Source organism: Aquarana catesbeiana, linkage group LG03 (assembly GCF_042186555.1).
Source record: "Aquarana catesbeiana isolate 2022-GZ linkage group LG03, ASM4218655v1, whole genome shotgun sequence".
Taxonomy (NCBI): Eukaryota; Metazoa; Chordata; class Amphibia; order Anura; family Ranidae; genus Aquarana; species Aquarana catesbeiana.
Genome location: NC_133326.1, coordinates 743,216,817 through 743,288,905, shown reverse-complemented (window position 1 = coordinate 743,288,905; position 72,089 = coordinate 743,216,817). Strand labels below are relative to the sequence as shown.

Below are 72,089 nucleotides of genomic sequence, written 5' to 3'. Positions count from 1 at the left end.
CTCCACCCAGCATTCCCCTCCCACTCACCCAGCATTCTCCTAATGCTTCACCCAGCATTCTCCTAACGCTCCACCCAACATTCTCCTGAGGCTCCACCCAACATTCTCCCCCTCCACCCAACATTATATTAACGCTCCAACCAACATTCTCCTAAAACTTCACCCAATATTCTCCTAACTCCCCACCCAACATTCTCCTCCGTCATCTCCTAGCATTTTCCTCCCACTCCACCCAACATTCTCCTCCCACTCCAGCAAACATTCTCCTAATGCTCTATCAAACATTCTCTTCCCACTCCACCCAACATTCTACTAATGCTCCACCCAGCATTCTCCTTCCACTCCACCCAGCATTTTGTTCCCACTCCACCCAGCATTCTCCTAATGCTCCACCCAACATTCTCCTCCCACTCCACGCAACATTCACCTCCCTCTACACCCAGCATTATTCTCCCACTCCACCCAGCATTTTCTTCTCACTTCACCCAGCATTCTCCTAATGCTCCACCCAACATTCTCCTCCGACTCCACCCAACATTCTCCTCCCTCTCAACCCAGCATTATCCTCCCACTCCACCCAGCAATCTCCTAATGCTCCACTCAACACTCCCCTACCACTCCACCCAGCATTCCCCTTATTTTAAACCCAGCATTTTACTCCCACTCCACCCAACATTCTCGTACCACTCCACCCAGCATTCCCCTAATGCTAAACAAAGCATTTTCCTCCCACTCCACCCAACATTCTCCTCCCACTCCACCAAGCATTCTCCTAATGCTCTATCAAACATTATCTTCCCACTCCACCCAACATTCTCCTACCACTCCACCCAGCATTTTGTTCCCACTCCACCCAGCATTCTCCTAATGCTCCACCCTACATTCTCCTCCCACTCCACCCAACATTCTCCTTCCACTCAACCCAGCATTGTCCTAACACTCCGCCCAACATTCTCCTAATGCTCCACCCAACATCCTCCTCCCATTCCACCCTGCATTCTCCCCTACTCCACCCAGCATTCTCCTAGCGCTCTGCCCAGCATTCTCCTCCCCCTCACCCAGCATTCTCCTCCCACTCCATCCAACGTTTTATTAACGCTAAACTCAACATTCTCCTAATGCTCCACCCAGCATTCTCCTAACTCCCCACCCAACATTCTCCTCTCACTCCACGCAACATTCACCTCCCTCTACACCCAGCATTATTCTCCCACTCCACCCAGCATTTTCTTTTCACTTCACCCAGCATTTTCCTAATGCTCCACCCAACATTCTCCTCCAACTCCACCCAACATTCTCCTCCCTCTCAACCCAGCATTATCCTCCCACTCCACCCAGCAATCTCCTAATGCTCCACTCAACATTCCCCTACCACTCCACCCAGCATTCCCCTTATTTTAAACCCAGCATTTTACTTCCACTCCACCCAACATTCTCCGACCACTCGACCCAGCATTCCCCTTATTCTAAACCCAGCATTTTCCTCTCACTCCACCCAACATTCTCGTACCACTCCACCCAGCATTCCCCTAATGCTTGACACAGCATTTTCCTCCCACTCCACCCAACATTCTCCTCCCACTCCACCAAGCATTCTCCTAATGCTCTATCAAACATTCTCTTCCCACTCCCCCCAACATTCTCCTACCACTCCACCCAGCATTCTCCTAATGCTCCACCCAACATTCTCCTCCCACTCCACGCAACATTCACCTCCCACTCCACCCAACATTCTCCTTCCACTCAACCCAGCATTGTCCTAACACTCCGCCCAACATTCTCCTAATGCTCCACCCAACATCCTCCTCCCATTCCACCCTGCATTCTCCCCTACTCCACCCAGCATTCTCCTAGCGCTCTGCCCAGCATTCTCCTCCCCCTCACCCAGCATTCTCCTAACGCTCCACCCAGAATTCTCCTCCCACTCCATCCAATGTTCTATTAACGCTAAACTCAACATTCTCCTAATGCTCCACCCAGCATTCTCCTAACTCCCCACCCAATATTCTCCTCCCCCATCTCCCAGCATTCTCCTCCTCTTCCACAAAGCATTTGCCTAATTCTACATCCAACATTCTGTTCCCACTCAACCCAGCATTCTCCTAACGCTCCACCCAACACTGTCCTCCCATTCAACCCAGCATTCTCCTAATGCTAAACCCAGCATATTCCTTCCACTCCACCAGCATTCTCCTAATGGTCCACTGAACATTCTCTTCCCACTCCACCCAGCAGTCTCCTCCCACTCCATCCAACATTCTCCTCCCACTCCACCAGCAATCTCCTAATGCTCCACCCAATATTCTCCTACCATTCCACCCAGCATTTTCCTCCCAATCCACCGAGCATTCTCCTCCCTCTCCACCCAGCATTCTCCTAATGCTCCACCCAACATTCTTCTCCCACTCAACCCAGCATTCTCCTAACACTCCACCCAACATTCTCCTCCCACTCCACCCAGCATTCTCCTAATGCTCCACCAAACATTCTTCTCCCACTCAACCCAGCATTCTCCTAACACTCCACCCAACATTCTCACTAATCTCCACCTAACATTCTCCTAATGATCCACCCAACATTCTCCTAACACTCCACCCAACATTCTCCTAATGCTCCACCCAACATTCTCCTAATGCTCCACCCAACATTCTCCTAATGCTCCACTCAGCATTCTCTTAACGCTCCACCCAACATTCTCCTAAAGCTCCTCCCTTCATCTCCTAACGGTCCATAAAACATTCTCCTAATGCTCCACCCAACATTCTCCTCCCCCTCCACTCAGCATTCACCTAATGCTCCACCCAACATTCTCCTCCCCCTCAACTCAGCATTCACCTAATGCTCCATCCAACATTCTCCTACTGCTCCACCAAGCATTCTATTAAAGCTTCACCGAATATTCTTCTAATGCTCCACCCAAAATTATCCACCCAGCATTCTCCTCCCACTCCACTCAGCATTCTCATAATGGTCCACCCAACATTCTCCTACCACTCCACCCATCATTTTCCTCCCACTCCACCCAGCATTCTCCTCCTACTCCACCCAGCATTCTCTTAATGCTCCACCCAACATTCTTCTCCCACTCCACCCAGCATTCTCCTAACACTCCACTCAACATTCTTCTTAAGCTCCACCCAACATTCTCCTAATGCTCCACCCAACATTTGCCTAACACTCCACCGAACATTCTCCTCCTGCTCCACACAACATCCTCCTAACACTCCACCCAACATATTCCTAATGCTCCACTCAACATTCTCCTAATGCTCCACCCAACATTCTCCTAATGCTCCACCCAACATTCTCCTAACGCTCCACTCAGCATTCTCTTAACGCTCCACCCAACATTCTCCTCCCCTCCACCCAGCTTTCCCCTTCCGCTCCACTCAACATTCTTCTAATGCTCCAATCAACATTCTCCTACCACTCCACCCAGCATTCTCCTCCCACTCCACCCAACATTCGCCTAATACCCCACCCAACATTTTCCTCCCACTCCACCCAGCATTCTCCTAATTCTCCACCCAACATTCTCTTACCATTCCACCGAGCAATTTCCTCCCACTCCACCCAGCATTCTCCTCCCACTCCACCCAGCATTGTCCTACCACTCAATGCAGCATTCTCCTAATGCTCCACCCAGCATTCTCCTCCCACTCCAGCCAACATTCTCCTCCCACTCCAGCCAACATTTTCCTACCACTCCCGTCAGAATTTTTCTACCACTCCACCCAGCATTCTCCTAAAACTCCAACCAACATTCTCCTCTCACTCCACCCTACATTCTCCTCCCCCTCCACCCAACAATTTCATAAAGTTTCACCCAGCATTCTCCTAATGCTCCTCCCAATATTCTCCTATTACTCCACCCAGCATTCTCCGAATGCTCCACCCAGCATTCTCCTAATACTCCTCCCAACATTCTCCTCATACTGCACCCAACATTCTCCCACCACTCCACCCAGCATTCTCCTCCCACTCCACCCAGCATTCTCCTAATGCTCCTGCCAATATTCTCCTATTGCTCCACCCAGCATTCTCCGAATGCTCCACCCAGCATTCTCCTAATACTCCTCCCAACATTCTCCTAATGCTCCACCCAACATTCTTCTCCCCCTCTACACAGCATTCTCATACCACTTCACTCAACATTCTCCTAATACTCCACCCAACATTCTCCCACCACTCCACCCAGCATTCTCCTCCCACTCCACCCAGCATTCTCCTAATGCTCCTGCCAATATTCTCCTATTGCTCCACCCAGCATTCTCCGAATGCTCCACCCAGCATTCTCCTAATACTCCTCCCAACATTCTCCTAATGCTCCACCCAACATTCTTCTCCCCCTCCACACAGCATTCTCATACCACTTCACTCAACATTCTCCTAATACTCCACCCAACATTCTCCCACCACTCCACCCAGCATTCTCCTCCCACTCCACCCAGCATTCTCCTAATGCTCCTGCCAATATTCTCCTAATGCTCCACCCAACATTCTTCTCCCCCTCCATCCAGCATTCAACTCCCACTCCACCCAGCATTCTCCTACCGCTTTACTCAGCATTCTCCTAATACTCCACCCAACATTCTCCTACCACTCCTCCCAGCATTCTCCTCCCACTCCACCCAGCATTCTCCTAATGCTCCAGCCAACATTCTCCCACCACTCCCGTGTGAATTTTCCTACCACTCCACCGGGCATTCTCCTAACGCTCCAACCAACATTCTCCTCCCACTCAACCCTACATTCTCCTCTCACTCCACCCAACATTCTCCTAATGTTCAACCCAACATGCTCCTATTGCTCCACCAAGCATTCTCCTAATGCTCCAACCAGCATTCTCCTAATGCTGCACCCAGCATTCTCCTAATGCTCCTGCCAATATTCTCCTAATGCTCCACCCAACATTCTTCTCCACCTCCACCCAGAATTCTCCTACCACTCCACCCAGCATTCTCCTAACGCTCCAACCAACTTTCTTCTCCCACTCAACCCTACGTTCTCCTCCCACTCCACCCAACAATCTCCAAATGCTCCTCCAACATTCTCCTACTACTCCACCCAGCATTCTCCTCCCACTCCACCCAGCATTCTCCTAATGCTCCAGCCAACATTCTCCTACCACTGCCGTCAAAATTTTCGTACCACGCCACCCAGCATTCTTCTAATGCTCCAACCAACATTTTCCTTCCACTCAATCCTACATTCTCCTCCGACTCCACCAAGCATTCTCCTAATGCTCCAAAGAGCATTCTCCTAATGCTAAACCCAACATTCTCCTAATGCTCCACCCAACATTCTTCTCCCCCTCCACGCAGCATTCTCCTCCCACTCCACCCAGCATTTTCCTACCGCTTCACTTAGCATACTCATAATACTCCCCCCAACATTCTCCTACCACTCCGCCCAGCATTCTCCTCCCACTCCACCCAGCATTCTCCTAATGCTTCACCCAACATTCTCCTAACGTTCCACCCAGCACTCTATTAACACTCCACCCTTCATCTCCTAATGCACCACCCAAAATTCTCCTAATTCTCCACCCAACATTCTCCTAGAGCTCCACCCAACATTCTATTAAAGCTTCACCAAACAGTCTCCTCCCATTTCAACCAGCATTCTCCCCCACTCCACCCAGCATTCTCCTAACACGCCACTCAGCATTCTCCTCCCACTCACCCAGCATTTTCCAAATGCTTCACCCAGCATTCTCCTAACGCTCCACCCAACATTCTCCTGATGCTCCACCCAACATTCTCCTCCCCCTCCACCCAACATTATATTAATGCTCCACCCAACATTCTCCTAAAGCTCCACCCAATATTCTCCTAATTCCCCACCCAACATTCTCCTCCCCCATCTCCCAGCATTCTACTCCCCCTTCACCCAGCATTCACCTAATGCTCCACCCAGCATTTTCCTCCCACTCCACCCAACATTCTCCTCCTGCTCCACCCAAAATTCTCCTAATACTCCACCCAACATTATCCTAATGCTCCACCCAACATTCTCCTAATGCTCCACCCAACATTCTCCTAACACTCCAACCAGCACTCTCCTAATGCTCCACCCAGCACCTTCCTAACACTCCACCCAACATTCTTCTAATGCTCCACCCTTCATCTTCTAATGCTTCACCCAACATTCTCCTAATGCTCCCCCCAACATTCTCCTAGAGCTCCACCCAACATTCTATTAAAGCTCCACCCAACATTCTCCCATTCCACCCAGCATTCTCCCCCCACTCCACCCAGCATTCCCCTCCCACTCACCCAGCATTCTCCTAATGCTTCACCCAGCATTCTCCTAACGCTCCACCCAACATTCTCCTGAGGCTCCACCCAACATTCTCCCCCTCCACCCAACATTATATTAACGCTCCAACCAACATTCTCCTAAAACTTCACCCAATATTCTCCTAACTCCCCACCCAACATTCTCCTCCGTCATCTCCTAGCATTTTCCTCCCACTCCACCCAACATTCTCCTCCCACTCCAGCAAACATTCTCCTAATGCTCTATCAAACATTCTCTTCCCACTCCACCCAACATTCTACTAATGCTCCACCCAGCATTCTCCTTCCACTCCACCCAGCATTTTGTTCCCACTCCACCCAGCATTCTCCTAATGCTCCACCCAACATTCTCCTCCCACTCCACGCAACATTCACCTCCCTCTACACCCAGCATTATTCTCCCACTCCACCCAGCATTTTCTTCTCACTTCACCCAGCATTCTCCTAATGCTCCACCCAACATTCTCCTCCGACTCCACCCAACATTCTCCTCCCTCTCAACCCAGCATTATCCTCCCACTCCACCCAGCAATCTCCTAATGCTCCACTCAACACTCCCCTACCACTCCACCCAGCATTCCCCTTATTTTAAACCCAGCATTTTACTCCCACTCCACCCAACATTCTCGTACCACTCCACCCAGCATTCCCCTAATGCTAAACAAAGCATTTTCCTCCCACTCCACCCAACATTCTCCTCCCACTCCACCAAGCATTCTCCTAATGCTCTATCAAACATTATCTTCCCACTCCACCCAACATTCTCCTACCACTCCACCCAGCATTTTGTTCCCACTCCACCCAGCATTCTCCTAATGCTCCACCCTACATTCTCCTCCCACTCCACCCAACATTCTCCTTCCACTCAACCCAGCATTGTCCTAACACTCCGCCCAACATTCTCCTAATGCTCCACCCAACATCCTCCTCCCATTCCACCCTGCATTCTCCCCTACTCCACCCAGCATTCTCCTAGCGCTCTGCCCAGCATTCTCCTCCCCCTCACCCAGCATTCTCCTCCCACTCCATCCAACGTTTTATTAACGCTAAACTCAACATTCTCCTAATGCTCCACCCAGCATTCTCCTAACTCCCCACCCAACATTCTCCTCTCACTCCACGCAACATTCACCTCCCTCTACACCCAGCATTATTCTCCCACTCCACCCAGCATTTTCTTTTCACTTCACCCAGCATTTTCCTAATGCTCCACCCAACATTCTCCTCCAACTCCACCCAACATTCTCCTCCCTCTCAACCCAGCATTATCCTCCCACTCCACCCAGCAATCTCCTAATGCTCCACTCAACATTCCCCTACCACTCCACCCAGCATTCCCCTTATTTTAAACCCAGCATTTTACTTCCACTCCACCCAACATTCTCCGACCACTCGACCCAGCATTCCCCTTATTCTAAACCCAGCATTTTCCTCTCACTCCACCCAACATTCTCGTACCACTCCACCCAGCATTCCCCTAATGCTTGACACAGCATTTTCCTCCCACTCCACCCAACATTCTCCTCCCACTCCACCAAGCATTCTCCTAATGCTCTATCAAACATTCTCTTCCCACTCCCCCCAACATTCTCCTACCACTCCACCCAGCATTCTCCTAATGCTCCACCCAACATTCTCCTCCCACTCCACGCAACATTCACCTCCCACTCCACCCAACATTCTCCTTCCACTCAACCCAGCATTGTCCTAACACTCCGCCCAACATTCTCCTAATGCTCCACCCAACATCCTCCTCCCATTCCACCCTGCATTCTCCCCTACTCCACCCAGCATTCTCCTAGCGCTCTGCCCAGCATTCTCCTCCCCCTCACCCAGCATTCTCCTAACGCTCCACCCAGAATTCTCCTCCCACTCCATCCAATGTTCTATTAACGCTAAACTCAACATTCTCCTAATGCTCCACCCAGCATTCTCCTAACTCCCCACCCAATATTCTCCTCCCCCATCTCCCAGCATTCTCCTCCTCTTCCACAAAGCATTTGCCTAATTCTACATCCAACATTCTGTTCCCACTCAACCCAGCATTCTCCTAACGCTCCACCCAACACTGTCCTCCCATTCAACCCAGCATTCTCCTAATGCTAAACCCAGCATATTCCTTCCACTCCACCAGCATTCTCCTAATGGTCCACTGAACATTCTCTTCCCACTCCACCCAGCAGTCTCCTCCCACTCCATCCAACATTCTCCTCCCACTCCACCAGCAATCTCCTAATGCTCCACCCAATATTCTCCTACCATTCCACCCAGCATTTTCCTCCCAATCCACCGAGCATTCTCCTCCCTCTCCACCCAGCATTCTCCTAATGCTCCACCCAACATTCTTCTCCCACTCAACCCAGCATTCTCCTAACACTCCACCCAACATTCTCCTCCCACTCCACCCAGCATTCTCCTAATGCTCCACCAAACATTCTTCTCCCACTCAACCCAGCATTCTCCTAACACTCCACCCAACATTCTCACTAATCTCCACCTAACATTCTCCTAATGATCCACCCAACATTCTCCTAACACTCCACCCAACATTCTCCTAATGCTCCACCCAACATTCTCCTAATGCTCCACCCAACATTCTCCTAATGCTCCACTCAGCATTCTCTTAACGCTCCACCCAACATTCTCCTAAAGCTCCTCCCTTCATCTCCTAACGGTCCATAAAACATTCTCCTAATGCTCCACCCAACATTCTCCTCCCCCTCCACTCAGCATTCACCTAATGCTCCACCCAACATTCTCCTCCCCCTCAACTCAGCATTCACCTAATGCTCCATCCAACATTCTCCTACTGCTCCACCAAGCATTCTATTAAAGCTTCACCGAATATTCTTCTAATGCTCCACCCAAAATTATCCACCCAGCATTCTCCTCCCACTCCACTCAGCATTCTCCTAATGGTCCACCCAACATTCTCCTACCACTCCACCCATCATTTTCCTCCCACTCCACCCAGCATTCTCCTCCTACTCCACCCAGCATTCTCTTAATGCTCCACCCAACATTCTTCTCCCACTCCACCCAGCATTCTCCTAACACTCCACTTAACATTCTTCTTAAGCTCCACCCAACATTCTCCTAATGCTCCACCCAACATTTGCCTAACACTCCACCGAACATTCTCCTCCTGCTCCACACAACATCCTCCTAACACTCCACCCAACATATTCCTAATGCTCCACTCAACATTCTCCTAATGCTCCACCCAACATTCTCCTAATGCTCCACCCAACATTCTCCTAACGCTCCACTCAGCATTCTCTTAACGCTCCACCCAACATTCTCCTAATGCTCCTCCCTTCATCTCCTAACGCTCCATAAAACATTCTCCTAATGCTCCACCCAACATTCTCCTCCCCCTCCACTCAGCATTCACCTAATGCTCCACCCAACATTCTCCTCCCCCTCCACTCAGCATTCACCTAATGCTCCACCCAACATTCTCCTCACCCTCAACTCAGCATTCTCCTAATGCTCCACCCAACATTCTCCTCCCCCTCCACTCAGCATTCACCTAATGCTCCACCCAGCATTCTCCTCCCACTCCACTCAGCATTCTCCTAATGGTACACCCAACATTCTCCTACCACTCCACCCATCATTTTCCTCCCACTCCACCCTGCATTCTCCTCCTACTCCACCCAGCATTCTCTTAATGCTCCACCCAACATTCTTCTCCCACTCCACCCAGCATTCTCCTAACACTCCACTCAACATTCTTCTTAAGCTCCACCCAACATTCTCCTAATGCTCCACCCAACATTTGCCTAACACTCCACCGAACATTCTCCTCCTGCTCCACACAACATCCTCCTAACACTCCACCCAACATATTCCTAATGCTCCACCCAACATTCTCCTAAAGCTCCATCCAATATTCTCCTCCCCCATCTCCCAGCATTCTACTCCCCCTCCACCCAGCATTCACCTAATGCTCCAACCAGCATTTTCCTCCCACTCCACCCAACATTCTCCTCCTGCTCCACCCAACATTCTCCTAACACTCCACCCAACATTCCTCTAATGTTCCACCCAACATTCTCCTAACACTCCACCCAACATTCTCTTAGTGTTCCACCCAACATTCTCCTAATGCTCCACCCAACATTCTCCTAACGCTCCACCCAGCATTCTCCTATCGCTCCACCCAACATTCTCCTAATGCTCCTCCCTTCATCTCCTAACGCTCCATAAAACATTCTCTTAATGCTCCACCCAACATTCTCCTCCCCCTCCACTCAGCATTCACCTAATGCTCCATCCAACATTCTCCTACTGCTCCACCCAATATTCTCCTAGAGCTCCACCCAACATTCTATTAAAGCTTCACCGAATATTCTTCTAATGCTCCACCCAAAATTATCCACCCAGCATTCTCCTCCCACTCCACTCAGCATTCTCCTAATGGTCCACCCAACATTCTCCTACCACTCCACCCAACATTCTCCTCCCACTCCACCCAACATTCTCCTAATGGTCCACCCAACATTCTCCTACCACTCCACCCATCATTTTCCTCCCACTCCCCCCAGCATTTTCCTCCTACTCCACCCAGCATTCACTTAATGCTCCACCCAACATTCTTCTCCCACTCCACCCTGCATTCTCCTAACGCTCCACTCAACATTCTTCTTAAGCTCCACCCAATATTCTCCTATTGCTCCACCCAACATTTGCATAACACTCCACCCAACATTCTCCTCCTGCTCCACCCAACATATTCCTAATGCTCCACCCAACATTCTCCTGATGCTCCATCCAACATTCTTCTCCCACTCCACCCAACATTATATTAACGCTCCACTCAACATTCTCCTAAAGCTCCATCCAATATTCTCCTAACTCCCCAACCAACATTCTCCTCCCCCATCTCCCAGCATCCTACTCCCCCTCCACCCAGCATTCACCTAATGCTCCACCCAGCATTTTCCTCCCACTCCACCCAACATTTTCCTCCTGCTCCACCCAACATTTTCCTAACACTCCACCCAACATTCTCCTATTGTTCCACCCAACATTCTCCTAACACTCCTCCCAACATTCTCCTAATGGTCCACCCAACATTCTCCTACCACTCCACCCATCATTTTCCTCCCACTCCCCCCAGCATTTTCCTCCTACTCCACCCAGCATTCACTTAATGCTCCACCCAACATTCTTCTCCCACTCCACCCTGCATTCTCCTAACGCTCCACTCAACATTCTTCTTAAGCTCCACCCAATATTCTCCTAATGCTCCACCCAACATTTGCATAACACTCCACCCAACATCCTCCTAACACTCCACCCAACATATTCCTAATGCTCCACCCAACATTCTCCTGATGCTCCATCCAACATTCTTCTCCCCCTCCACCCAACATTATATTAACGCTCCACTCAACATTCTCCTAAAGCTCCATCCAATATTCTCCTAACTCCCCAACCAACATTCTCCTCCCCCATCTCCCAGCATCCTACTCCCCCTCCACCCAGCATTCACCTAATGCTCCACCCAGCATTTTCCTCCCACTCCACCCAACATTTTCCTCCTGCTCCACCCAACATTTTCCTAACACTCCACCCAACATTCTCCTATTGTTCCACCCAACATTCTCCTAACACTCCTCCCAACATTCTCCTAATGTTCCACCCAACATTCTCCTAATACTCCACCCAACATTCTCCTAATGCTCCACCCAGCATTCTCCTATCGCTCCACCCAACATTCTCCTAATGCTCCTCTCCTGATCTCCTAACGTTCCATAAAACATTCTCTTAATGTTCCACCCGACATTCTCCTCCCCCTCCACTCAGCATTCAATAATGCTCCATCCAACATTCTCCTACTGCTCCACCCAACATTCTCCTAGAGCTCCACCCAACATTCTATTAAAGCTCCACTGAATATTCTTCTAATGCTCCACCCAAAATTATGCACCCAGCATTCTCCCCCCACTCCACTCAGCATTCTCCTAATGGTCCACCCAACATTCTACTAATGGTCCACCCAACATTCTCCTACCACTCCACCCATCATTTTCCTCCTACTCCACCCAGCATTCTCCTCCTACTCCACCCAGCATTCTCCTAATGCTCCACCCAACATTCTTCTCCCACTACACCCAGCATTCTCCTAACACTCCACTCAACATTCTTCTTAAGCTCAACCCAACATTCTCCTAATGCTCCACCCAACATTTGCCTAACACTCCACCCAACTTTCTCCTCCTGTTCCACCCAACATCCTCCTAACACTCCACCCAACATTCTCCTAATGCTCCACCCAACATTCTCCTGATGCTCCACCCAACATTCTCCTAATGCTCCACCTAACATTCTCCTAATGCTCCACTCAGCATTCTCTTAACACTCCACCCAACATTCTCCTAATGCTCCTCCCTTCATCTCCTAATGCTCCATAAAACATTCTCCTAATGCTCTACCCAACATTCTCCTCCCCCTCCACTCAGCATTCACCTAATGCTCCACCCAGCATTCTCCTCCCCCTCCACCCAGCATTCGCCTAATGCTCCATCCAATATTCTCCTCCCGCTCCACCCAGCATTCTCTTAATGCTCCACCAAGCATTCTCCTCCTACTCCACCTAACATTCGACTAACACTCAACCCAACATTCTCCTCCTGTTCCACCCAACATTCTCCTAACACTCCACCCAACATTCTCCTAATTCTCTAGCCAACATTCTTCTAATGCTCCACCCAACTTTCTCCTAATGCTCCACCCAGCACTCTCCTAACACTCCACCCTTCATCTCCTAATGCGCCACCCAACATTCTCCCAATTCTCCACCCAACATTCTCCTAGAGCTCCACCCAACATTCTCCTCCTATTCCAACCAGCATTCTCCCCCACTCCACTTTGCATTCTCCTCCCACTCACACAGCATTTTCCAAATGCTTCACCCAGCATTCTCCTAACGCTCCACCCAACATTCTCTTGATGCTCCACCCAACATTCTCCTCCCCCTCCACCCAACATTATATTAATGCTCCAGCCAACATTCTCCTAAAGCTCCACTCAATATTCTCCTAATTCCCCACCCAACATTCTCCTCCCCCATCTCCCAGCATTCTACTCCCCCTTCACCCAGCATTCACCTAATGCTCCACCCAGCATTTTTCTCCCACTCCACCCAACATTCTCCTCCTGCTCCACCCAACATTCTCCTAACACTCCACCCAACATTCTCCTAATGATTCACCCAACATTCTCCTAAAGCTCTACCCAACATTCTCCTAGAGCTCCACCCAACATTCTATTAAAGCTGCACCCAACATTCTCCTAATGCTCCACCCTACATTCTCCTCCCATTCCACCCAGCATTCTCCCCCACTCCACCCAGCATTCTCCTCCCACTCACCCAGCATTCTCCTAATGCTCCACCCAGCACTCTCCTAACGCTCCACCCAACATTCTCCTGACGCTCCACCCAACATTCTCCTCCCCCTCCACCTAACATCATATTAACGCTCCACCCAACATTCTCCTAAAGCTCCACCCAATATTCTCCTAACTCCCCACCCAACATTCTCCTCCACCATCTCCTAGCATTCTCCTCTCACTCCACCAAGCATTCTAATGCTCCATCGAACATTCTCTTTCCACTCAACCTAGCATTTTCCTCCCACTCCACCCAACATTCTCCTAATGCTCCCCCTAACCTTCTCTTCCCACTCCACCCAGCATTCTCCTCCCACTCCACTCAGCATTCTCCTCCCACTTCACCCAGCAATCTCCTAATGCTCCACTCAACATTCTCCTACCACTCCACCCAGCATTCCCCTAATGCTAAAACCAGCATTTTCCTCCCACTCCACCCAACATTCTCCTCCCACTCCAGCAAGCATTCTCCTAATGCTCTATTGAACGTTCTCTTCCCACTTCACCCAACATTCTCCTACCACTCCACCCAGCATTTTGTTCCCACTCCACCCAGCATTCTCCTACCACTCCACCCAGCATTTTGTTCCAAATCCACCCAGCATTCTCCTAATGCTCCACCAAACATTCTCCTCCCACTCCACCCAACATTCTCCTGCCTCTACAACCAGAATTATCCTCCCACTCCACCCAGCATTTTCTTCTCACTTCACCCAGCATTCTCCTAATGCTCCACCCAACATTCTCCTCCCTCTCCACACAGCCTTATCCTCCCACTCCACCCAGCAATCTCCTAATGCTCCACCCAACATTCTCCTCCCACTCCACCCAACATTCTCCTCCCACTCCACCCAGCATTGTCCTAACACTCCACCCAACATTCTCCTAATGCTCCACCCAACATCCTCCTCCCATTCCACCCAGCATTCTCCCCACTCCACCCAGCATTCTCCTAGCTCTCCGCTCAGCATTCTCCTCCCATTCCACCCAGCATTCTCCCCCACTCCATGAAACATTCTCCTCCCACTCACCCAGCATTCTCCTAATGCTCCACCCAGCACTCTCCTAACGCTCCACCCAACATTATCCTTACGCACCACCCAGCATCCTCCTCCCATTCCACCTAACATCATATTAATGCTCCACCCAACATTCTCCTAAAGCTCCACCCAATATTCTCCTAACTCCCCACCCAACATTCTCCTCCACCATCTCCTAGCATTCTCCTCTCACTCCCCCAAGCATTCTCCTAATGCTCCATCGAACATTCACTTTCCACTCAACCTAGCATTTTCCTCCCACTCCACCCAACATTCTCCTAATGCTCCCCTCAACATTCTCTTCCCACTTCACCCAGCATTCTCCTCCCACTCCACCCTGATATCTCCTAATGCTCCACTCAACATTCTCCTACCACTCCACCCAGGATTCCCCTTATTCTAAACCCAGCATTTTCCTCCCACTCCACTCAACATTCCCCTACCACTCCACCCAGCATTCCCCTAATGCTAATCCCAGCATTTTCCTCCCACTCCACCCAACATTCTCCTCCCACTCTACCAAGCATTCTCCTAATGCTCTATGGAACATTCTCTTCCCACTGCACCCAACATTCTCCAAATGCTCCACCCAACATTCTCCTACCACTCCACCCAGCATTTTTTCTCACTCCACCCAGCATTCTCCTAACGCTGCACCCAACATTCTCCTCTCACTCCACCCAACATTCTCCTCCCTCTTCACCCAACATTCTCCTAATGCTCCCCCAACATTCTCCTAGAGCTCCACCCAACATTCTATTAAAGCTCCACCCAACATTCTCCTAATGCTCCACCCTACATTCTCCTCCCTTTCCACCCAACATTCTCCGCCCACTCACCCAGCATTCTCCTAATCCTTCACCCAGCATTCTCCTAGCTCTCCGCTCAGCATTCTTCTGACGCTCCACCCAACATTCTCCTCCACCCAACATTATATTAACGCTCCACCCAACATTCTCCTAAAGCTCCACCCAATATTCTCCTAACTCCCCACCCAACATTCTCCTCCACCATCTCCTAGCATTCTCCTCTCACTCCACCAAGTATTCTCCTAATGCTCCATTGAACATTCTCTTTCCACTCAACCTAGCATTTTCCTCCCACTCCACCCAACATTCTCCTTCCACTCCACCCAGCATTCCCCCAATGCTAAACCCAGCATTTTCCTCCCACTCCAGCCAACATTCTTCTCCCACTCCACCAAACATTCTCCTAATGCTCTATCGAACATTCTCTTCCCACTCCACCCAACATTCTCCTAATGCTCCACCCAACATTCTGCTCCCACTCCACCCAACATTCTCCTCCCTCTACACCCAGCATTATCCTCCCACTCCACCCAGCATTTTCTTCTCACTCCACCCAGCATTCTCCTAATGCTCCACCCAACATTCTCCTCCCTCTCCACCCAGCCTTTTCCTCCCACTCCACCCAACATTCTCCTTCCACACCACCCAGCATTCCCCTAATGCTAAACCCAGCATTTTCCTCCCACTCCAGCCAACATTCTTCTCCCACTCCACCAAACATTCTCCTAATGCTCTATCGAACATTCTCTTTCCACTCCAGCCAACATTCTCCTAATGCTCCACCCAGCATTCTCCTACCACTCCACCCAGCATTTTCCTCCCACTCCACCCAACATTCTCCTCCCACTCCAGCAAGCATTCTCCTAATGCTCTATCAAACATTCTCTTCCCACTCCACCCAACATTCTCCTACCACTTCACCCAGCATTTTGTTCCCACTCCACCCCGCATTCTCATAATGCTCCACCCAACATTCTTCTCCCACTCCACCCAACATTCTCCTCCCACTACACCCAGCATTATCCTCCCACTCCACCCAGCATTCCCCTTATTCTAAACCCAGCATTTTCCTCCCACTCCACCCAACATTCTCCTACCACTCCACCCAGCATTCCCCTAATGCTGAACCCAGCATTTTCCTCTCACTCCACCAAATATTCTCCTAAATGCTCTATCGAACATTCTCTTCACACTCCACCCAACATTCTCCTAATGCTCCACCCAACATTCTCCTACCACTCCACCCAGCATTTTGTTCCCACTCCACCCAGCATTCTCCTAATGCTCCACCCAACATTTTCCTCTCACTCAAGCCAACATTCTCCTCCCACTCCACCAAACATTCTCCTAAATGCTCTATCGAACATTCTCTTCACACTCCACCCAACATTCTCCTAATGCTCCACCCAACATTCTCCTAATGCTCCACCCAACATTCTCCTAAATGCTCTATCGAACATTCTCTTCACACTCCACCCAACATTCTCCTAATGCTCCACCCAACATTCTCCTAAATGCTCTATCGAACATTCTCTTCACACTCCACCCAACATTCTCCTAATGCTCTATCCAACATTCTCCTACCACTCCACCCAGCATTTTGTTCCCACTCCACCCAGCATTCTCCTAATGCTCCACCCAACATTCTCCTCCCACTCCACCCAACATTCTCCTTCCACTCCACCCAGCATTGTCCTAACACTCCACCCAACATTCTCCTAATGCTCCACCCAACATTCTCCTGAAGCTCCACCCAACATTCTATTAAAGCTCCACCCAACATTCTCCTCCCACTCCACCCAGCATTCTCCTAATACGCCACTGAGCAGTCTCCTCCCACTCACCCAGCATTTTCCTAATGCTCCACCCAGCATTCTCCTAATGCTCCACCCAAAATTCTCCTCCCCCTCCACCTAAAATTATATTAAAGCTCCACCCAATATTCTCCTAACTGCCCACCCAACATTCTCCTCCCCCATCTCCCAGCATTCTATCCCCCCTCCACCCAGCATTCACCTAATGCTCCACCCAGCATTTTGCTCCCACTCCACCCAACAATTTCCTCCTGCTCCACCCAACATTCTCCTAACAATCCACCCAACATTCTCCTAATGCTCCATCCAACATTCTCCTAATGCTCCTCTCAACATTCTCCTAACGCTCCACCCAGCACTCTCCTAATGCTCCACCCAGCATTCTCCTAATGCTCCACCCAACATTCTCCTCCCCCTCCACCTAAAATTATATTAAAGCTCCACCCAATATTCTCCTAACTCCCCACCCAACATTCTCCTCCCCCATCTCCCAGCATTCTATTCCTCCTCCACTCAGCATTCACCTAATGCTCCACCCAGAATTTTGCTCCCACTCCACCCAACAATTTCCTCCTGCTCCACCCAACATTCTCCTAACAATCCACCCAACATTCTCCTAATGCTCCATCCAACATTCTCCTAATGCTCCACCCAGCACTCTCCTAACACTCCAGCCAACATTCTCCTAATGCTCCACCCTTCATCTCCTAATGCTCCACCCAACATTCTCCTAATGCTCCCCCCAACATTCTCCTAGAGCTCCACCCAACATTCTATTAAAGCCCCACCCAACATTCTCCTAATGCTCCACCCTACATTCTCCCCCACTCCACTCAGCATTCTCCTAACGCTCCACCCAACATTCCCCTCTCCCTCCACCCAACATTATATTAACGCTCCACGCAACATTCTCCTAAAGTTCCACCCAATATTCTCCTAACTCCCCACCCAACAGTCTCCTACCACTCCATCCAGCATTCTCCTAACATTCTCCTCCCAGCCCTCTTCTCTCCTTCTCACAGTTTTCTCTTCCCCCTCCTTCTAGCTTCCTTTTCCCCTCTTGTCCAAATACCCTCCTCCAAGCTTCCTCTTCCCCTTTTCTCCCAACACCCCTCTCCATCCCCTTCCAGCTCCCTCTTCCCCTCTTTTTCCAACACTCCTCTCCACCCCCTCCCAACTCCCTCTCCCCTCTTCTCCAAACACTCCTCTCCATCTCCTCCCAGCTCCCTCTTCCCCTCGTCTCCCAACACTCCTCTCCTCCTCCTCCCCCTCTTTCTAGCTCCCTTTTCCCCTCTTGTCCCAATACTCTCCTCCCAGCTCCCTCTTCACCTCTTCTCCCAACACTCCTCTGCACCTCCTTCCCCCTCCTTCTAGCACCCTTTCCCCCTCGTGTCCCAATACTCTCCTCCATGCTTCCTCTTCCCCTCTTCTCCCAACACTCCTCTCCACCTCCTCCCAGCTCCCTCTTCCCCTCTTCTTCCAACACTCCTCTCTACCTGCTCCAAGCTCCCTCTTCACTCTTCTCCCAGCATTTTCCTCCCCCACCTTCCTGCTTCCTCTTCTCCCCTCCTCCCAGCTCTCTTTTCACTTCTTCTCCCAGCACTCTCCTCTCAGCTCCCTCTTCCCCTTTTCCCCCAACCCTCTCCTCCCCTGTTTTCCAACACTCTCCTCTCCCTCCTTCCAGCTCTTTTCCTCTTTTCCTAGCATTCTCTTTCCCCTCCTCCCAACTCCCTCTTCCAGTCTTCTCCTGATCTTCCCTCCTCCCAGCTCCTCTTCCTCTCCTCCCAGCACTCTCCCCCTAGCTTCCTCTTCCTCTCTTCTCCCAGCACTCTTCTCCTCTTCTCCCAGCTCCCTCTTCCCCTTTTCTCCAACCCTCTCCTCCCCTGTTTTCCCAACACTCTCCTCTCCCTCCTTCCAGCTCTTTTCTCTTTTCCTAGCATTCTCTTCCCCCTCCTCCCAACTCCCTCTTCCAGTCTTCTCCTGATCTTCCCCTCCTCCCAGCTCTCTACTCCCTCTTCTCAAAAATCTCTCCTCCCCTTCTCCAGCTATCTCCTCCCCTACTCCACCTCCTTCTCCCCTCTTCTCCAGCATTCTCCTCTCCTCCTCCCAGCTCCCTCTTCCCCTCTTCTCCCAGCACTCTCCTACCCTCCTCCCAGCTCCCTCTTCCACTCTTCTCCCAATACTCTCCTCCCCTCCTCCCAGCTCCCTCTTCCCCTCTTCTCCAATACTCTCCTCCCCTCCTCCCAGCTCCCTCTTCCCCTTTTCTCCCAGCATGCTCCTCTCCTCCTCCCAGCTCCCTCTTCCCTTCTTCTCCCAGCACTCTCCCCCTAGCTTCCTCTTCCTCTCTTCTCCCAGCACTCTTCTCCTCTCCTCCCAGCTCCATCTTCCCCTTTTCTCCCAACCCTCTCCTCCCCTGTTTTCCCAACACTCTCCTCTCCCTCCTTCCAGCTCTTTTCCTCTTTTCCTAGCATTCTCTTCCCCCTCCTCCCAGCTCCCCTTCCCCTCCTCCCAGCTTTCTCTACCTCTCCTCTTCTCCTCCAATCTCTCTCTTACCTTCCTTCCAGATCTCTCCCCCTCCTCCCAGCTCTCTACTCCCCCTTCTCAAAACTCTCTCCTCCCCTCCCCCCACCTATCTCCTCCCCTCCTCCCAGCTTCCTCTTCCTCTCTTCTCCCAGCATGCTCCTCTCCTCCTCCCAGCTCCCTCTTCCCCTCTTCTCCCAGCACTCTCCTCCCCTCCTCCCAGCTCCCTCTTCCGCTCTTCTCCCGAAACTCTCCTCCCAGCTTGCTCTTCCCATCTTCCCTGGCACTCTTCTCCCAGCACTCTCCCCCAGCTTCCTCTACCTCTCTTCTCACAGCACTCTTCTCCCCACCTCCCAGCTCCCTCTTCCCCTCTTCTCCTAGCACTCTCCTTCCCCTCCTCCCAGCTCTCTCTTCCCCTCTTCTCCCAACACCCCTCTCCATTGCCTTCCAGCTCCCTCTTCCCCTCTTTTTCCAACACTCCTCTCCACCCCCTCCCAACTCCCTCTTCCCCTCTTCTCCAAACACTCCTCTCCATCTCCTCCCAGCTCCCTCTTCCCCTCTTCTCCCAACACTCTCCTCCCCTCCTCCCAGCTCCCTCTTCCACTCTTCTCCCAGCACTCTCCTCTCCTCCTCCCAGCTCCCTCTTCCCCTCTTCTCTCAGCACTCTCCTCCCCTCCTCCCAGCTCTCTCTTCCCCTCTTCTCCCAACACCCCTCTCCATCCCGTTCCAGCTCCCTCTTCCCCTCTTTTTCCAACACTCCTCTCCACCCCCTCCTCCCCCTCTTTCTAGCTCCCTTTTCCCCTCTTGTCCCAATACTCTCCTCCCCGCTCCCTCTTCACCTCTTCTCCCACTCCCAACACTCCTCTGCACCTCCTTCCCCCTCCTTCTAGCACCCTTTCCCCCTCGTGTCCCAATACTCTCCTCCATGCTTCCTCTTCCCCTCTTCTCCCAACACTCCTCTCCACCTCCCCCCAGCTCCCTCTTCCCCTCTTCTCCCAACACTCCTCTCTACCTGCTCCAAGCTCCCTCTTCCACTCTTCTCCCAGCATTTTCCTCCCCCTCCTTCCTGCTTCCTCTTCTCCCCTCCTCCCAGCTCTCTTTTCACTCCTTCTCCCAGCACTCTCCTCTCAGCTCCCTCTTCCCCTTTTCCCCCAACCCTCTCCTCCCCTGTTTTCCCAACACTCTCCTCCCCCTCCTTCCAGCTCTTTTCCTAGCATTCTCTTTCCCCTCCTCCCAACTCCCTCTTCCCCTCCTCCAAGCTCTCTACTCCCTCTTCTCAAAAGTCTCTCTTACCCTCCCCCCAGCTATCTCCTCCCCTACTCCCACCTCCCTCTCCCCCTCTTCTCCCAGCACTCTCCTCTCCTCCTCCCAGCTCCCTCTTCCCCTCTTCTCCCAGCACTCTCCTTCCCTCCTCCCAGCTCCCTCTTCCACTCTTCTCCCAATACTCTCCTCCCCTCCTCCCAGCTCCTTCTTCCACTCTTCTCCCAGCATGCTCCTCTCCTCCTCCCAGCTCCCTCTTCCCTTCTTTCCCAGCACTCTACCCCTAGCTTCCTCTTCCTCTCTTCTCCCAGCACTCTTCTCCTCTTCTCCCAGCTCCCTCTTCCCCTTTTCTCCCCACCCTCTCCTCCCCTGTTTTCCCAACACTCTCCTCTCCCTCCTTCCGGCTCTTTTCCTCTTTTCCTAGCATTCTCTTCCCCCTCCTCCCAGCTCCCCTTCCCCTCCTCCCAGCTTTCTCTACCTCTCCTCTTCTCCTCCAATCTCTCTCTTACCTTCCTTCCAGATCTCTCCCCCTCCTCCCAGCTCTCTACTCCCCCTTTTCAAAACTCTCTCCTCCCCTCCCCCCACCTATCTCCTCCCCTCCTCCCAGCTTCCTCTTCCTCTCTTCTCCCAGCATGCTCCTCTCCTCCTCCCAGCTCCCTCTTCCCCTCTTCTCCCAGCACTCTCCTCCCCTCCTCCCAGCTCCCTCTTCCCCTCTTCTCCCGGCACTCTCCTCTCCTCCTCCCAGCTCCCTCTTCCCCTCTTCTCTCAGCACTCTCCTCCCCTCCTCCCAGCTCCCTCTTCTACTCTACTCCCAATTCTCTCCTCCCCTCCTCCCAGCTCACTCTTCCCCTCTCCTCCCTTCAGCACTCTCCTCCCAGCTCCCTCTTCCACTCTTCTCCCAATTCTCTCCTCTCCTCCTCCCAGCTCCCTCTTCCTTTCTGCTCCTAGCACTCTCCTCCCCCTCCTCCCAGCTCTCTCTTCCACTCTTCTCCAAACAATACCCCCTCCTCCCAGCTCCTTCTTACCCTCTTCTCCCAATACTCTCCTCCTCCTCCTTCCAGCTCCCTCTTTTCTTCTTTTCCCAGCATTTTCTTCCTCCTCCTCCCAGCTCCCTCTTCCACTCTTCTCCCAATGCTCTCCTCCCCTTCTCCCAGCTCACTCTTCCCCTTATCTCCCAGCACTCTCCTCCCCTTCTCCCAGCTCCCTCTTCCACTCTTCTCCCAATACTCTCCTCCCCCTTCTCCCTGCTCACTCTTCCCCTCATCTCCCAGCACTCTCCTCCCCTCCTCCCAGCTCCCTCTTCCACTCTTCTCCCAGCACTCTCCTCTCCTCCTCCCAGCTCCCTCTTTCCCTCTTCTCCCAGCGCTCTCCTCTCCTCCTCCCTGCTCCCTCTTCCCCTTTTCTCCCAGCAATCTCCTCCCCTCCTCCCAGCTCCCTCTTCCACTCTTCTCCCAATACTCTCCTCCCCTCCTCCCAGCTCCCTCTTCCCCTCTTCTCCCAGCACTCTCCTCTCCTCCTCCCAGCTCCCTCTTCCCCTCTTCTCTCAGCACTCTCCTCCCCTCCTCCCAGCTCCCTCTTCTACTCTACTCCCAATACTCTCCTCCCCTCCTCCCAGCTCACTCTTCCCCTCTCCTCCCTTCAGCACTCTCCTCCCAGCTCCCTCTTCCACTCTTCTCCCAATTCTCTCCTCTCCTCCTCCCAGCTCCCTCTTCCTTTCTGCTCCTAGCACTCTCCTCCCCCTCCTCCCAGCTCTCTCTTCCACTCTTCTCCAAACAATGCCCCCCTCCTCCCAGCTCCTTCTTACCCTCTTCTCCCAATACTCTCCTCCCCCTCCTTCCAGCTCCCTCTTTTCTTCTTTTCCCAGCATTTTCTTCCTCCTCCTCCCAGCTCCCTCTTCCACTCTTCTCCCAATACTCTCCTCCCCCTTCTCCCTGCTCACTCTTCCCCTCATCTCCCAGCACTCTCCTCCCCTCCTCCCAGCTCCCTCTTCCACTCTTCTCCCAGCACTCTCCTCTCCTCCTCCCAGCTCCCTCTTTCCCTCTTCTCCCAGCGCTCTCCTCTCCTCCTCCCAGCTCCCTCTTCCCCTTTTCTCCCAGCAATCTCCTCCCCTCCTCCCAGCTCCCTCTTCCACTCTTCTCCCAATACTCTCCTCCCCTCCTCCCAGCTCCCTCTTCCCCTCTTCTCCCAGCACTCTCCTCTCCTCCTCCCAGCTCCCTCTTCCCCTCTTCTCTCAGCACTCTCCTCCCCTCCTCCCAGCTCCCTCTTCTACTCTACTCCCAATACTCTCCTCCCCTCCTCCCAGCTCACTCTTCCCCTCTCCTCCCTTCAGCACTCTCCTCCCAGCTCCCTCTTCCACTCTTCTCCCAATTCTCTCCTCTCCTCCTCCCAGCTCCCTCTTCCTTTCTGCTCCTAGCACTCTCCTCCCCCTCCTCCCAGCTCTCTCTTCCACTCTTCTCCAAACAATGCCCCCCCTCCTCCCAGCTCCTTCTTACCCTCTTCTCCCAATACTCTCCTCCCCCTCCTTCCAGCTCCCTCTTTTCTTCTTTTCCCAGCATTTTCTTCCTCCTCCTCCCAGCTCCCTCTTCCACTCTTCTCCCAATGCTCTCCTCCCCTTCTCCCAGCTCACTCTTCCCCTTATCTCCCAGCACTCTCCTCCCCTTCTCCCAGCTCCCTCTTCCACTCTTCTCCCAATACTCTCCTCCTCTCCTCACAGCTCCCTCTTCCACTCTTCTCCCAATACTCTCCTCCCCCTTCTCCTTGCTCACTCTTCCCCTCATCTCCCAGCACTCTCCTCCCCTCCTCCCAGCTCCCTCTTCCACTCTTCTCCCAGCACTCTCCTCTCCTCCTCCCAGCTCCCTCTTCCCCTCTTCTCTCAGCACTCTCCTCCCCTCCTCCCAGCTCTCTCTTCCCCTCTTCTCCCAACACCCCTCTCCATCCCCTTCCAGCTCCCTCTTCCTCTCTTTTTCCAACACTCCTCTCCACCCCCTCCTCCCCCTCTTTCTAGCTCCCTTTTCCCCTCTTGTCCCAATACTCTCCTCCCCGCTCCCTCTTCACCTCTTCTCCCACTCCCAACACTCCTCTGCACCTCCTTCCCCCTCCTTCTAGCACCCTTTCCCCCTCGTGTCCCAATACTCTCCTCCATGCTTCCTCTTCCCCTCTTCTCCCAACACTCCTCTCCACCTCCCCCCAGCTCCCTCTTCCCCTCTTCTCCCAACACTCCTCTCTACCTGCTCCAAGCTCCCTCTTCCACTCTTCTCCCAGCATTTTCCTCCCCCTCCTTCCTGCTTCCTCTTCTCCCCTCCTCCCAGCTCTCTTTTCACTCCTTCTCCCAGCACTCTCCTCTCAGCTCCCTCTTCCCCTTTTCCCCCAACCCTCTCCTCCCCTGTTTTCCCAACACTCTCCTCCCCCTCCTTCCAGCTCTTTTCCTAGCATTCTCTTTCCCCTCCTCCCAACTCCCTCTTCCCCTCCTCCAAGCTCTCTACTCCCTCTTCTCAAAAGTCTCTCTTACCCTCCCCCCAGCTATCTCCTCCCCTACTCCCACCTCCCTCTCCCCCTCTTCTCCCAGCACTCTCCTCTCCTCCTCCCAGCTCCCTCTTCCCCTCTTCTCCCAGCACTCTCCTTCCCTCCTCCCAGCTCCCTCTTCCACTCTTCTCCCAATACTCTCCTCCCCTCCTCCCAGCTCCTTCTTCCACTCTTCTCCCAGCATGCTCCTCTCCTCCTCCCAGCTCCCTCTTCCCTTCTTCTCCCAGCACTCTACCCCTAGCTTCCTCTTCCTCTCTTCTCCCAGCACTCTTCTCCTCTTCTCCCAGCTCCCTCTTCCCCTTTTCTCCCCACCCTCTCCTCCCCTGTTTTCCCAACACTCTCCTCTCCCTCCTTCCGGCTCTTTTCCTCTTTTCCTAGCATTCTCTTCCCCCTCCTCCCAGCTCCCCTTCCCCTCCTCCCAGCTTTCTCTACCTCTCCTCTTCTCCTCCAATCTCTCTCTTACCTTCCTTCCAGATCTCTCCCCCTCCTCCCAGCTCTCTACTCCCCCTTTTCAAAACTCTCTCCTCCCCTCCCCCCACCTATCTCCTCCCCTCCTCCCAGCTTCCTCTTCCTCTCTTCTCCCAGCATGCTCCTCTCCTCCTCCCAGCTCCCTCTTCCCCTCTTCTCCCAGCACTCTCCTCCCCTCCTCCCAGCTCCCTCTTCCCCTCTTCTCCCGGCACTCTCCTCTCCTCCTCCCAGCTCCCTCTTCCCCTCTTCTCTCAGCACTCTCCTCCCCTCCTCCCAGCTCCCTCTTCTACTCTACTCCCAATTCTCTCCTCCCCTCCTCCCAGCTCACTCTTCCCCTCTCCTCCCTTCAGCACTCTCCTCCCAGCTCCCTCTTCCACTCTTCTCCCAATTCTCTCCTCTCCTCCTCCCAGCTCCCTCTTCCTTTCTGCTCCTAGCACTCTCCTCCCCCTCCTCCCAGCTCTCTCTTCCACTCTTCTCCAAACAATACCCCCTCCTCCCAGCTCCTTCTTACCCTCTTCTCCCAATACTCTCCTCCTCCTCCTTCCAGCTCCCTCTTTTCTTCTTTTCCCAGCATTTTCTTCCTCCTCCTCCCAGCTCCCTCTTCCACTCTTCTCCCAATGCTCTCCTCCCCTTCTCCCAGCTCACTCTTCCCCTTATCTCCCAGCACTCTCCTCCCCTTCTCCCAGCTCCCTCTTCCACTCTTCTCCCAATACTCTCCTCCCCCTTCTCCCTGCTCACTCTTCCCCTCATCTCCCAGCACTCTCCTCCCCTCCTCCCAGCTCCCTCTTCCACTCTTCTCCCAGCACTCTCCTCTCCTCCTCCCAGCTCCCTCTTTCCCTCTTCTCCCAGCGCTCTCCTCTCCTCCTCCCAGCTCCCTCTTCCCCTTTTCTCCCAGCAATCTCCTCCCCTCCTCCCAGCTCCCTCTTCCACTCTTCTCCCAATACTCTCCTCCCCTCCTCCCAGCTCCCTCTTCCCCTCTTCTCCCAGCACTCTCCTCTCCTCCTCCCAGCTCCCTCTTCCCCTCTTCTCTCAGCACTCTCCTCCCCTCCTCCCAGCTCCCTCTTCTACTCTACTCCCAATACTCTCCTCCCCTCCTCCCAGCTCACTCTTCCCCTCTCCTCCCTTCAGCACTCTCCTCCCAGCTCCCTCTTCCACTCTTCTCCCAATTCTCTCCTCTCCTCCTCCCAGCTCCCTCTTCCTTTCTGCTCCTAGCACTCTCCTCCCCCTCCTCCCAGCTCTCTCTTCCACTCTTCTCCAAACAATGCCCCCCCTCCTCCCAGCTCCTTCTTACCCTCTTCTCCCAATACTCTCCTCCCCCTCCTTCCAGCTCCCTCTTTTCTTCTTTTCCCAGCATTTTCTTCCTCCTCCTCCCAGCTCCCTCTTCCACTCTTCTCCCAATGCTCTCCTCCCCTTCTCCCAGCTCACTCTTCCCCTTATCTCCCAGCACTCTCCTCCCCTTCTCCCAGCTCCCTCTTCCACTCTTCTCCCAATACTCTCCTCCTCTCCTCACAGCTCCCTCTTCCACTCTTCTCCCAATACTCTCCTCCCCCTTCTCCTTGCTCACTCTTCCCCTCATCTCCCAGCACTCTCCTCCCCTCCTCCCAGCTCCCTCTTCCACTCTTCTCCCAGCACTCTCCTCTCCTCCTCCCAGCTCCCTCTTCCCCTCTTCTCTCAGCACTCTCCTCCCCTCCTCCCAGCTCTCTCTTCCCCTCTTCTCCCAACACCCCTCTCCATCCCCTTCCAGCTCCCTCTTCCTCTCTTTTTCCAACACTCCTCTCCACCCCCTCCTCCCCCTCTTTCTAGCTCCCTTTTCCCCTCTTGTCCCAATACTCTCCTCCCCGCTCCCTCTTCACCTCTTCTCCCACTCCCAACACTCCTCTGCACCTCCTTCCCCCTCCTTCTAGCACCCTTTCCCCCTCGTGTCCCAATACTCTCCTCCATGCTTCCTCTTCCCCTCTTCTCCCAACTCTCCTCTCCACCTCCCCCCAGCTCCCTCTTCCCCTCTTCTCCCAACACTCCTCTCTACCTGCTCCAAGCTCCCTCTTCCACTCTTCTCCCAGCATTTTCCTCCCCCTCCTTCCTGCTTCCTCTTCTCCCCTCCTCCCAGCTCTCTTTTCACTTCTTCTCCCAGCACTCTCCTCTCAGCTCCCTCTTCCCCTTTTCCCCCAACCCTCTCCTCCCCTGTTTTCCCAACACTCTCCTCTCCCTCCTTCCAGCTCTTTTCCTAGCATTCTCTTCCCCCTCCTCCCAACTCCCTCTTCCCCTCTTCTCCTGATCTTCCCCTCCTCCCAGCCCCTCTTCCCCTCCTCCCAGCTCTCTACTCCCTCTTCTCAAAAGTCTCTCTTACCCTCCCCCCAGCTATCTCCTCCCCTACTCCCACCTCCCTCTCCCCCTCTTCTCCCAGCACTCTCCTCTCCTCCTCCCAGCTCCCTCTTCCCCTCTTCTCCCAGCACTCTCCTTCCCTCCTCCCAGCTCCCTCTTCCACTCTTCTCCCAATACTCTCCTCCCCTCCTCCCAGCTCCTTCTTCCACTCTTCTCCCAGCATGCTCCTCTCCTCCTCCCAGCTCCCTCTTCCCTTCTTCTCCCAGCACTCTACCCCTAGCTTCCTCTTCCTCTCTTCTCCCAGCACTCTTCTCCTCTTCTCCCAGCTCCCTCTTCCCCTTTTCTCCCAACCCTCTCCTCCCCTGTTTTCCCAACACTCTCCTCTCCCTCCTTCCGGCTCTTTTCCTCGCATTCTCTTCCCCCTCCTCCCAGCTCCCCTTCCCCTCCTCCCAGCTTTCTCTACCTCTCCTCTTCTCCTCCAATCTCTCTCTTACCTTTCTTCCAGATCTCTCCCCCTCCTCCCAGCTCTCTACTCCCCCTTCTCAAAACTCTCTCCATCCCTCCCCCCACCTATCTCCTCCCCTCCTCCCAGCTTCCTCTTCCTCTCTTCTCCCAGCACTCTCCTCTCCTCCTCCCAGCTCCCTCTTCCCCTCTTCTCCCAGCACTCTCCTCCCCTCCTCCCAGCTCCCTCTTCCACTCTTCTCCCAGCACTCTCCTCTCCTCCTCCCAGCTCCCTCTTTCCCTCTTCTCCCAGCACTCTCCTCTCCTCCTCCCAGCTCCCTCTTCCACTCTTCTCCCAATACTCTCCTCCCCTCCTCCCAGCTCCCTCTTCCCCTCTTCTCCCGGCACTCTCCTCTCCTCCTCCCAGCTCCCTCTTCCCCTCTCCTCCCTTCAGCACTCTCCTCCCAGCTCCCTCTTCCACTCTTCTCCCAATTCTCTTCTCTCCTCCTCCCAGCTCCCTCTTCCTTTCTGCTCCTAGCACTCTCCTCCCCCTCCTCCCAGCTCTCTCTTCCACTCTTCTCCAAACAATGCCCCCCTCCTCCCAGCTCCTTCTTACCCTCTTCTCCCAATACTCTCCTCCCCCTCCTTCCAGCTCCCTCTTTTCTTCTTTTCCCAGCATTTTCTTCCTCCTCCTCCCAGCTCCCTCTTCCACTCTTCTCCCAATGCTCTCCTCCCCTTCTCCCAGCTCACTCTTCCCCTTATCTCCCAGCACTCTCCTCCCCTTCTCCCAGCTCCCTCTTCCACTCTTCTCCCAATACTCTCCTCCTCTCCTCACAGCTCCCTCTTCCACTCTTCTCCCAATACTCTCCTCCCCCTTCTCCTTGCTCACTCTTCCCCTCATCTCCCAGCACTCTCCTCCCCTCCTCCCAGCTCCCTCTTCCACTCTTCTCCCAGCACTCTCCTCTCCTCCTCCCAGCTCCCTCTTCCCCTTTTCTCCCAGCACTCTCCTCCCCTCCTCCCAGCTCCCTCTTCCACTCTTCTCCCAATACTCTCCTCCCCTCCTCCCAGCTCCCTCTTCCCCTATTCTCCCAGCACTCTCCTCTCCTCCTCCCAGCTCCCTCTTCCCCTCTTCTCTCAGCACTCTCCTCTCCTCCTCCCAGCTCCCTCTTCTACTCTACTCCCAATACTCTCCTCCCCTCCTCCCAGCTCACTCTTCCCCTCTCCTCCCTTCAGCACTCTCCTCCCAGCTCCCTCTTTCACTCTTCTCCCAATTCTCTCCTCTCCTCCTCCCAGCTCCCTCTTCCTTTCTGCTCCTAGCACTCTCCTCCCCCTCCTCCCAGCTCTCTCTTCCACTCTTCTCCAAACAATGCCCCCCTCTTCCCAGCTCCTTCTTACCCTCTTCTCCCAATACTCTCCTCCCCCTCCTTCCAGCTCCCTCTTTCCTTCTTTTCCCAGCATTTTCTTCCTCCTCCTCCCAGCTCCCTCTTCCACTCTTCTCCCAATGCTCTCCTCCCCTTCTCCCAGCTCACTCTTCCCCTTATCTCCCAGCACTCTCCTCCCCTTCTCCCAGCTCCCTCTTCCACTCTTCTCCCAATACTCTCCTCCTCTCCTCACAGCTCCCTCTTCCACTCTTCTCCCAATACTCTCCTCCCCCTTCTCCCTGCTCACTCTTCCCCTCATCTCCCAGCACTCTCCTCCCCTTCTCCCAGCTCCCTCTTCCACTCTTCTCCCAATACTCCCCTCCCCTCCTCCCAGCTCCCTCTTCCACTCTTCTCCCAATACTCTCCTTCCTTCCTCCTAGCTCTCTTATCCCCTCTTCTCCCAACACTCTCCCCCCAGCTTCCTGTTCCCCTCTTCTCCCAGCACTCTTCCCCCCTCCTCCCAGCTCCCTCTTCCCCTCATCTCCCGAAACTCACTTCCCAGCTTGCTCTTCCCATCTTCCCTGGCACTCTTCTCTCAGCACTCTCCCCCCAGCTTCCTCTACCTCTCTTCTCCCAGCACTCTTCTCCTCACCTCCCAGCTCCCTCTTCCCCTCTTCTCCTAGCACTCTCCTTCCCCTCCTCCCAGCTCTCTCTTCCCCTCTTCTCCCAACACTCTCCCCCCAGCTCCCTCTTCCCCTCTTCTCCCAGCACTCACCTTCCTTCCTCCCAGATATCTGTCCCTTCTCCTCCCAGCCCCCCCATATCTCTATTTTCTCCCATCTTTCTTCACTCCTCATCTGTCACCTTTCATTCTATTTCCCTCCTTCACATTCTGCCAGGTTCACCCCTCTTCCCTGCTCTCTTCCCCCCTTCTCTTGTGTTTCTCTTCTCTCCTCCTCCCATCTTCTGGTTAATGCTGTGATAGGTGCTCACCAGGACTTGAATATATTAGTATGGATTTACATATAGGATATGCACTGCTTCACAGAGATTAACACTTTATTAACTTTATGTACGCAGAGAGTCATTATCTGCAGGAATTTATTAGTACTGATCATCCACACAGAACACATTTTCATACCAATAAAAAATAAAAGGAAAACTAAGGAAAGGTCCCGCCCCTGAGGAGTTCATCTTCATTCTGTATATTCTCTGAATTCTAGAAATTGCCATCTAACTGTTGCTGAACATCACACAATGGCAAGGACCCATCTCCTCATTACTCTATTGTGGTTGTAGAATCCAAAATGCTGCTATCAACAACTATGAATCCAAGCATGCCCCTCAGGATCATTTTAGTATTTTGTTAAAAGATTCTACATCAATATAGCGTAGCAGAGGATAAGGAATGATAGGGGATGAAAATATCAGGTGTCCTCCTGTTCATAAGGTCAAGGCAATTTCTTCTCACAGATATATACAAACATCTGAGAACAATGACCATCATTCCAGCCTCTTGGGCTGTGCAGCTCAGCACAATCTTCTCCTTGTGAAGAAATGGGATTGATCCATTCATCAGGCTGACCGGGCATCCAGAATCTACAGGAACCAAGAGAAATAGTGAGCGGGCCAAGCCTGTTACTGACAGAACCAATGGTAGGACCAACATAGAAAAGAAGTCTTAAAGAACATGTTAACCTACAGAGAATCACCAAGAATGATCCCAAAAAGGTAGACAAGACACAGCTGAAAAACAACGAGATCATTCAGTTCATGAAGCAAAATCAGAGAGAATTTCATAACTGGTGGGGGTGGGTCAGTGTCTTACGTTGGAGTAGCATTATAAGACGTCCCGTCCACCCATTTCCAGGATCCATCCAAATCTGTGAGACCAATCCAAGTGGTCTGAGATTGAGAAAGTTCACCTACAAAACTCTTTAGAAAGACAAAAAATAGATAATGATACAGTGATAATGTTTACTTCTATAGTTACATAGGTACATAGTTAGTCAGGTTGAAAAGAGACACAAGACCATCTAGTAGTTCAAAAATAAAAATAAATAAAAAACAAAAAAATCATACAATCCCATATACACAATCCTATACCCACAGTTGATCCAGATGAAGGTGAAAACCCCCAGCAAAGCATGATCCATTCTGCTACAGCAGGGGGAAAAATTCCTTCCTGATCCCCGAGAGGCAATCGGATTTTCCCTGGATCGACTTCACCTATAAATGTCACCCAGTTATATTCTGTACATTTGGGAAAGTATCCAGGCCTTTCTTATAGCAATCTACTGAGCTGGCCAGAACCACCTCTGGAGGGGGTCTATTCCACATTTTCACAGCTCTTACTGTGAAGAAACCTTTCCGTATTTGGAGATGAAATCTCTTTTCCTCTAGACGTAAAGAGCACCCCCTTGTCCTCTGTGTTGACTTAAAGTAAATAACTCAACACCAAGTTCACTATATAGACCCCTTATATAAATGTACATGGTGATCATATCCCCCCCCCTTAATCTCCTCTTCTCAAGAGTGAATAAATTCAGTTCTTCTGATCTTTCCTCATAGCTGAGCTCCTCCATCCCTCTTATCAGTTTGAATAGTACAAACAGTACTAGTATAGTATAGGAAATAGTTCAGCTCTAAAAGGTTCTGAAATAATGTACAGAGATCACTGAGCCAGTCACATCAGTCTCTGTACTGAGGAGCTTACACTCTATTGTCCCCTCCCCCACAGTCACACACTATTAATATTTACAGTTAGATAGCACTGACATATACCGCAGTGCTGTACAGAGAACACTGAGCCAGTCACATCAGTCTCTGCACCAGAGGAGCTTCTCCACCAGGTGGTGCTGTTTTGAGAGGTACTGTGGGTTAATACTGGGATCTCAGCTAGAGGAAACATCAAGCCTGGGCCTGTCCTGCAGGCTTCTCCCCCAGCTCCATGCAGTGGGCGGGAGGAGATGAAGGTGGGGGTGTAACGACACATTCGGTGACCCATCACAGATTGCTCCAGAAGTGACGTTTCACTGAGAAAATAGGCACTGCGCATGTGTAAGTTCCCCGTATGCGTTCCAAAAGTTGTAGCATAATATGGAGCAGTGAAGCCATCAGATAATGTCACGGAAGTGACGTTAAACACAATACAAGCACTGCGGCTGGAGCGCAGACAGCTACAGCTTAATTAAATAATGTCAAATCAAATGAACATTAGTATGAAGCTTGCACATATAATGTGATTACAAGGCGGCAGTGGTCTACTGCTATGTAATCACATTATATGTGCAAGCTCCTTACTAACGTTCATTTGATTTGTATTGTGTTTAACGTCACTTCAGTGACATTATCTGATGGCTTCACTGATCTGTATTGTGCTAAAACTTTTGGAACACATATGGGGAACTTACGCATGCACAGTGCCTATTTTCTCAGTGGAATGTCACTTCCGGAGCAATCTGTGATGGGTCACTGAATGTGTCATGACAGAGGCTCCCCAGAGGCACTGAGGCCTACTCCATGTGCTCAAGCTGCAATGGATCCTGTGCCTGTCCCTATGCAAGGAGAGTCCTTACCAGTCTTCCAGGATAACGTGGTGAACAGACTTCGCCGCATTGCTAAAGAGGAACAGAAACTTTCTGTCATGACAGAAGATCTCAGGAAAAAGAGATCTCTGCATAGTAAGTCTGGAAACAGTAAGAGGGAAGTCTCCAAACTGAAGTCTCTGGAGGAGGCATTAAAAAAACAGGAGAAGTTGGTTGATTCTCTGAAGGAGAGCAGCAGTGTGTTCAGAGAAAAGTGTGAGCAAGAGGAGAGATGCCAACAGATGAAGGAGAGTGCCTGTGCCAGTACCAACCAGAGTTTGGATGCCACAGTAATGGCGACAGTATGGTTGGGGGGTAAGGAAGTGGCTTCACATGGTGGCCCCAGTACTACCCCCGTCTCAGGATCTGTTGCACCTGAGTCAGTATCTATCCCCTCTCTCTCCAGCAGCCTGGGTCATCTCAAGAGGAGGTTGAGGAAAATGGTGGATTGCTGCAGGCCATTACAAAAATGGAATCTCCCTTGAGTGGCACCAACCCATCAGATGAAGATCATGGGAATGCAGGAAGAGATGGCATGTATCCAGACAGAGAAGTTTCTGCTGGCTGTGAGGAGTTCCACATGGACATTAACAGTGCAGAGCAGGAATGTCGCATGAACATTGAAAATGCAGAGCAGGAATGTCGCATGACAAACCAGATTTCAGAGGTTCCTATGCAGCCAGTTAATGTGTCATCTGTCCCAGTTATGAACTATGCTAAGGACAAAGTCATGCTGCTGCTGGTGGAAGGGGGCCAGTTGTGCGGTTTTCACCTAATGCACTTTCTTCCATTAAACACAGGAATGTGGTACAGCTCAGGTGGGAAGGAGGAGGTATTCCACCTATCAAGAGGGAGGTTGTGGATAAGATCATAGCCATGGGATTTAAGGCATATTTATGCTCTTATCAGTCCAGCTGGTTCCTATGAATATAATTTATCATTGGTGTGTCCAGAGTCGCTGGATCTGTTTTGGGAGCGGTTTGAGCATGTATATAGGGGCCAGCCGGACTGGAATGGGCTTGTCCCCAAAGTTGTCTCCCGTCAGCGCTTGATTAAGAATGTGACTATCCTGACAAGGAATAAGTCTATACCCCCTGAGGATTTATGGGTCTGGTTGAGGAGGTTTGGTGAAACATTGTGTCCCCTAAAAAAGAGATAGGATTACTGTCTTCTACCCTGGTCAACCTAAGCTGTGCCATAAATGTGGAGTTAAGGGACATTTCTCCTCTAAATGTCCAGAACAGAAGTGGAACTGGGGCATCTGGCGAGGGACTGTAACATCATTAAATGTAACCTATGTGATAAGGTTGGTCACCCTTATAGCCGGTGCCCTGAGGCTTTGCACAATAAAGCCCCTTTAACACAGACGCTACAGCGCAAAAAATAGCGCCTGCAAAGCACCCTGAAACAGCCACTGCTGTCTCTCCAATGTGAAAGCCCCGAGGGCTTTCACACTGGAGCGGTGTGCTGGCAGGACGCTAAAAAAAGTCCTGCTAGCAGCATCTTTGGAGTTGTGAAGGAGCGGTGTATACACCGCTCCTGCCCATTGAAATCAATGGGGAAGCACGGCTATACTGCCAACATAGCGCTGCTGTAGCAGTGCTTTGCGGTGGTTTTTAACCCTTTCTTGGCCGCTAGCCGGGGGTCAAAACTGCCCCCCTAGCAGCCGAATAGCGCAGCTAAAACGATGGTAAAGCGCCATTTTTTTGCGCCGGTTTACCTCTGATTCCCAGGCGCCGGCAGTGTGAAAGGGGCCTAAGCCAGAGTTAGTGGAGGAATTTTTCCATTTGGATGGAGAAGAGTCTGGGTTGGCGGAGGTTGTACCAGGGGATCCTAGTGTCTCTGTCCCATCAGAATCTGTGTCTGTGATGCCATGTGTGGTGTCAGTGTCCCCCCAGTCTGTAGTGTCGGTGTCCCCCCAATCTGTGGTGTCAGTGTCCTCCCAGTCTGTGGTGTCAGTGTCCCCCCAGTCTGTGGTGTCGGTGTCCTCCCAGTCTGTGGTTCCCCAGTTAGTGTCAGAAAGTGTGGTTGTCAAATCTGTGTCTGCACCTATTGTGTAGTGAAGGCAGCGCAGGGTGCTGGACCAGAGTGTATGGTGGTTCCAACCCATCCTCCTCGGCGTAACAGAAGTGCGGGTGGAGTGAGGGATGGATTGGATGATGGTGGAGGGGGAGGTGGGAAGGGCATGAGGGTTGCTGGTGCAGAATGCAAGGTGAATGATGTGGAAGTTGGGGCGAATGATGTGGGGGGAGGGGTTAATGGGGGGGTTTTGGAATCGCATCCTGATGGCGATTAAATCTCAAAATATTTCTTAGCCTGGATTGTGTTTAAGTTGAGGTTCGGGGTTTGTAGTCTCTTTTTTGTTGTCACTAAAATATGTTTCTTTCTATGTTATCTTGTCAGGAAACGGTTTTCTTTACTTGCCGATGTAAGCACGCTTGTTTTTGTTTAGTTGTTGTTTATTTTTGTGTAAATATGTTTTTATTAATGAACTGTATGTTTGTATGATTTTTTAATTAAAAAAAAAAATTACACTCTAATGTCTCCTCCCTCACAGTAACACACTATTAATATTATACAGTTAAATAGCACTGACATATACCGCAGTGCTGTACAGAGAACACTGAGCCAGTCACATCAGTCTCTGTACCAGAAGAGCTTACACTCTAATGTCCCCTTCCCTCACAGTCACACACTATTAATATTATACAGTTAGATAGCTCTGACATATTCTGCAGTGCTGTACAGAGATCACTGAGCCAGGTACAATATTCTATAGACACACACATACAGAGAGATCTGAATCTTATTATAGTACATATTGTTAGAAACCAGACAATGAAAATATGGCCCCACCCCTTTGCCTAGATTCGCAGGAAGCCCTCCCACCATGGCACACCCAAGAACTGTGGGGCTCCTGGAATTCTCACATTTTCTTCCTCGCCATTGATGACCACCAGATGAGCTTCCCTTGTCTCGCAGTCTTTCTTCGCGCTCTCCCATGTCCGCATATTCTGGGCAAAATAGTAACAGCTGAAGGCATAGTGTTTCCAGCCCAGCTCACACCATAGATCAGTAGAATCTGAGGGAGGTAGAGAGAGACAATGGTGTAGTTATTTGCTAATGAAACTGAAAGCCACATACACCTCAGCCTAATTCCGGAGTCTGTGAAAGACGAGGCCCACCAAGATCTGTGTGCCATCAGGAGACATCTTTGCCATCTTGCATCAAGGACAGTCTTATTTATAATCTCTGATGATGTCATCACCAAGATCCTCCTTTAGAGCAGTACACTGTGGGGCCCTGTCACCTACATAGACTGATCGAAATTGGACCCTAGACCAGCAGGAATATTGCCTTTTGAATTTGGCAAGACCAATAAATTATCTCCACAAGTTGTGATCAGCAGAGATTTAAACATTCCCTCTACTACATGCCTTCAAGAAGAGGGCGCTGTCTCACAGGGAACTCTTATGACAGATAATAAGACTTTACTGATCTTTAAGGCCAAGTACACCCCATGAAAAGCATCAACACCCTATCTGCCAAACAATACCAACAACCAATCAGCACCTTATTCACAAAAAGCTTCCAAAAACCCCCCAGCAGCCTGTTCACTCAAAACTCTCAGCATACTATCAGCACCCCATCCAGCCAACAGTCCCAACACCCTGCCCATCTAACACACCCAACATCCCATCAACACTCCATTCACCCAAATCCCCCAATAACCCATAAGATATCTCTCCACCCCACACTCCCAACAACCCATCAACACACAGTTCACTCAACACTACTAGCAACCCATTATTAATCCATACAACCAACACTCCCAACAACCCATTAGCACCCCATTCATTCAACACTCCCCAGAACTCAACCAGAAGCCATGGGGAAGTCCCTGTGCGTCAGAGGGGGGTGGGGTCACCGGGTGGCCCCGCCCTCAGTTATATAAGAGCTGTCAGAAGAACAGAAGCTTCAAACAGTTGGACACCCCCTTTGATCGTCCAGAGGAGGAATCGGGGAAGAAGAGCTGGAGGAAGATGCTGGAGGAGTAGACCGGAGAAAGATGCCGGAGGAGAAGACCAGAGGAACAAGCAGAGGAAGATAGAGGAAGAAGCGGGGGGAAGAACAAGACATTAATAAAGGAATTGTCAAAAACCGGCTATTGTCTTTTTTAACATTTTTAACACTTTTTTTGTGAAATGGTAGAATGTACCCCATTACCAATTCACACAGGGGGGCCGGGATCTGGGGGTCCCCTTGTTAAAGGGGGCTTCCAGATTCCGATAAGCCCCCCGACCGCATACCCCCACAACCACCGGGCAAGGGTTGTGGGGATGAGGCCCTTGTCCCCATCAACATGGGGATATTCTCCCCATTTTGAGGGCATGTGGCCTGGTACGGTTCAGGAGGGGGGCCACTCTCTCATCCCCCCTCTTTTCCTGTGGCCTACCAGGTTGCATGCTCAGATAAGGGTCTGGTATGGATTTTTAGGGGGACCCCCACGCCATTTTTTTTTACATTTTGGCGTGGGGTTCCCCTTGAAATCAATACCAGACCTGAAAGGCCTGGTATGGAATTTGGAGGGAACCCCATGCATTTTTAAAAAAAAATTTGGTTTGGGGTTCCCCTTAATATTCATACCATTCATACCAGACCCAAGGGGCCTGGTAATGGACTGTGGGGGAATCTCAGGCCGTTTTTTTCAATGACTTTTATGTGTATTGCAGAGACCCGACAATTGATTAATAGCCGTTAGCGCTAGCACTTTTAAATGACTTTTTTCCTTTAGAAATCTCATTTTGCGCTTGGACTGTTCTAAACACGGGAAACATGCGCTACTGTACAGGCATACTATAGACACCCCTCAGATATGAAATTTAAAGGACTATTTCACTTTTATTGTTTCACTTTAAGCATTATTAAAATCACTGCTCCCGAAAAAACGGCCATTTTTAACTTTTTTTTGCATTGATACATGTCCCCTGGGGCAGGACCCAGGTCTCCAAACACTTTTTATGACAATAACTTGCATATTAACCTTTAAAATTAGCACTTTTAATTTCTCCCATAGACTTTTAAAGGGTGTTCCACGGCTTTCGAATTTGCCGCGAACACCCCAAATTGTACGCTATTCGGCAAATGGGCGAAGAGCCAATGTTCGAGTCAAACTCATGTTCGACCCGAACATAAAGCCCATCCCTACCCATCAGCACCCTATCCATTCAACACTCCCAACAATCCACCATCACTCTGTCCATGCAACATCTCAACAAGCCATCAGCATCTTGCACACCCAGCACACCCTACAATTCATTAGTAACCCATCTACCCAACTGTCACGTACCTGGTGGTGGAGCCCAGAATGCAAGGAGTAGCCTCTCGTGTGCCTCTGGTTCGAGAGCCCCTGATAGAGAAGACAGGGACTCAAGAGCGCAGGGGGCCACAAGTGCTTGGTAAGTGGCAGGTGTAGAGTTGATCCGGACCTCTGGTGCAGCAGCAGGAGGACTGACAGGAACACTGGATCCACTGGCAGGAACTCAGGAACAACAGGCAACAGGGAGGTGTTCTGTAGTACAACTGAAGCACTGGAACAACTGGTAGAAGAACCGGAACTCTTGGCAGGAACACTGGAACTGTTGACTGGATAGAGAAGCACTGTAGCTAGCAGGAACCCACGAACAAGCAGGCAGCAGGGAGGTGTTCTGTAGTACAACTGAAGCACTAGCAAAGTCAGACAGGCCGGGTCAAACACAGGCAAGCAGAGCAGGTACAAAACGGAATCAGGAGAGTAGTCAGGGCACGGACCGGGTCGGCAACAGACAGGCAGGTAATAACTGAAGGATGAGGCAGGAGAATCGTCAGACAAGCCAAGGTCGGGGACAGGCAGCAAACAGGAGAAGTCAGGAACGAGCCGGGTAACAGGAATCAGGTAAACAGGTATACTGGAAGCTTAGGGTCACAGGAAACGCTGTAGACCGGACAGCAAGGAAGCATGCTGACAGGCACCCTTAAATAGGCCTAATGGCGCCAAAGGCTGTCACACTGCACGTCTGCGCGCCGCCGCGTGCACACGTGCATGCCCGAGTACCGGTCGTACGTGCCCGTTCGTCTCATCGTGTACCTGCGTACACCCGCTCGTATTAGCGCGCACCCGCATGCGTCCGTTCGTGTCAACGCGCCTCCGAACGCGTCCTCTTGCTCTACTGACAGTAGCTCTGTTAACCGATCTTCCGCCGACGGCTGAACTAGCAGGACGTCTTTCATGACACCAACCCTATCAACAACCCATCAACATTCTATCTACTCAACACTACCAACAACCCATCAGCACCAGTCCACCCAACACTACCAACAACCCATCAACATTCCATCCATGCAACACTACCCATAACCCATCCACTCCCCACATACGCAACATTACCAATAACCCATCCACTCAACAATAACAACAACCCATCAGAGCTCTTCGAAATAACTCTAACAAGAACCTATCAGCATCCATCCACCCAACACTACCAATCACCCATCAACATTCCATCCACTCAACACTGCCCACAACCCATCCACCCCCACTCACTCAATACTCCCAAAAAACCCATCAGTAACCCACCCACCCAAAACTACTAACAACCCATTAGTAATCCATCCACCCCACACTACTAACAACCCATTGGTAGCCCATCCACCCAACAATACCAACAACCCATCAGCACCCACCCAACACTACTAATAACCCATCAACATTCCATCTGCTTAACACTGCCCATAACCCATTCACTCCTCACTCTCTTCACAGTCCCAGCAACCCATCTGCCCAACACTACCAAGAAAAACAGTCCATCCATTTCAACCTTAAAACCAATCCAATAAACCAATCCTAAGAGAAATATATCAATAAATATAGAAATAATCTCCAAGATAGCAATCAATTACCCTCCATAGAGAGAATACAGACTGGCCCTGTTCCTAGAAATATTACCAAACCTCAAGGACTCATCCTAAGCCCGTACAGACTCAACACCCACAGCCTGAGCATTGAAATAGGGTGGCACAGACAGACTTAAACCCAGGAAGTGCAGATTGGATCAAAGGTTCTGATTTCTCAAATTAAACTTACTGTTCCCTTTACGGATCTCCTCTGTCAGTCTCGCCACCGCTTCCAGAACCCTCTGCATGTCATTGGCATAAGAACCTGTAATAGAATGTCATCTCAGTCTGCTGTGTACATGTCCTCCAGACCGCTCTATATTATGGAACTCCTACCTGGAGACATTCATTTTCTGCAAACTGAAATTTCCCTGGAAATTTTGGATGCACCAATTCTACCACCACAAAATTTTCATACTAAAAAACTATGGCAAATGCGCTACCCACAGGAATGACAATATTCCTGCTTTTCAAGTTCCTACCTCTCAAGAATCCACATGGCCCTAGGGAATAGGGAAGCAATATTGTTGGTAAGGAACATAGAGTATAGTCCAATAGGAGTGTCAGACCACTCCCCACTTGTGTTGACAATGAATACAGGGGGTAAAACCCATCCAAGAGAATGGAAAATCAGCCCTGGTTGGCTGGAATTGATTGGCAACCCTGGAGAGGTGGTAACCAGACTGCATGAATTTGTACAAAACAATGCGGGTACGGCATCACCTGGAGTGGTTTGGGACTCCTTGAAGGCCTATCTTAGAGGTCTCTTGTTTCAAAAAGTGGCAAGAACTAAGGGGAAATTGAGGGAGTGGGAGAGAGACATCAGGAATGAGGTGATATTGGCAGGGAGGCGATATGTCAAAGACCAAACCCCAGGTAGGCAAAGGGAATGGCTAGATAAGCAACAAATCTATAAAATGGCCATGACCAGTGTAGGAACTAATGTCCCCAACTTCCACTACCCACTCTTTATTTACTACTCCCCTTTCCCTTTCTTATCTATAATAATTAGATAACGCACACAGGAGTTGTTTTGGAGTAAAACCGGCCATAGCAGCCTCCTTTATTATAAAATATAAAACCAACTTTTAAATAACTTTAAATAACTCTTTTAATGAACATTTTGTACAACTATGTATAACTTTTAACTGACAGTTCTTACACCTCCCAATCTTTGGTCTTCTGATGGCACTCTTAACTTCATCTCCTCCATTTTAACAACTTCACCAAACACCATACACTGCGGTACATAATTTACCATACCAGGCCACCAGCCGTATTTAAAAACAGCTCGGTGACAACACCCTTCCCGCAGTGTAACATCTGTCTTCCAGCCTCGCCTTCCGCTGTCAGAACAGAACACACCAGAGGGGCCCAGAATACTGAAAGCCCCCCACCATTTACCATCACCTCTTTGCATTTTACCACCATCAGAGACCAAAGATGCCGCCGATAAATTGCTGCTATGACGACCATGATCCATTCACCTGTAATAAAGAAAAAACAGAAACAGCAAACCAGAAAATACCCACAACAAACCAAAAAAGGGAGGGTGGGTGGGCAACTTCCCCTTTGTCTGTCTCCTCACACTGCTCCTGCTTAAACCCCGCCTATTCCTTTTATATCTCTCCACCCCTAAAGTTAACTTCAATCCCCTCCCTCTTACTTCCTTTCCATTTTTAACCCTCCGTTGTCTCCTGTTCCACCTTGTCATGCCCAGCCCTTCATTACCATTCCATATTTCCATTACCATTCCGGGCTTCCCTTGACCAGTGTAGGAACTAATGTCCCCAACTTCCACTACCCACTCTTTATTTACTACTCCCCTTTCCCTTTCTTATCTATAATAATTAGATAACGCACACAGGAGTTGTTTTGGAGTAAAACCGGCCATAGCAGCCTCCTTTATTATAAAATATAAAACCAACTTTTAAATAACTTTAAATAACTCTTTTAATGAACATTTTGTACAACTATGTATAACTTTTAACTGACAGTTCTTACACCTCCCAATCTTTGGTCTTCTGATGGCACTCTTAACTTCATCTCCTCCATTTTAACAACTTCACCAAACACCATACACTGCGGTACATAATTTACCATACCAGGCCACCAGCCGTATTTAAAAACAGCTCGGTGACAACACCCTTCCCGCAGTGTAACATCTGTCTTCCAGCCTCGCCTTCCGCTGTCAGAACAGAACACACCAGAGGGGCCCAGAATACTGAAAGCCCCCCACCATTTACCATCACCTCTTTGCATTTTACCACCATCAGAGACCAAAGATGCCGCCACAGCCCGCAAGGATGACCCCTTAGCCTTAAGGGCACCTCCACACCCGCAATGCCCTCTCAATGCCATCTTGAAGCCCGAGAGCCCAAAGGTCAATGCCTACTGCGGTAAGGTGCACCCCATCTCCCCTTAGGTACATCCCCACATTAACCTCCAACTCCGTGTGCCTCACCACCAATCCCCCATTATTAACCACAAACTTTCCAATTGCCTTGTTTACTTTAATTCTGGCTTTGTTGATCCTAGGTACCGATCTAGCCATGCGCCATGACGTCCTTGCCACTATGTCAGACCAAACTATGATCATGCCCGGGAAGGCCACCCGAAGTGCCAAAAAATCACACTTGACGGCCGACACCAGTTCCCTGGTAGATCGGACCCCCAGATCATTCCCTCCTGCATGTATCACTAAAACATCCGGGGGTCTATCGAGTCGAGTGTATCGTTCAAATTCCTGAACCACTCTACCCCACCCCATGCCTGGAAAGCCCAACCAGCGAATACATGCCTCCCTCCTGGAAATCCCCAGTTGCCTGCCTTCTGGTCTGACGTCCCCCCTTTTTGCACCCCAGAAAACATAGGAATGCCCCAAGATCCAAACGAGGCGTGGTTGACCCCCATCTGCAAAGACATAACACAACAAAAGACAAATTGAAACATGTGCACTTCCCCTACCCCTGTCCTCAAATGCATGTAATCATAAAATATCTATGTATATTATTTTTTTTTTTTTTTTTTTTTTTTTTATTTATATCGCATCTGATGACAATTGAGGGCGCACATAAGACTGGAACCTCCTGGATTCCCACCTCCCTATCCTCTTGATTGCTGCCTCATCCAACCCACACCTGGCAGCTTCAGTAGCCGCCCCGATATGGAAGGAGTGTGAGGCGAATTGCCTACTATCCAATCCTGCAGCCCCAATGCATTTTCTAAACACTGCAATGAATTGAAACCTAGATAAGAAAGTTCTATCTTCATGCACAAACAACGGCCCTTCCCCGACCGGGCGACTTAGCAGAAATTCCTCAACTACTTGAACCAGGCAAATTCCCGACCCTGGTAACCTGAACAGTTGCACTTTTACCCCTTTTCCGGCTTGGTCTGTTTTTGACCTGCCCAGTTTCAGCAACACCCTATCCCGTTTTACTTCCACATCCTGCATCTTCAAACCCCCTGCTACTTGTTTTGCTGGACTCACCAACTCGCCAACCCGAAACGCTCCAAAAAACGCGATAGAAAAAACCGCCTTGAACAAAATCACTTCATAACCCGACTTACATACCCCACCTAACTTATTACACAATACCTGTAATAATGAAAAAGATACCGGCCTCCTCGAATCCTTCTTCGCATGGCTCTTCCTATAACCTTTTAAGGCCTGTTTTACCCAGAAATCCTTGGTAAAATCAGTCAGGCCCTGCAACTTGAATAGAAAGGCCAACCCCGCCAATTTCCGCTCAATTGCGGACACTGAACCACCCCCTTCCATGTGTCGTGACACAAAATACACTACCAACAGCCTCAAGTCCTGTTCTCCCAGCCCGGCGTCCGCCAGCCGTGTAAACGTGGCCCATTCCGACCATACTTTTTCATATGCCGCCCATGTCGACCCACTCACCGATTTCCTGATCCATCCTGCGGCGATTCCAATACCGTCTCCCAAAGCCACCCCGGACAAGGAATCCCCTCTGTTTCCGTGGCGGGCGCCAGCTCCCTGAATCTGTCCCACTGGAACCGAGACAAGGAATCAGCCAAAGTATTGTCTACGCCCGGGATATGCACAGCATATAGAAAAACATTAATTTGTAAGCACCTCAACACCAGGTGACGCAACAATCGTATTACCGGCGGGGATGATGCCGATAGCCGATTGATGACCTGAACTACCCCCATATTGTCACAATGTAAACGTATTTTCAAATTCCGCCATCTCTCCCCCCACAATTCTACTGCTAATACCACCGGGAATAATTCCAAAAGCACCAGATTCCGGGTAAATCCCGACTCTACCCAAAAATCAGGCCATGCCTCCGCACTCCACTGCCCTTGGAAAAAAGCCCCATACCCCGTAGATCCCGCGGCGTCCGTCACCAAATCCATGTCACAGTTACTTACCGGTCCTTCCATCCACACCGAGCGCCCGTTGTAGCTTTCCAGGAACGTGTGCCACACCTTCAAGTCCTCCCTATGTTCCCTGGTAAGCCTGATAAAGTGAGTCGGAGACTGTATCCCCGCTGTGGCAGCTGACAACCGGCGGCAAAAAACTCTACCCATTGGAATAATGCGACACGCAAAATTCAACTTACCTAAAAGGGATTGTAATTGCCGCAGCTGCACTTTCCTCTGTCCCATCAAATCCCTGACATCCCTTTTTAACCCGTCCACCTTATCCCCTGGCAACCTGCACTCCATGTCTCTGGTATCAATTTCGATGCCCAAAAAACTCAACACTGTCGTCGGGCCCTCTGTTTTATCCGCTGCTAATGGTACCCCAAACTTACCTGCAATGTGTTCCAAGGTTGCCAACAGAATCGCACACCCCTTGGACTCACGAGGCCCCACGCAGAGAAAGTCATCCAGATAATGAATCACAGAATCCATCCCTGACACATCCCTAATCACCCATTCAAGAAATGAGCTAAACAGCTCAAACTTGGCGCAAGATATCGAGCAACCCATTGGCAGGCACTGATCGACGTAAAACTCCCCCTGCCAACAGCAACCCAACAGCCAAAAGCTGTCCGGATGTACTGGAAGCAAACGGAATGCCGCCTCAATGTCTGCTTTTGCCATGAGTGCCCCCTGACCGTAATGTCTCACCCATCCCACCGCTGCATCGAACGATGTGTACGACACTGAACAATCTTCAGGATTGATACCATCATTCACAGACGCCCCTTTTGGAAATGAAAGGTGGTGAATAAGGCGAAACCTGTTTGGTTCCTTTTTAGGCACCACTCCCAACGGTGACACTACTAAATTCTGTAACGGCTTAGTTGCGAAAGGCCCACTCATTCGCCCCAACGCAACCTCCTTGGCCAATTTTTCCGAAACCACCCCAGGATTCTGCAGTGCAGACCGCAAGTTCTTGGCCATCGGAGGTATAGCTGTCAGAGAACATGGAATTCTGAAACCCACTGAAAAACCCTCCCCCAACTCCCTCGCTGCCTCTCTGTCCGGGTACCTATTTAAAAAAGGCCGCATCCTTACCTCCTTCACTGGCGTTATCCCTCTTCTGAGCAGGTTCCCCTGTCTTCTTTCCTCTTTTGAAGCAGCGTGACAACGCGTGGTTCCCCCCACATCCTAAGCATTCATGTTTAAAACGACAGGATCCCCCAAACTTGCAGGATCCTTCGTTAAACTGCCAACACACCCCAAATTTTTTTCCGGCCGGGAGTCCAGAGGTAGACGATCCCCCGGCCCCCCCATGAAAAGGCTGGTTTGGTGCCCTGGCGGAAGACATCAAACGCATCCATAAGCTTATATCCTTATGGTCCCACCTAAGAGCCGGCCTCACCGCCCTGCGTTGCCTAAATTGCTCATCGTATCGAAGCCACGCAGTGCCCCCATACACCCTGTGTGCCTCGCCTATGGCATCCATGTAGCAAAACAACGCAGAGCAATGCTCCGGGTTCTTTTCGCCAATTACACTCGCCATAATGGCGAACGCCTGCAACCAATTACTAAAGGTCCTAGGGATCAGACGATACCTTCGCTTCTCCTCATCTTCTTTTTTGGAATCGTCCGGCTTTACCCTATCCAAGTTGAACTTCTCTAACGGTAACAAGGAAAAAATTTCCACATACTCACCTTTTACTATTTTCTCCCGCACTTCTTGTTTTAAGTGTGCTCCCAGCGGGCCTTCATAGCAGACGTACACTTCGCATTTAGCCGCATCCGCTATCCTGACCACATCCTTTCTGACCGCCACTGCAGATTCCCCCGTGGCGGTGTTTTCCGCCACCCCGGCGTCTGAGTCGGCGACAGCCTCACCCCTTGTCCCCGTTGTTCCCCCAACACCCGACTGCTCCACCTGCCCTCCAACCCACGGCGCCACTATCGCTGGCGCCGTCTGGTTGGTTGCAAATCGCTGCACCAAATCCCTTAATCCTCCCAACAATTCCTGCAATGTTCCCCCTGTCCCAGCGGCGACAGGCTGAACGCCCGTCCCCCTTAAGCCAGGCGATCCCCCCGCCACGGCCCCTAGAACTCCCCCAGGAGCCATGGTGTCCCCCCCATCACCCCTATCTAACCAATTACCACCATCAACATTGATAACAGAATCAGTTAAAACATGTGACTCACCAGGCTGACTGGGTCTGCTTCCCATCGCCGCTGCACTGGATCCTCCAGAAGGCGCGATGTCCTGGCGCACGTCCTCATCCGAACCCGACAGCTCTCCTTCCGACCGAACTTCCGTGGCTTGGAGCATCGGCGTGAGTAACCTCCCAGGTGAAGCTTGCCTGGGGGCTGTGGATTCCCATCTTGTGGCTGTTCTCCCCCTTTCCTTGCGACCACCTGCTGCTGTGCTCTGCTGTCCCACACTGCTGTCACCTCTGCTGGCCCCTGGACCTCTCCTTCTGTCTTCCACTGGCTCTCTTCCGATCCTGGCTGCATGGGGGCTGCCAGCAGCGTCTGGTAGCTGACCTCCAGCCGTGCCCCTGCTCCTCCCCCGTCGGATCTCCCCCCTAGCAGATGCCTGTGCTGTGGGGGGGACCGTTCTGCTGCTGTCCTGTCTTCTGGGTGGCGAAGCCCGGGCGCCATAACGGCCCGAAGCCCCGCCCCCCGCGCTCCGCCGTTGTGGAGGATTCCGCCCGGTCCCCCCAGGGGTGACGGCGGCCACCCGTTTTGCTGGTGGGGCCGACGGGTCCGTTCCCGGGCTCCTATTAGGGCGAGCTGTTCTGGATGAGGGGCCTGGTGAAAAACGCTCAGGCGGCCTAGACCGCCTGGCGCGTGGCGTCGCTTCCCCCCCCCCGCCGGACCCCCCCGCTTCGTCTAGGAGCAATGGAGCTACCTGAGCCTGTAGCCATTCCTGTCCCCTCGTGGCCGCCGCCGTCCTCAGCCTTGCTAGGATCAAATCAATGTCTGCCATGCTGCTGCAAAAGCTTCTCTCCCCCTGTGGCAACTTCCCCTTTGTCTGTCTCCTCACACTGCTCCTGCTTAAACCCCGCCTATTCCTTTTATATCTCTCCACCCCTAAAGTTAACTTCAATCCCCTCCCTCTTACTTCCTTTCCATTTTTAACCCTCCGTTGTCTCCTGTTCCACCTTGTCATGCCCAGCCCTTCATTACCATTCCATATTTCCATTACCATTCCGGGCTTCCCTTTACAAGAAGGTCAGAGAACAAACTAATATTTCAGAGACAGTGTCAGTTTGGAGAGGGGGAGAGAGTGGGTCGTATGCTGTCCTTGTTGATTAGATCTAACACCCCCCTCCACTGTTTAAGACACTAAGTAGAGAGATCTTCATAGATGGGACAGAGATAAAACAAACATTTAGTGAATATTACAAGTCCCTTTACAAATCTAGCAGGGGAGCTGAGAGTGAAAAAATTAGGTTGTTTTCTCCAGGGAATAACAATCCCAACTTTGTCAGAGAAGGACAAAATGGATATAGTGGCACCAGTGACCCTTGATGAACTACAGCAAGCAGTGCCCGGAATGTCCAATGAAAAGTCGCCAGGTCCGGATGGGCTCCCATTAGAAATATATAAACGGTATTGAGAGGTCCTGCTCCCAGAATTGCTGAAGACATTGAGATGGGCATTAGTCAACGGGAGACTCCCCACCTCAATGTCGGAAGCCACTATTATCGTAATACATAAGGAGGGGCAAGATCAATTGGACGTCTCTTCTTATCGGATGTAAAAATTTTAGCTAAAGTGCTAGCAACCTGTTTAAATGGATGTATTCCAAATCTTATACATCCTGATCAGTCAGGTTTTATTCCCAATAGGTCAACAAGTATCAACATCAGAAGAGTATTCTCAAACATGCAGATTACAACAGAATGGGCTCCAGGGCCATATTGGCCTTGGATGCCTCTAAGGCTTTTGATAGCCTAGAATGGGATGGAGGGTGTTAGAAAGATTCGGATTTGGTGCCTCCTTTATTAGATGGGTGAAAAAACTCTATAGCGAACCAAAAGCAAAAATAAAAATTAACAATGAAGACTCAGAATTGTTCCGGTTGGAGAGAGGGACGAGACAGGGTTGTCCTTTGTCCCCTTTATTGTTTGCTCTTGTGATGGAACCACTAGCAATTATGCCTAGATCTATGCTAGGTATTCAGGGGTTCCAGAGACAGACAGAAGAGGACAGTATAGCACTGTTCACAGACGACATCCTGTTTCTTCTTGGAGATGTTGAAACTTCGTTAAATGCAGTGATACAAATGGTGAGGGAGTTTGGACAATTTTCTGGTTTGGTTATCAATTTGGAGAAATCGGCCCTGTTACCGGTCGACCCACTTGGTAACCAGATATCGTCGAGAACTCCCCACCTAAAAATAGTGGCAAAACGGAAATATCTGGGAGCCTGGATCACGAGCGATATAAATCAGTATGTTAATAATAACTTAGCCCCATTATTATTTAAATTAAAGCAAAAAGGGGACATCTGGAGTTGACTCCCTCTATCTGTGGCAGGACGCTGCAATCTAATAAAGATGATATGGCTACCACAGATACTATACCTGCTCCACAACTCCCTGATTTGGATAGGTCAAAAAGTGGTTAAAAAAAATAGAATCCCTTTTTAGGGAACTCATTTGGGAAAAGGGCCAATCTAGGATTGGTCTGCAAACTATGCAGTTAAAGATTAAAGAAAGGGGTATGGGGGTTCCGCTCCCGAGGTCATACTTTTTGGCATCTCAGCTGCAACATCTAGCAGGTTTTGGAGCCACAGGAGGGGGAGAAGTCCAGCGATAGAATGAAGATAATGGGGGCCCCACATAACATACTAGTGGAGGTACTAGAGGCCGACTCATTTATTTACAGAGACCCGATGATAAAACTAGTTAGTAAAGTATGGCAGGTAACGAAGACACTAACGGAATATAGAGGGGTAACTGAATATACCCCTCTATGGAACAATGGAAATCTAGTGGAAGTAAAGAGTATAGAGAGGTCTAGGGAAAGGGAGAGACAGGGCATTAACCGATTAATCCAACTATATGAGGGCAATCTTATGAAAACCTTCCTAGTCTTAAAAAAGGGAATTTAATATATCAAATAATTCGTTTTTTAAATATCTTCAAATTAGACATGCCATCCAAGTCCAGTTTAGGTCACAGATATATGAATGGTCTCAGATCCCTACTCTCCTAAAAATAATTAAGCCAGATGCATCTAAAGGACTAATCTCCAAACTGTATGCTAGGTTGGCAGCTAGAATAATAAGTAGAGTAGGACCTGCCAAGAGTAGAGCGAGGTGGGAGAGAGATGTGGGGGTAATGACTACAGAAGAATCGGACAGGATCTTGAAACGAGGACCACTGGTCTCGATCTCTTCTTCACGGAAAATATCTCATTTATTTTTAATATACAGAGTCTACTATACCCCTAAAAAAATGTTCAAACTTGGGTGGAGACAAAATGATGAGTGCCCCAGGTGTAAGGCGGCAGGGGATTTTATTCACATGGTACGGAAATGCCCGAAGCTATTCAGATACTGGGTGGAGATAATAGACATGATAAATACAATTTTTAAGATCACATTGGAACCGGTAGCCAAGACATGTCTATTAGGGAGCTTGGAGGAAGGTAGAGTCCCGACTGGCATCACCGAAGTAGTGCTGAGATGCCTATTCCAGGTGAGAAAATTAATAGCACAGAAATGGCGGGCACAGATTCCCCCGACTGTGAAGAACTGGGTTGAGACCATTAACATAATGCCGCGTACACACGGTCGGACTTTTCGTCTACAAAAGTCCAACGGACGCTGACGGACTAAAGCTGGCTGGTAATCCGATCGTGTGTGGGCTTCTCCGGACTTTCAACTGACTTTTTTAGCCTCAAATCCGACGGACTTTAGATTTGAAACATGCTTCAAATCTTTACGTCGTAAGTACGACGGACCCCGAAATCCGCTCGTCTGTGTGCTAGTCCGACGGACAAAAACCCATGCTAGGGCAGCTATTGGCTACTGGCTATGAACTTCCTTATTTTAGTCCGGTGTACGTCATCACGTACGAATCCGTCGGACTTTTGTGTGGTCGTGTGTAGGCAAGTCCGTTCGTAAGAAAGTCTGCCGCAAGTCCGCCGAAGGTACGTCGGAAGTCTGTCGGACAGGCTGTCGGACTTTTGTAGACGAAAAGTCCGACCGTGTGTACGCGGCATAATAGTTTGGAGTGGGAAAGTGGTACTTGTTAGGCAAGGTAACTACAGGAAGTTTGAGACAATGTGGAAGCCTTGGCTGGACGAGATGGGGTGTCCCCTATTGGAGGATGATGAGGAGTGAATTCCTCTTTCGTCTTCTTTCTCCGTGGAGGACAGTAGTAGATCTAGCCTACTGTACTGCTTTTTATCCCTTGGAGTGCTCTTCTCTTGTCCCCCCTGAGGCTTTGCAATTAACAGAATTACATGCACAAATAATGTTAAGGTGGTGTGGGTGAGGTGGGGAGGGTGGGGGGGGGGAGAGGGAGGGTAAAGCAATAAATAGGTTTATGTATTGTAAGACACTGTATGATATTTTATAATGTTGTATTTATTATTGTTTTTGCTATTTGTGAAATAATAAAAAAGTATGAAGTAAAAAAAAAAAAAAAACTGAATTTGTCATCCCTGAAAAATCCTAATCTTCTCTTAACCCTGGACTTAAATGTTAACCTTCCCCCCAACTCTAAATAGTTACATAGTAGGTGAGGTTGAAAAGAGACACAAGTCCATCAAGTCCAACCTATGTGTGTGATTATATGTCAGTATTACATTATATATCTCTGTATGTTGCCATCGTTCAGGTGATTATCTAATAGTTTCTTGAAACTATCGATGCTCCCCGCTGAGACCACCGCCTGTGGAAGGGAATTCCACATCCTTGCCGCTCTTACAGTAAAGAACCCTCTACGTAGTTTAAGGTTAAACCTCTTTTCTTCCAATTTTAATGAGTGGCCACGAGTCTTGTTAAACTCCCTTCCACGAAAAAGTTTTCTCCCTATTGTGGGGTCACCAGTCCGGGATTTATATATTGTGGGGTCACCAGTCCGGTATTTGTATATTGTGGGGTCACCAGTCCGGTATTTATACAATGAAATCATATCCCCTCTCAAACGTCTCTTCTCCAGAGAGAATAAGTTCAGAGCTCACAACCTTTCCTCATAACTAAGATCCTCCAGACCCTTTATTAGCTTTGTTGCCCTTCTTTGTACTCGCTCCATTTCCAGTACACCCCTCCTGAGGACTGGTGCCCAGAACTGGACAGCATACTCCAGGTGCGGCCGGACCAGAGTCTTGTAGAGCGGGAGAATTATCGTTTTATCTCTGGAGTTGATCCCCTTTTTAATGCCGATATTCTGTTTGCTTTGTTAGCAGCAGCTTGGCATTGCATGTCATTGCTGAGCCTATCATCTACTAGGACCCCCAGGTCCTTTTCCATCCTAGATTCCCCCAGAGGTTCTCCCCCCAGTCTATAGATTGCATTCATATTTTTGCCACCCAAATGCATTATTTTACATTTTTCTACATTGAACCTCATTTGCCATGTAGTCGCCCACCCCATTAATTTGTTCAGGTCTTTTTGCAAGGTTTCCACATCCTGCGGAGAAGTTATTGCCCTGCTTAGCTTAGTATCGTCTGCAAATACAGAGATTGAACTGTTTATCCCATCCTCCAGATCGTTTATGAACAAATTAAATAGGATTGGTCCCAGGACAGAACCCTGGGGGACCTCACTACCCACCCCTGACCATTCTGAGTACTCCCCATTTATCACCACCCTCTGAACTCGCCCTTGTAGCCAGTTTTCAATCCATGTACTCACCCTATGGTCCATGCCAACGGACCTTTATTTGTACAGTAAACATTTATGGGGAACTGTGTCAAATGCTTTTTTAAAATCCAGATACACCACGTCTACGGACCTTCCTTTATCTAGATGGCAACTCACCTCCTCATAGAAGGTTAATAGATTGGTTTGGCAAGAACGATTCTTCATGAATCCATGCTGATTACTGCTAATGATATCATTCTTATTACTAAAATCTTGTATATAGTCCCTTATCATCCCCTCCAAGAGTTTACATACTATTGATGTTAGGCTAACTGGTCTGTAATTCCCAGGGATGTATTTTGGGCCCTTTTTAAATATTGGTGCTACATTGGCTTTTCTCCAATCAGCTGGTACCATTCCAGTCAATAGACTGTCAGTAAAAATTAGGAACAATGGTCTGGCAATCACTTGACTGAGTTCCCTAAGTACCCTCGGGTGCAAGCCATCTGGTCCCGGTGATTTATTAATGTTAAGTTTCCCAAGTCTAATTTTAATTCTGTCCTCTGTTAACCATGGAGGTGCTTCCTGTGATGTGTCATGAGGATAAACACTGCAGTTTTGGTTACTGAAGCCCCCCGATTCCCTTGTGAAGACTGAGGAGAAGAATAAATTTAATACCTTCGCCATCTCCCCATCCATTGTAACCAGATGTCCTTCCTCATTCTTTATGGGGCCAATATGGTCTGTCCTCCCTTTTTTACTGTTTACATACTTAAAGAATTTCTTGGGATTTTTTTTTGCTCTCCTCCGCTATGTGTCTTTCATGTTCTATCTTAGCCGTCCTAATTGCACCCTTACATTTCTTATTGCATTCTTTATAAAGTCTGAATGCTGAGGATGATCCCTCAACCTTGTATTTTTTGAAGGCCTTCTCCTTTGCTTTTATATGCATTTTTACATTGGAGTTAAGCCACCCAGGACTTTTGTTCGCTCTTTTAAATTTAGTTCCCAGTGGGATGCATTGGCTAATGCCCTTATTTAATATGCTCTTAAAGCAAACCCATCTCTCCTCCGTATTCTTTGTTCCTAATATTTTATCCCAATTTATGCCTTTTAGCAAGGTTTGTAGTTTAGGGAAGTTGGCTCTTTTGAAATTCAGTGTCTTTGTGTTCCCTTCATGTTTCCTATTTGTGTGATTTATACTGAAACTAATTGACCTGTGATCGCTGTTACCTAAATTGCCCCGTATTTCCACATCCGTGATCAGGTCTGTATTGTTGGTAATCAGTAGATCCAGTAATGTTTTATTTCTAGTTGGTGCGTCTACCATCTGACCCATAAAATTGTCCTGCAAGACATTAAGGAACTGGCGAGCCCTAAATGAATGCGCGGTTCCCTCCGCCCAGTCTATGTCTGGATAATTAAAATCCCCCATTATGATAACACTTCCCATCCTTGCTGCTAATCCAATTTGTGATAGGAGATCCATCTCCACTTCCTCCCTCAGGTTAGGGGGCCTATAGCATACTCCCAGTATTATTTTCCCCTTAGCTTCATCCCTTTGGAGATCTACCCATAAAGATTCCACCTCCTCTCTAGCCCCCTCAGTGATGTCATCTCTCACATTCACTTGTACATTATTCTTGATATATAGGCATACCCCTCCCCCTTTTTTACCTTCTCTATCCTTGCAATAAAGGGTATCCCCTTGAATGGTTGCCAACCAATCGTGAGAGCTGTTGAACCAGGTCTCTGAAATTCCCACAAAATCCAAATCCTCCTCGTACAACAGTATCTCTAGTTCACCCATCTTGTCCGCCAGGCTCCTGGCATTGGTGAACATGCCACATAGTTTAGACCGGTTACATATTGTCCTCGTATTGGGTGTTCTGAGATTGCAACTAGGACTTGCTACTATACTCACCTTGTGTTTTATGTGCTTTGGTTAACCTACCACTAATGCCCCCAATACTACCCTCTGGAATATGTTCCACGCTGTCTATCTCTACCTCTGGACCCTCGCTGAACCAATGTGCACCCGCTGACCAATGTGTACTCGCTGACCAACGTGCACCCAGTGAACCAACGTGCATTTGCTGACCAACGTGCACCCGCTGAACCAACGTGCACTCGCAGACCAATGTGCACCTGCTGAACCAATGTGCACTCGCTGACCAACGTGCACTCGCTGAACCAACGTGCACTTGCTGAACCAACGTGCACCCGCTGACCAATGTGCACCCGCTGAACCAACGTACACTTGCTGACCAACATGCACTCGCTGAACCAACGTGCACCCACTGAACCAACGTGCACCCACTGAACCAACGTGCATTTGCTGACCAACGTGCACCCACTGAACCAACGTGCACCCACTGAACCAACGTGCATTTGCTGACCAACGTGCACCCGCTGAACCAACGTGCACTCGCAGACCAATGTGCACCTGCTGAACCAATGTGCACTCGCTGACCAACGTGCACTCGCTGACCAACGTGCACTCGCTGAACCAACGTGCACCTGCTGAACCAACATGCACCCGCTGACCAATGTGCACCCGCTGAACCAACGTGCACCCGCTGAACCAATGTGCACTCGCTGACCAACGTGCACCCACTGAACCAACGTGCATTTGCTGACCAACATGCACTCGCTGAACCAACGTGCACCCACTGAACCAACGTGCATTTGCTGACCAATGTGCACCCGCTGAACCAACATGCACGCACTGAGCAACGTGCACTCACTGACCAACGTGCACCCGCTGACCAACATGCACGTGCTAAACCAACATGCACCCGCTAAACCAACGTGCACCCGCTGAACCAACGTGCACTCACTGAACCAATGTACACCCGCTGAACCAATGTACACCCGCTGAACCAACATGCACTCGCAGACAAACGTGCACTTGCTGACCAACGTGCACTCGCTGACCAATGTTCACCCGCTGACCAATGTGCACCCGCTGAACCAACATGCACTTGCTGAACCAATGTGAACCTGCTGACCAACGTGCACTCACTGACCAACGTGCACCCGTTGACCAATGTGCACCTGCTGACCAACATGCAGTCGCTGAACCAACGTGCACCCGCTGACCAATGTGCACCCGCTGACCAATGTGCATCCGCTGAACCAGTGTGCACCCGCTGAACCAATGTGCACCCGCTGAACCAACGTGCATCCACTGAACCACGTGCAACAAATGTGCACCCGTTGACCAACGTGCACTTGCTAAACCAATGTGCACCCGCTGAACCAACATGCACCCACTGAACCAACATACACTCGCTGAACCAATGTGCACCCGCTGAACCAATGTGCACCCGTTGACCAACATGCACTCGCTAAACCAGCGTGCACCCGCTGAACCAACGTGCACCCACTGAACCAACATACACTCGCTGAACCAATGTGCACCCGCTGAACCAATGTGCACCCGTTGACCAACATGCACTCACTAAACCAGCATGCACCCGCTGAACCAACGTGCACCCACTGAACCAACGTACACCGCTGAACCAACGTGCACTCGCTGACCAACGTGCACCCACTGAACCAACGTGCACTCGCTGACCAACGTGCACCCGCTGAACCAATGTGCACCCGTTGACCAACATGCACTCGCTAAACCAGCGTGCACCCGGTGAACCAACGTGCACCCACTGAACCAACATACACCGCTGAACCAACGTGCACTCGCTGACCAACGTGCACCCACTGAACCAACGTGCAATCGCTGACCAACGTGCACCCACTGAACCAACGTGCATTTGCTGACCAACATGCACTCGCAGACCAACGTGCACCCGCTGAACCAACGTGTACTCGCTGACCAACGTGCACTCACTGACCAACGTGGACTCGCTGAACCAACGTGCACTCACTGACCAATGTGCACCCACTGAACCAACGTGCATTTGCTGACCAACGTGCACTCACAGACCAACGTGCACCCGCTGAACCAATGTGCACTCGCTGACCAACGTGCACTCGCTGACCAACGTGCACTCGCTGAACCAACGTGCACCTGCTGAACCAAGGTGCACCCGCTGACCAACATGCACTCGCTGAACCAACGTGCACTTGCTGACCAACATGCACTCGCTGAACCAACGTGCACCCGCTGAACCAACGTGCATTTGCTGACCAACGTGCACTCGCTGACCAATGTGCACTCGCTGAACCAACGTGCATTTGCTGACCAACGTGCACTCGCTGACCAACGTGCACCTGCTGAACCAATGTGCACCCGCTGAACCAATGTGTACCCACTGAACCAACGTGCACTCACTGAGCAACGTGCACTCACTGACCAACGTGCACCCGCTGACCAACATGCACGTGCTAAACCAACGTGCACCCGCTAAACCAACGTGCACCCGCTGAACCAACGTGCACCCACTGAACCAATGTACACCCGCTGAACCAATGTGAACCCGCTGACCAACGTGCACTCGCTGACCAATGTTTACCCGCTGACCAATGTGCACCCGCTGAACCAACATGCACTCGCTGAACCAATGTGAACCCGCTGACCAACGTGCACTCACTGACCAACGTGCACCCGTTGACCAATGTGCACCTGCTGACCAACATGCAGTCGCTGAACCAACGTGCACCCGCTGACCAATGTGCACCCGCTGACCAATGTGCACCCGCTGACCAATGTGCATCCGCTGAACCAGTGTGCACCCGCTGAACCAATGTGCACCCGCTGAACCAACGTGCATCCACTGAACCACGTGCAACAAATGTGCACCCGTTGATCAACGTGCACTCGCTAAACCAACGTGCACGCGCTGAACCAATGTGCACCCACTGAACCAACATACACTCGCTGAACCAATGTGCACCCGCTGAACCAATGTGCACCCGCTGACCAACATGCACTCGCTAAACCAGCGTGCACCCGCTGAACCAACGTACACCCGCTGAACCAATGTGCACTCGCTGACCAACGTGCACTCGCTGAACCAACGTGCACCCGCTGAACCAACTTACACTCGCAGACAAATGTGCACCCGCTGACCAACATGCACTCGCTGACCAACGTGCACTTGCTGACCAATGTTCACCCACTGACCAACGTGCGCCCGCTGAACCAACGTGCACCCACTGACCAACGTGCACCCACTGACCAACGTGCACTCACTGAACCAACGTGCACCCGCTGACCAATGTGCACTCGCTGAACCATCGTGCACTCGCTGACCAACGTGCACCCGCTGAACCAACTTGCACTCGCAGACAAATGTGCACCCGCTGACCAACATGCACTCGCTGATCAACGTGCACTTGCTGACCAATGTTCACCCACTGACCAACGTGCGCCCGCTGAACCAACATGCACCCACTGACCAACGTGCACTCGCTGAACCAACGTGCACTCGCTGACCAACGTGCACCCCGCTGAACCAACGTGTACTCATTGACCAACACGCACCTGCTGAACCAACGTGCACCCGCTGACCAACATGCACTCACTGACCAACGTGCACTCACTGACCAATGTGCACCCGCTGACCAACATGCAGTCGCTGAACCAACGTGCACCCGCTGACCAACGTGCATCCGCTGAACCAGTGTGCACCCGCTGAACCAATGTGCACCCACTGACCAACGTGCATCCACTGAACCAATGTGCAAGCACTGACAAACGTGCACCCGCTGACCAACGTGCACTCGCTAAACCAACGTGCATCCGCTAAACCAACGTGCACCCGCTGAACCAACGTGTACTCATTGACCAACACGCACCTGCTGAACCAACGTGCACCCGCTGACCAACATGCACTCACTGACCAACGTGCACTCACTGACCAATGTGCACCCGCTGACCAACATGCAGTCGCTGAACCAACGTGCACCCGCTGACCAACGTGCATCCGCTGAACCAGTGTGCACCCCGCTGAACCAATGTGCACCCACTGACCAACGTGCATCCACTGAACCAATGTGCAAGCACTGACAAACGTGCACCCGCTGACCAACGTGCACTCGCTAAACCAACGTGCATCCGCTAAACCAACGTGCACCCGCTGAACCAAGGTGCACCCGCTGACCAACATGCACTCGCTAAACCAGCATGCACCCGCTGAACCAACGTGCGCCCACTGAACCAATGTACACCCGCTGAACCAATGTGCACTCGCTGACCAACATGCACTCGCTGAACCAATGTGCACCCGCTGAACCAACTTGCACTCGCAGACAAATGTGCACCCACTGACCAACATGCACTCACTGAACCAACGTGCACCTGCTGAATCAATGTGAACCCGCTGACCAACGTGCACTCGCTGAACAAACGTGCACTCGCTAACCAACGTGTACTCATTGACCAACATGCACCCGCTGAACCAACGTGCACCCGCTGACCAACATGCACTCGCTGACCAACGTGCACTCACTGACCAATGTGCACCCGCTGACCAACATGCAGTCGCTGAACCAACGTGCACCCGCTGACCAACGTGCATCCGCTGAACCAGTGTGCACCCGCTGAACCAATGTGCACCCGCTGACCAACGTGCATCCACTGAACCAACGTGCAACCACTGACAAACATGCACCCGCTGACCAACGTGCACTCGCTAAACCAACGTGCATCCGCTAAACCAACGTGCACCCGCTCAACCAAGGTGCACCCACTGACCAACGTGCACTCGCTAAACCAGCATGCACCCACTGAACCAACGTGCGCCCACTGAACCAACGTACACCCGCTGAACCAATGTGCACTCGCTGACCAACGTGCACTCGCAGAACCAATGTGCACCCGCTGAACCAACTTGCACTCGCAGACAAATGTGCACCCGCTGACCAACATGCACTCGTCGACCAACGTGCACTTGCTGACCAATGTTCACCCGCTGACCAACGTGCACCCGCTGAACTAACGTGCACCCGCTGACCAACGTGCACTTGCTGACCAATGTTCACCCACTGACCAACGTGTGCCCGCTGAACTAACGTGCACCCGCTGACCAACGTGCACTCGCTGAACCAACGTGCACCTGCTGAATCAATGTGAACCTGCTGCCCAACGTGCACTCGCTGAACCAACGTGCACTCGCTAACCAACGTGTACTCACTGACCAACGTGCACCCACTGAACCAACGTGTACTCATTGACCAACGTGCACCCACTGAACCAACGTGCACCCGCTGACCAACGTGCACTCACTGACCAACGTGCACTCGCTGAAGCAACGTGCACTCGCTGACCAATGTGCACCCGCTGACCAACATGCATCCACTGAACCAGCGTGCACCCGCTGACCAACGTGCACCCGCTGACCAACGTGCACCCGCTGAACCAACGTGCACCCGCTGAACCAATGTGAACCTGCTGACCAACGTGCACTCGCTTAACCAACGTGCACCCGCTGAACCAATGTGAACCTGCTGACCAGCATGCACCCGCTGAACAAAAATGCACCCGCTGAACCAATGTGCACTCGCTGACCAACGTGCACCCACTGAACCAACGTGTACCCACTGAACCAACGTGCACCCGCTGAACCAACTTGCACTCGCAGACAAATGTGCACTTGCTGAATCAACATGCTCTCGCTGACCAACGTGTACCCACTGACCAACGTGCACCCACTGAACCAATGTGTACTCATTGACCAACGTGCACCCACTGAACCAACGTTCAGAATATTGAATTTATTCTTCTCCTCAGTCTTCACGAGTGAATCGGGGGGCTTCAGTAACCAAAACTGCAGTGTTTATCCTCATGACACAACACAGGAAGCACCTCCATGGTTAACAGAGGACAGAATTAAAATTAGACTTGAGAAACTTAACATTAATAAATCACCGGGGACCAGATGGCTTGCATCCAAGGGTACTTAGGGAACTCAGTCAAGTGATTGCCAGACCGTTGGCACTGAAGCCGCAACATACCCCTGAGATCACTAGAGTGGGGCTCCTTCCATCTAGCTCATTTAGAGGCTGTACAGTCCCCGCCCCCATCCTCTTCCTAAGCCATTCCCTCGATCCATCTGTAGCTTTGATGAAGGAGCGCGGATACCGTGACATCGTAGCCCGTACGCTCATGAAACGCGTCGCATTCCAGTGACGTCACAGCTCCGCACCCTGCCTTCCATCAGCATCCCAGGCCTCGCTTTGGAATTCCGTCACCGCAGCCGGCTTCAGCGGTGCTCAAGCAAAAGCCGTACGCACAGCAGGACCCAGCGTTGTTGTGATGGATCTGACGGACCCCCCCCTTTCCCTGGATTTTAACTACATTACACGCTTTATGTTATTCTACTAAATGTGAGTGTTCTGCACAGAGTTTTTTATTAAATCTGGTTTTAAATACTGCACTTAGAGGCGCCTCCTTTCCTTGTGTTTTTTCTGCAGATTGTTGGGGCTTAGGTTCAGCTCTTCCAGGAAGGCAGCCATCTGTGTGGACTTTGAATTTTTGAGTCTGTTTGCCCACATAGACTTTTTATGGACTTTATTAGTCATAATTACCTCTTGTCATCTACATAATGGGAACATAGGAATACCCAGCCTTTTTGCGCCTTTACTTGCTTACAATGACTGGAATGGTACCAGCTGATTGGAGAAAAGCCAATGTAGCACCTATATTTAAAAAGGGCCCAAAATACATCCCTGGGAATTACAGACCAGTTAGCCTAACATCAATAGTATGTAAACTCTTGGAGGGGATGATAAGGGACTATATACAAGATTTAGTAATAAGAACGATATCATTAGCAGTAATCAGCATGGATTCATGAAGAATCGTTCTTGCCAAACCAATCTATTAACCTTCTATGAGGAGGTGAGTTGCCATCTAGGTAAAGGAAGGACCGTAGACGTGGTATATCTGGATTTTGCAAAAGCGTTTACTGTACAAAATAAGGTGCGTTGGCATGGACCATAGGGTGAGTACATGGATTGAAAACTGGCTACAAGGCGTGTTCAGAGGGTGGTGATAAATGGGGAGTACTCAGAATGGTCAGGGGTGGGTAGTGGGGTTCCCCAGGGTTCTGTGCTGGGACCAATCCTATTTAATTTGTTTATAAACGACCTGGAGGATGGATAAACAGTTCAATCTCTGTATTTGCAGACGATACTAAGCTAAGCAGGGCAATAACTTCTCCGCAGGATGTGGAAACCTTGCAAAAAGACCTGAACAAATTAATGGGGGAGGGGCGACTACATGGCAAATGAGGTTCAATGTAGAAAAAAGTAAAATAATGCATTTGGGTGGCAAAAATATGAATGCAATCTATAGACTGGGGGGAGAACCTCTGGGGGAATCTAGGATGGAAAAGGACCTGGGGGTCCTATTTGATGATAGGCTCAGCAATGACATGCAATGCCAAGCTGCTGCTAACAAAGCAAACAGAATATTGGCATTAAAAGGGGGATCAACTCCAGAGATAAAACGATAATTCTCCCACTCTACAAGACTCTGGTCCGGCCGCACCTGGAGTATGCTGTCCAGTTCTGGGCACCAGTCCTCAGGAGGGATGTACTGGAAATGGAGCGAGTACAAAGAAGGGCAACAAAGCTAATAAAAGGTCTGGAGGATCTTAGTTATGAGGAAAGGTTGTGAGCACTGAACTTATTCTCTCTGGAGAAGAGACGCTTGAGAGGGGATATGATTTCAATTTACAAATACTGTACTGGTGACCCCACAATAGGGATAAAACTTTTTCGCAGAAGAGAGTTTAATAAGACTCGTGGCCACTCATTACAATTAGAAGAAAAGAGGTTTAACCTTAAACTACGTAGAGGGTTCTTTACTGTAAGAGCGGTAAGGATGTGGAATTCCCTTCCACAGGCGGTGGTCTCAGCGGGGAGCATTGATAGCTTCAAGAAACTATTAGATAATCACCTGAATGACCGCAACACACAGGGATATGTAATGTAATACTGACACATAATCACACACATAGGTTGGACTTGATGGACTTGTGTCTTTTTTCAACCTCACCTACTATGTAACTATATGCAACGTGCACCCGCTGAACCAACATGCACCCGCTGAACCAATGTGAACCCGCTGACCAACGTGCACTCGCTTAACCAACGTACACCCGCTGAACCAATGTGAACCTGCTGAACCAACGTGCAACCGCTGAACCAATGTGCACTCACTGACCAAGGTGCACCCGCTGAACCAACGTGTACCAACTGAACCAACGTGCACCCGATGACCAATGTGCACTCGCTGACCAATGTGTACCCACTGAACCAACGTGCACCCGCTGACCAGTGTGCACTTGCTGAACCAACGTGTACTCATTGACCAACATGCACCCGCTGACCAACGTGCATCCACTGAACCAGCGTGCACCCGCTGACCAACAAGCACCTGCTGAACCAACGTGCACCCGCTGAACCAATGTGAACCCTCTGACCAACGTGCACTCGCTTAACCAACGTGCACCCGCTGAACCAATGTGAACCTGCTGACCAACGTGCACCCGCTGAACCAACGTGCACCCGCTGAACCAATGTGCACTCGCTGACCAACGTGTACTCACTGAACCAACGTGCACCCGCTGACCAATGTGCACTCGCTGAACCAATATGCACTCGCTGACCAACGTGCAACCACTGAACCAACGTGTACTCATTGACCAACGTGCACCCGCTGAACCAACGTGCACCCGCTGAACCAACGTGCACCCGCTGACCAATGTGCATCCACTGAACCAGCGTGCACCCTCTGACCAACGTGCATGCGCTGAACCAATGTGAACCCGCTGAACCAATGTGCACTCGCTGACCAACGTGTACTCGCTGAAACAACGTGTACCCGCTGAACCAACATGCACCTGCTGACCAATGTGCACTCACTGACCAACGTGCACCCGCTGAACCAACGTGCACTCGCTGACCAATGTGTACCCGCTGACCAACGTGCACCCGCTGACTAACGTGCACCTGCTGAACCAACGTGCACCCGCTGAACCAATGTGAACCCGCTGACCAACGTGCACTCGCTTAACCAACGTGCACCCACTGAACCAATGTGAACCTGCTGACCAGCGTGCACGCGCTGAACCAACGTGCACCCGCTGAACCAATGTGCACTCGCTGACCAACGTGTACTCACTGACCAACGTGTACCCGCTGAACCAACTTGCACTCGCAGACAAATGTGCACCCGCTGACCAACATGCACTCGCTGAACCAACGTGCACTCGCTGACCAACGTGCACCCGCTGACCAATGTGCACTCATTGACCAACGTGCACCTGCTGAACCAACGTGCACCTGCTGACCAATGTGCACTCACTGACCAACGTGCACTCGCTGAAGCAATGTGCACTCGCTGACCAATGGGCACTTGCTGACCAACGTGCATCCACTGAACCAGCGTGCACCCGCTGACCAACATGCACCTGCTGAACCAACGTGCACCGGCTGACCAACGTGCACTTGCTGAACCAACGTGCACTCGCTGACCAACGTGTACTCACTGACCAACGTGCACCCACTGAACCAACGTGTACTCATTGACCAACGTGCACCCGCTGAACCAACATGCACCCGCTGACCAACGTGCACACACTGACCAACGTGCACCCACTGAACCAACGTGTACTCATTGACCAACGTGCACCCACTGAACCAACATGCACCCGCTGAACCAATGTGAACCCGCTGACCAACGTGCACCCACTGAACCAACGTGCACTCGCTGACCAATGTGTACTCACTGACCAACGTGCACCCGCTGAACCAACGTGTACCCACTGAACCAACGTGCACCCGCTGACCAACGAACACTCACTGACCAATGTGCACCCGCTGAACCAACGTGCACTCACTGACCAATGTGTACCCACTGACCAACGTGCACTCGCTGAACCAATGTGCACCCGCTGACCAACGTGCACCTGCTGAACCAACGTGCACCTGCTGAACCAATGTGAACCCGCTGACCAACGTGCACTCGCTTAACCAACGTGCACCCGCTGAACTAATGTGAACCTGCTGACCAGCATGCACCCGCTGAACCAACGTGCACCCGCTGAACCAATGTGCACTCGCTGACCAACGTGTACTCACTGACCAACGTGCACCCACTGAACCAACGTGTACCCGCTGAACCAACGTGCACCCACTGACCAACATGCACTCGCTGACCAACGTGCACTCGCTGACCAATGTGCACTCGCTGAACCAACGTGCACTCGCTGACCAATGTGTACTCACTGACCAACGTGCACCCACTGAAACAATGTGTACTTATTGACCAACGTGCACCCGCTGACCAACGTGCACTCACTGACCAACATGCACTCGCTGAAGCAACGTGCACTCGCTGACCAATGTGCTCCCGCTGACCAACGTGCATCCACTGAACCAGCGTGCACCCGCTAAAGCAATGTGAACCCGCTGACCAACGTGCACTCGCTTAACCAACGTGCACCCGCTGAACTAATGTGAACCTGCTGACCAGCGTGCACCCGCTGAACCAACGTGCATCCGCTGAACCAATGTGCACTCGCTGACCAACGTGTACTCACTGACCAACGTGCACCCGCTGAACCAACGTGTACCAGCTGAACCAACGTGCACCCACTGAACCAACGTGCACCCGCTGACCAATGTGCAATCGCTGAACCAACGTGCACCCGCTGACCAATGTGCACTCGCTGAACCAACGTGCACCCGCTGACCAATGTGCACTCGCTGAACCAACATGCACTTGCTGACCAACGTGCACTCGCTGAACCAACGTGCACCCGCTGACCAATGTGCACTCGCTGAACCAACGTGCACTCGCTGACCAACGTGTACTCACTGACCAACGTGCACCCACTGAACCAACGTGTACTCATTGACCAACGTGCACCCGCTGAACTAACGTGCACCCGCTGACCAACGTGCACTCACTGACCAACGTGCACTTGCTGAAGCAACGTGCACTCGCTGACCAATGTGCACCCGCTGACCAACGTGCACCTGCTGAACCAACATGCACCTGCTGAACCAATGTGAACCCGCTGACCAACCTGCACTCGCTTAACCAACGTGCACCCGCTGAACCAATGTGAACCTGCTGACCAACCTGCACTCGCTGAACCAATGTGCACTCGCTGACCAACGTGTACTCACTGACCAACGTGCACCTGCTGAACCAACGTGTAACCGCTGAACCAACGTGCACCCGCTGACCAACGTGCACTCACTGACCAACGTGCACCCGCTGAACCAACGTGTACCCGCTGAACCAGCGTGCACCCGCTGACCAACGTGCACTCACTGACCAACGTGCACCCGCTGAACCAACGTGCACTCGCTGACCAATGTGTACCCACTGACCAACGTGCATTCGCTGAACCAACGTGCACCCGCTGACCAATGTGCACCCGCTGACCAACGTGCATCCACTGAACCAGCGTGCACCCGCTGACCAATGTGCACTCGCTGAACCAACGTGCACTCGCTGAACCAACATGCACCCGCTGAATCAATGTGCATCCACTGAACCAATGTGCATCCGCTGACCAACATGCACCCGCTGAACCAACGTGCACCCACTGACCAACGTGCACTCGCTGAACCAACGTGCACCCACTGACCAACATGCACCCGCTGAACCAACGTGCACCCGCTGACCAACGTGCACTCGCTGAACCAACGTGCACCCCGCTGACCAATGTGCACTCGCTGAAGCAACGTGCACCCGTTGAACCAATGTGAACCCACTGACCAACGTGCACTCGCTGAACCAACCTGCACCCGTTGAACCAATGTGAACCCACTGACCAACGTGCACCTGCTGAACCAACGTGCACCCGCTGACCAATGTGCACCTGCTGAACCAATGTGCACCCGCTGACCAACGTGCACTCACTGAACCAACGTGCACTCGCTGAACCAACGTACACCCGCTGAACCGATGTGCACTCGCTGACCAACGTGCACACACACACAATACACAAGTACTAACAATCCACACACACTACTCAGACAACACTCAGGTACTCACAATACACAGGTACTACCTGACACTAATACTCAATACACTCAATAAATGTATAGTAAATATGTTCATTAGGACAGAGGCTTTGGAAGGGACTGAATGCTGGCCTCTTGCCTACAGATTATGGGCCCTTTGATTTTGGGGGAATGGTACGGGGCAGAGCTCGGCTAACCTCTGCCCAGCAGTATTCCCCCAAAATCCAGGGCCCATAATCAGTAGATACAATTGCAGAGTTAATTAGCACAAACAATAATGGGTGAAAGACTCTTAGAAGCCATACTAGACTCAAGGGTTCCCAGGCATGCAGCTCACAAAGAGCACCGTTCCCCCAAAACCCAGGGCCCATAATCAGTAGACAAGAGGTCAGCATTCAGTCCCCTCCAAAAGCCTCAGTCCGGGGTGAGCCCATCACAGAAGCCATGTTTATTAACAGTCAAACTATCAAACCAAAAATATGAAAAAAAAAAATTGCACTAGAAATAATTGTCAGAGCAGCTAATACAGAACATCTCAGACAATGTTAAACACTATTGGGTCCCTCTAGTCTGGTGTAGGGAGGAGCCAAACTGCTCTGAGATTTGTTTGAGCAGGGTTCCCCAAACATTAAATGCTAAACCCAACCCCCACTGAAATCATGACTCATGAAGAACTTGGATTTTTCCGGATCTCAATATGGGGTTTTTCGGCACAACTCTAGTTCATCAACATTGTGTATGGGTTTGGTGTAGAAAATGGAGCCTGAATAAAAAAAAATTTAGTTTGGTCATGGTAGGAACCACCTTTTAGGAGCTAAGGGAAAGTTCACTTTCTGATTTTGCATGGTGTGAATAAACCAAAAGGTTGGCCAATGATCACCCTAGAAAGCTGCTGTCTTTCCTTACTAAAATAAGTTTCTGGATCCGTTAAGTATATTGTCCTACATTTTGTATATCCAGTAAGAAAAGTTTAACCCTCTGTACTGAGGACTCCAAGCACAACCCAAAAAGTGTCACAATGCACCCATATTCCAGAAACCACTCCCATGTAATTCCCAGCCCTTTTAGGGTCCAAGGTTGGCTCAATGGTTTGGAGATTGTCATAAAAATGATCTACTGCCCCTAAAATACATATTTCATGTTGCATCTTGGAGCGTGCCATTATCTGTTACATCGTCAGATAAAATTGGGTTCACAGATGCCTGCATCACATTTTTTTTCAGTATCTACTCCAAAAACTTTTGAGGAGGAAAACTATTATAAACGTATTCTGTATATTCATTCACCTACATGACTATGTAGACTTCTGTTCCATACATGTATCAGTTTGTCCAGATCACCTGAAGAGATCACATTCTATGGAATCTCAGTGCAGTTTCTACCCTCCACTCTTTAATGCTGCCCCAGCTCACCTCTCGTGCTCTTTACAAAGGTTTCAATGTTTGTCAGTTTCTCCATCATCCTGGAATCTAGAGGAGGAGAACATCCATAAGGTGAGGAGACCAGAACCCTGTCACATAGTTTCACCCCTCATAGGGGCATCTTACCATTCTGGGACAGTTTCTCCACTTTGTAATCCACTCCTAGACTCAGGTTCCTCAGCTTCACCTCCATGTTCTGCTCTGTCTGATCCACCCCCTGACCTACCAGAGAGAAAGAACCAGAATTTAACAGATGAGGGATACCGAAGAGAACCCTGAACCACCCCGGGTTCCCTAATTATTATTGAACTACCCTGACGGCGGATTTCATCCAATGTATATGTCATATCAGGGGAAGGTGGACCAATTACTTCTACTGGCAAATATGTTCCTTTTTTATCGACTATGTTCTTAATGTCTTTGTTTGCTTTTTTGGGGTACTTTAAAGTGAGAGTTTTTCAGGTCCTGTGTGAAATATTACATACTTGTAAGTATCATTTCTCAATCAAATGGTGCTTTAACTGTAGGCATATTATAATGACTTGGATTACATATAACACCACACCAGAGCTGATGATGGACATTGTGACCAATGGGGAGGGATCTTTCAGAGAATGTAGTGTGGATGGTGGGCGGAGATCTTCCAGAGAACGTAGTGTGGACAGTAGGGGGAGATCTTCCACAGAATGTAGCGTGGATGGTGCGGGAAGATCTTCCAGAGAATGTAGTGTGGACAGTAGGGGGAGATCTTTCATAGAATGTAGCGTGGATGGTGCGGGAAGATCTTCCAGAGAATGTAAAGTGGATAGTTGAGGGAGATCTTCCAGAGAAAGTAGGGTGGATAGTTGAGGGAGATCTTCCAGAGAATGTATAGTGTGGATAGTTTGGGGAGGGGGGGGGGGGTAAGTGGTGATTGGAAACAGGGGTTACATGTGATACGTGTGGTTGGAATGTGAGGTGTGCATGTGGAGGGACAGCGAGAGTGAACTCACGTGTGATGGTGATGATGAGGATGATGATGATGAAGAGGAGACCAGTGCAAAGTGCTAACAGGGAGCAGATCAGGCCGGAGGAAGGTTGGGGAATCCACCTGTTCATGATGACTCCTGAAAGAGATAATTGCATTAAATCCCATTCTAGGAAGAAAAGGATGACATTAATCGATGCCGGGTGTAATTCTCTGTATCTGTTCTTATTCTGTATGTATGGACGATGCACAGTACTACTTCTCTTGTCCTGTATGCCGAGTGTAATTCTCGGTATTTGTGGTGTTATGTATGATGATGTGTACCTCGGGAAGTTGAATGGTTTCCAGCGGGACTCTCGTTGAGTGTTGGGTCTTCTTGAAGAAGCTCTATGTCCTTGTAGCGCACTGACATGTCCTGTAGAAGACTCCATTATAGACAGGTATCCTCCTCTCTCTTCATCCCCAAAACCCCCCATCAATAATTACAAAAAACATTAATTCTTGTTATCCTGGAACCTCTTATTAACTTGACTGACCTCCAGACTCCAAATACCTCACTGTAGAACAAGGAGATGAACTGTCTCCATGTTAAATAGCAGGACATTTCAAGGATTCAGAGAACAAACGTTTGTTGTAATAACATTTTTCTCCAAAGTCATTCTATTAAGTGAACCCGGTATTATGCAAAGAACCTAACATTAGCATATAAGCACTAATTACTAGGCAGTAGTGCCACTTAACCATTGGTAGCACATATAATCATTTTACTTTATCACCTCTCTTTCTATCTTCCTGTCTCTTCTCACACCACATCTTTCTTCCCCTCCCCCTCTATAACCCCTTCTCTCTTCTCAGCCTGCAATCCCTCTTTCTACTCCCCATCTTCCACCCCAACCCCCTTTGTCTCCATCCTTCTGTATGTCTCATCCTTCCCCAAAATCTTCTCTTCCAATCTTCCCTCTCTCCCCCATCTCCCCCTCTCTATCTCTCCTCCCTCCTGCTCTCTCTCCCCTATCTCCCCCTCTCTATCTCTCCTCCCTCCTGCTCTCTCTCCCCTATCTCCTCCTCTCTATCTCTCCACCCTCCTGCTCTCTCCCCCATCTCCCCCTCTCTATCTCTCCACCCTCCTGCTTTCTCCCCCATCTCCCCCTCTCTATCTCTCCTCCCTCCTGCTCTCTCTCCCCTATCTCCCCCTCTCTATATCTCCTCCCTCCTGCTCTCTCCCCCATCTCCCCCTCTCTATCTCTCCTCCCTCCTGCTCTCTCTCCCCCATCTCCCCCTCTCTATCTCTCCTCCCTCCTGCTCTCTCTCCCCTATCTCCTCCTCTCTATCTCTCCACCCTCCTGCTCTCTCCCCCATCTCCCCCTCTCTATCTCTCCACCCTCCTGCTCTCTCCCCCATCTCCCCCTCTCTATCTCTCCTCCCTCCTGCTCTCTCTCCCCCATCTCCCCCTCTCTATATCTCCTCCCTCCTGTTCTCTCCCCCATCTCCCCTCTCTATCTCTCCTCCCTCCTGCTCTCTCTACCCCATCTATCCCTCTCTATGTCTCCTCACTCCTGCTCTCTTCCCCCCATCTCCCTCCCTCTATCTCTTCTCCCTCCTGCTCTCTCTCCCCTCGCTCTATCTCTCCTCCCTCCTGCTCTCTCTCTCCCATCTCCCCATCTCTATCTCTCCTCCCTCCTGTTCTCTCTCCCATCTCCCCCTCTCTATCTCTCCTCCCTACTGCTCTCTCTCCCCCATCTCCCCCTCTCTATCCCAACTCCCTCCTGCTCTCTCCCCCATCTCCCCCTATCTATCTCTCCTCCCTACTGCTCTCTCTCCCCCATCTCCCCCTCTCTATCCCAACTCCCTCCTGCTCTCTCCCCCATCTCCCCCTCTCTATCTCTCCTCCCTCCTGCTCTCTCCCACATCTCCCCCTCTCTATCTCTCCTCTCTCCTGCTCTTTCCCCCATCTCCCCCTATCTATCTCTCCTCCCTCCTACTCTCTCCCCATCTCCCCCTCTCTATCTCTCCTCCCTCCTGCTCTTTCCCCCATCTCCTCCTCTCTGTCTCTCCTCCCTCCTGCTCTCTCTCCCCCATCTCCCCTTCTCTATCTCTCCTACCTCCTGCTCTCTCCCCCATCTCCCCCTCTCTATCTCTCCTCCCTCCTGCTCTCTCATCCCTATCTCCCCCTCTCTATCTCTCCTCCCTCCTGCTCTCCCCCCCATCTCCCCCTGTCTATCTCTCCTCCCTCCTGCTCTCTCCCCCATCCCCCCTCTCTATCTCTCCTCCCTCCTGCTCTCTCCCCCCATCTCCCCCTCTCTATCTCTCCTCCCTCCTGCTCTCATCCCCATCTCCCCCTCACTATCTGTCCTCCCTCCTGCTCTCTCTCCCCCATCTCCCCCACTCTATCTCTCCTCCCTCCTGCTCTCTCTCCCCATCTCCCCCTCTCTATCTCTCCTCCCTCCTGCTCTTTCCCCCATCTCCTCCTCTCTGTCTCTCCTCCCTCCTGCTCTCTCTCCCCCATCTCCCCTTATCTATCTCTCCTCCCTCCTGCTTTCTCCCCTCATCTCCCCCTCTCTATCTTTCCTCCCTCCTGCTTTCTTCCCCCATCTCCCCCTCTCTATCTCTCCTACCTCCTGCTCTCTCCCCCCATCCTGCTCTCTCCCCCTATCTCTCCCTCTCTATCTCTCCTCCCTCCTGCTCTCTCTCCCCCATCTCCCCTTCTCTATCTCTCCTCCCTCCTGCTCTCTCCCCCATCTCCCGCTCTCTATCTCTCCTCCCTCCTGCTCTCTCTCCCACATCTCCCCTCTCTATCTCTCCTCCCTCCTGCTCTCTCCCCCACCTCCCGCTCTCTATCTCTCCTCCCTCCTGCTCTCTCTCCCCTATCTCCCCTCTCTATCTCTCCTCCCTCCTGCTCTCCCCCCATCTCCCCCTCTCTATCTCTCCTCCCTCCTGCTCTCTCCCCCCATCTCCCCCTCTCTATCTCTCCTCCCTCCTGCTCTCCCCCATCCCCCCTCTCTATCTCTCCTCCCTCCTGCTCTCTCCCCCCATCTCCCCCTCTCTATCTCTCCTCCCTCCTGCTCTCATCCCCATCTCCCCATCTCTATCTGTCCTCCCTCCTGCTCTCTCTCCCCCATCTCCCCCACTCTATCTCTCCTCCCTCCTGCTCTCTCTCCCCCAACTCCCCCTCTCTATCTCTTCTCCCTCCTGCTCTCTCCCCCATCTCCTCTTATCTATCTCTCCTCCCTCCTGCTCTCTCTCCCCATCTCCCCATCTCCCCCTCCCTATCTCTCCTCCCTCCTGCTCTCCCCCCCTCTCCCCCTCTCTATCTTTCCTCCTCTCTATCTCTCCTCCCTCCTGCTTTCTCCCCTCATCTCCCCCTCTCTATCTTTCCTCCCTCCTGCTTTCTTCCCCCATCTCCCCCTCTCTATCTCTCCTACCTCCTGCTCTCTCCCCCTATCTCCCCCTCTCTATCTCTCCTCCCTCCTGCTCTCTCTCCCCCATCTCCCCCTCTCTCCCTCTCTATCCCTCCTGCTCTCTCCCCCATCTCCCCCTCTCTATCTCTCCTCCCTCCTGATCTCTCCCCCCCATCTGCCCCTCTCTATCTCTCCTCCCTCCTGCTTTCTCCCCCCATCTCCCCCTCTCTATCTCTCCTCCCTCCTGCTTTCTCCCCCCATCTCCCCCTCTCTATCTCTCCTCCCTCCTGCTTTCTCCCCCCATCTCCCCCTCTCTATCTCTCCTCCCTCCTGCTTTCTCCCCCCATC

General features: G+C 51.0%; 1 protein-coding gene across 2 annotated transcripts; it reads right to left on the bottom strand.

Annotated features, from left to right (window-relative positions):
- Positions 1-30,301: 30,301 nt before the first annotated feature.
- Positions 30,302-68,766, bottom strand: LOC141133878 (asialoglycoprotein receptor 1-like). Of its 2 annotated transcripts, XM_073623473.1 has the most exons (9): positions 68,668-68,766; positions 68,369-68,482; positions 67,503-67,598; positions 67,368-67,424; positions 39,971-40,045; positions 35,778-35,929; positions 31,089-31,195; positions 30,963-31,006; positions 30,302-30,859 (listed from the first exon to the last, which is right to left on the bottom strand). In XM_073623473.1, the coding sequence occupies exons 1-9, from the start codon at positions 68,753-68,755 to the stop codon at positions 30,642-30,644; spliced, it is 951 nt and encodes a 316-aa protein (XP_073479574.1). In that variant the 5' UTR covers positions 68,756-68,766; the 3' UTR covers positions 30,302-30,641. The 2 variants fall into 2 exon arrangements, with proteins under 2 accessions (XP_073479574.1, XP_073479575.1); XM_073623474.1 differs by lacking the exon at positions 30,963-31,006.
- Positions 68,767-72,089: the final 3,323 nt, after the last annotated feature.

Excerpts from the sequence above, each read along its gene's own strand:
- LOC141133878 (XM_073623473.1), bottom strand. The coding sequence starts at position 68,755 with ATGTCAGTGCGCTACAAGGACATAGAGCTTCTTCAAGAAGACCCAACA. Across the intron at positions 67,425-67,502 it reads GGAGAAACTGTCCCAGAATG|ATTCCAGGATGATGGAGAAA; the intron begins GTAAGATGCCCC and ends CTCCTCCTCTAG. Across the intron at positions 30,860-30,962 it reads ATCATTCTTGGTGATTCTCT|ATTCTGGATGCCCGGTCAGC; the intron begins GTAGGTTAACAT and ends TGGTTCCTGTAG.